This window comes from Trichechus manatus, unplaced genomic scaffold (genome assembly GCF_000243295.1).
Source record: "Trichechus manatus latirostris isolate Lorelei unplaced genomic scaffold, TriManLat1.0 scaffold00019, whole genome shotgun sequence".
Classification (NCBI taxonomy): domain Eukaryota; kingdom Metazoa; phylum Chordata; class Mammalia; order Sirenia; family Trichechidae; genus Trichechus; species Trichechus manatus.
Genome location: NW_004443955.1, coordinates 17,740,922 through 17,813,010, shown reverse-complemented (window position 1 = coordinate 17,813,010; position 72,089 = coordinate 17,740,922).

The window sequence follows — 72,089 nt, the reverse complement described above, 5'->3', positions numbered from 1 at the left end:
TAATTTTCTCATGGAGTCTTTTGGGTTTTCTATGTATAGTATCATATCATCTGCAAATAGGGACAGTTTAACTTCTTCATTACTAATTTGGATGCCCTTTATTTATTTTTCTTTCCTTATTGCTATAGCCAGGACTTCCAGCACAATGTTAAATAGGAGTGGTGATAAAGGGCATCCTTGTCTTGTTCCTGTTCTCAAGGGGAAGGTTTTCAGCCTCTCTCCATTAAGAATGATATTGGCCCTTGGTTTTGCATAGATGTCCTTTATTTTTTATTTTTTAAATTTTATTGTTGTACTTTAAGTGAAAGTTTATGGTTCAAGTTAGTCTCTCATACAAAAATTTATACATACATTGTTATGTGACCCTAATTGCTCTCCCTGTACTGTGACGGCACATTCCTCCTTTCCACCCCTGATTTCCCATGTCCATTCAACCAGTTCCTGACCCTCTCTGCCTTCTCATCTCACCTCCGGACAGGAGCTGCCCATTTAGTCTCATGTATCTACTTGAGCTAAGTAGCATGCTCTTCCCAGGTATCATTTTAGGTCCCATAGTCCAGTCTAATCTTTGACTGAAGAGTTGGCCTCAGGAATGGTTTTAGTGCTGGGTTGACAGAGAGTCCAGAGGCCATGCTTTCTGGGGTTCCTCCAGTCTCAGTCAGAACATTAAGTCTGGTCTTTTTATTAGAATTTGAGTTCTGCACTCCACTTTTCTCTGGTTCCAACAGGGACTCTCTGTTGTGTTCCCTGTCACTCCCAGCACTACTTTTTTGGTGGTAGAAGCCTGTCTATGCTCGCTTCTCTCTTTTATATCTCAAAAGAGATTGCATCAAGACACCATCTAATCCTGTCAGCCTCCTCAGTATAACCTCATCACAGTTATAGAATTTACAACACATAAGGAGATCACACATAATCTCATCATAGTGTTAGAGTTTACAGCACGTAAGGAAATCACATCAGATTACACAATCATACAACACTGGGAATCATGACCCAGCCAAGCTGACAGATGTTTTTGGGGGACACAACTCAATCCATGACAGGCACCTAGGTTGTTTCCATCTTTTTATCTTTGTGAACATTGCTGCAATGACCATGGATGTGCGTATATCTATTCGTGTGATGGCTCTTATTTCTCTAGGATATATTACAAGGAGCGGGATTGCTGAATCACATGGTACTTCTATTTCTAGCTTTTTAAGGAAGCGCCAAATTGATCTCCCAAGTGGTTGTACCATTTTACTTTCCCACCAACAGTGTATAAGTGTTCCAGTGTCTCCACAACCTCTCCAACATTTATTATTTTGTGTTATTTGGATTAATGTTAACCTTGTTGGGGTGAGATGGTATCCTGTTTTGGTTTTGATTTACATTTCTCTAATGGCTAATGATCGTGAGCGTTTCTTCATGTGTCTGTTAGCTGCCTGAATGTCTTCTTTGGTGAAGTACCTGTTCATTTCCTCTGCCCATTTTTTAATTGGGTTATTTGTCTTTTTGTTGTTGAGGTTTTGCATATCTTGTAGATTTTAGAGATTAGACACTGATTAGATTCGTCGTAGCCCCAAAATTTTTCCCAGTCTGTAGGTTGTGTTTTTACTCTTTTGGTGAAGTCTTTTGATGAGCATAAGTGTTTAATTTTTAGGAGCTCCCAGCTATCTAGTGTTTCTTCTGGTGTTTGTGTATCATTACTTATGGTTTATATTCTGTTTGTGCAATGTGTTAGGGCTCCTAGCATTGTCCCAATTTTTTCTTCCATAATCTTTATGGTTTTCGATTTTATATTTAGGTCTTCGATCCATTTTGAGTTAGTTTTTGTGCATGGTGTGAGGTGTAGGTCTTGTTTCAGTTTTTTCCTACAGATATCCAGTTACACCAGCAACATTTGTTAAAGAGACTGTCTTTTCCCCAATTAATGGACTTTGTAGATGCCCTTTATATATTGAGAAATTTCCCTCCTATACCTATTTTATTGAAAGTTTTTATCAGGAATGGGTGTTGGACTTTGTCAAGTGTCTTTTCTGCATTGATTGAATGATCGTGTGATTCTTTTCTTTCCTTTTATTAATGTGGTAGATTATGTAGATTGATTTTCTAATGTTGAGCCATCCTTGCATACCTGGTATGAATCCTAGTTGGTCGTGGTGTATTATTTTTTTTTGATATGATACTGAATTCTATTGGCTAGAATTTAGTTCAGAATTTTTGCATCTACTTTCACGAGAGATATTGGTCTGTAATTTTCTTTTTTTGTGGTGTCTTTGCTTGGTTTTGGTAGCAGGGTTATGTTGGCTTCATAGAATGAATCCAGAAGTATTGCTTCCTTTTCTATGTTCTGAAACAGTTTGAGCAGTACTGGTGTAAGCTCTTCTCTGAATGTTTGGTAGAATTCTCCAGTGAAGCCATCTGTGACAGGGATTTTTTTTTGTTGGGAGTTTTTGTTATTACTTTTTCCATCTTTTCTCTTGTTATGGCTCTGTTCAGATTTTCAACATCACTTTGTTGTAGTTTGGGTAGGTAGTGTGTTTCTAGAAATTTATCCATTTCCTCTAGGTTTTCAAACTTGTTGGAGTATAGTTTTTCATAATATTCTGTTATGATCCTTTTTATTTCTGTTGGGTCTGTTGTAATGTCTTCCATTTCATTTCTTATTTGGATTATTTGCATCCTCTCCTGTTTTTCTTTTGTCAATTTGGCCAGTGGTTTGTTGATTTTGTTTGTCCTTTCAAAGAACCAACTTTTGGTTTTGTTGATTCTTTCTATTGTTTTTCTATTCTCTATTCATTTATTTCTGCTCTGATCTTTATTATTTCCTTTCTTCTGGTGGCTGTAGGCTTTTTTTTACTGTTCTCTTTCTATTTGTTCGAGTTGTGTAGCTAAAGTTTTGATTTTTTCCCTTTCTTCTTTTTTGATGTGTGCATCTGTTGCTATAAATTGACCTCTGAGGACTGCCTTTAATGTGTCCCAAAGGTTTTGGTATGATGTGTTTTCATTCTCGTTTGCTTCTAGGAATTTTTTGATTCCATCTCTGATTTCTTCTATTACCCTGTGGTTTTTAAGCAGGGTGTTAGTCAGTTTCTAGGTAATCAATCCTTTTTCCTTTGTCTTCCTCTTATAATTTCTACCTTGATAGTGTTGTGGTCAGAGAAGATACTTTGTATTATCTCAATGTTTTGGATTTTGTTGAGGGTTGCTCTGTGGCCTAAGATGTGGTCTATTTTGGAGAATATTCCATGTGCATTGGAAAAGAATGTGTATTTTGCAGCTGTTGGGTGGAGTGTTCTATACATGTCTGTGAGGTCAAGTTGGCTGATTGTGCCCTTTAGCTCTTTTGTATGTTTGTTGAGTTTCTTTCTAGATATTCTGTCCTTTACTGAGAGAGGTGTGTTGAAGTCTCCTACTATTATTGTGGAACTATCAATTTTTCTTTTCAGTGCCGTTAGAGTTTGTTTTATGTATTTTGGAGCCCTGTCATTGGGTGCGTCGATGTTTATTATCATTATATCTTCATGTTAGATCATCCCCTTAATCATTATATTGAGCCCTTCTTTGTCTTTTGTGGTGGATTTTGTTTTAAAGTCTATTTTATCTGAGATAAGTATTGCCACTCATACTCTTTTTGGTAGCTGTTTGCATGATGTATTTTTTTCCTTCCTTTGATTTTTAATAAATTTACATCTTTGATTCTAAGGTTAATCTCTTTTAGACAGCATATTTATGGATCCTGTTTTTTTAATCCATTCTGTCTCTGTCTCTTTATGGGTGCATTTAGGCCATTTACATTCAATGTGATTATTGATAGGTGTGAGTTTATTGCTGTCATTTTGTAGTCCTTTTTTTCTGTGGTGCTGACTTTTTCTTTTTTCCTCTTACTCTCCTGTGCTGAGTTCCTTTTGTTTGTGGATTTGTTTTTCTTTTCTTTTTGTAGATTTTGTTTTTACTGAGACTTTATGTTTTTCCTCTTTATTTTGATGAGTAGGTTTGTTAACTTTCTTTGTGGTTACCTTGAAATTTACCCTTATCTTCCTAGGTTTGAACAAGTTTATTATTACTTGGTATCACCTTGCCTTCCTCTCCATTAGAAGGTTCTATACCTACACGATTTAATCCCTATTTTATTGTTCTGATGTTGCCGTCATTTATAGGTTAACCTCTCTGGTTCCCTGTTGTAATTCTTTTGGTTTTGGATAGTCCTTGAGAGTTCATTTCCTGGTTGGTATGTAGCTGATACAATATTGTGTCCTAGATTCAGACTGTGGCCTGATGTTGTTTGTTCTCATCCTGAAGGACTTCCGTAAATAATTCTTCTAAGTTTGGTTTCGTTTTTACATATTCCCTAAATTTCTGTTTATCTGGTAATGTCCCAATTTTGCCATCATATTTGAAAGAGAGTTTTGCAGGATATGTTATCCTTGATTGGCGATTTTTTTCTTTCAAGGTTTTATATATGTCATCCCATTGCCTTCTTGCCTGCATGGCTTCTGCCAAATAATCAGAGCTTAGTCTTATTGTTTGTCCTGTATATGTGACTTTTCATCTTTCTTGAGTTGCTCTGAACCTTTTCTTTGTCTTTGGTGTTAGCGAGTGTGATTATGATATGCCTTGGTGATTTTCTTTTGGGGCCTATTTTATACGTGGTTCATTAAGCTTCTTGGACGGTCAGCTTTTCATCTTTCATGATATTAGGGAAGTTTTCTGTCAGCAATTCTTCAGTGATCTTCTCTGTATTTTTTGTTTTCTCCCCCTGTTCTGGAACTCTGATCACTCACAAATTTTTGCTTTTCATTGTATCCCACATAATTCTCAGGGTTTCTTTATTTTTCTTTATTTCTTTTTCTGATTTTTCCTCAGAGTTGTATCCAAGTGTTTATCTTCAATTTTGCTGATCCTGTCTTCCACAGCTTCAAAGCTGCTTCTTAGCCCTTCTATGACACCATCCATTTCTGCAATCTTGCTGTTTATCTTTGGATTTCTAATTGTTGTTTTTGTATGATTTCTAGTTGTGAATGTATTTTGGCGTTTTGTTCCTGTATTATTTTCCTGAATTCTTCCATTTTATTGTTTGTATTTTCTATGAACTTGTTTGCCTTTTTCATGAATTTGTCTATTTTTTCCTCATTTTTGTCTGTTTTTTGCTTCTACTCTTGGAAAGCTCTGAATATTAGAGATTTGAATTCCCTGTCAGCTAGTTCTAGTGCCTTTTCTTCTACTGGAAAGTCATCTGGTATTTTGTTTTGGATGTCTACTAGAACCATCCTGTCCTGCTTTCTTATATGTTTTGATATTGTCTGCTGTCTTCCGGACACTCAGTAGTTATTTTATTCTTTTGTTGATTGTAGATTTGTTTGTTTCGTCTCTTGATTAGCAGATGCTTTGTGACATCTCTACCCCTTTGAGCCAGGCTGTACTGCTCGGCCTGGGAGCCACTTGTTTTTTTGTTTTATTTAGTTATGTCTGAGAAGGCAGGCTGCGCTTACTTTTTTGTTTGCTCATCTGTGGCTACGATACTTTTCACCTCTTTGTCCAATGGACAGGGCCAGGCACTCAGCTATAGTGCAGCAGTGCAGGTCCAACTGAAGGTGAGAAGCTGGGATGGGGTTGTTTGTGGCATGTACTAGGGATGACAGGTTGGGCCAGGAATCAATGTAGAGCAGGTTCTGGTAGGCCATGCCTGTGCTGCTCGGTGGTGGGATTTTCATTCCACAGTGCAGGTAAGGAGGAAGGAGGGGGAAGATTGTGATGTGTGGAGCTAAGATGGGTATGGGAAAGACAAGAGAGAGGAGAGAGAAACAGGAGCCAAAAACAAACAAACAAGCAAAAAATTCTAAGGAAGCTTGCTGTTGGAGTGGAGGGATGAGAAACTGATAAATGGAGAAAAACAAAACGGAAAAAAAAGGGGGGGGGGGAGAAAAAGAAAGCCTCCAGGGTTCCCACCACTGCAGCTGTGAAGACCGGGGAAGTGGCTCCCAGAATGAGCAGTACAGTCTGGCTAGAAGGGGTAAAGATGTCACACAGCTCCTGGAATTCAGGGGACAGGAAAAAAAGGTAAGTATAGACAGATGAGAAACTGAGAAATGAAGAAAGACAAAAAGGAAAAATGACAGAAAAAAAAAGAAAAAAGAAATGCGCTCGGGATCCCACTGGCATGACTGTGAAGACCAGGGAAGTGGCTCCCAAGATGCACAGTACAGCCTGGCTAGAAAGGACTCCCAATCAGTGAAAAGAAAAAGAAAACAAACAAACAAAACAAAAAAAAAAGCCCTAGGTATCCCACCAGCGTTGTGGTAGGGGCTGGAGAAGCAGATCCCCAGTTCAGCAGCAGCACTTCACAGCCTTTCAAGAAGAAGCAAAGATGACACACGGACCCAGGTGTTCAGGAGAAAGGAGGAGGAGGTGGTGAGAGGCACGAAAGAAACAAAGCCGAAAAAAAATCAGCAACAAACAAATGGCACTCCGGGAGCCCGCCAATGTGTGCAGGGCAAATCCAAGAAGCATGGGGCTGAAGCTGTTGTCTCCTGGCCAAGAGACTGCAACTGGTGGGAAGCACAGGAGGCCGAACAGGGGGGAAGAAGGGTGGGGTGTGGGAAAGTGTATATTGCTGGTTACCAAGTGCTCTGTCTCCTGCTCGGAGCTCCGTGAATCTGCTTTGCCACACTCCTTGTCCTCCGATCTTTGATGTGGGCAGGGAGAATCCAAGCAGCACTGACCCTGCACTTCCCAGCTGGCTGAGTGACCACAGCCAGCAGGAAGTGGCAGAGGTAGAGCAGGGGGGAGAAGGATGAGGGGTCGGAAAGTGTATAGCTGGTTACTTGTTGCTGTGTTTTCTGCTGGGAGCTTCGTGAAGCTACATTCCCATACTGCTTATTGGTTGATTTCTGACAGGAGTCCAAGATGGTGAATCCATGCTGCGCTAGCGATAGGGGACCTCCACATGTATCTCTCCTTTCTCTCTGTTCTCTGTCAGTTTCTTATTCCATTCGGTGCTTGGCTGAGTTCTTCATCTCTTCATTTGACACTTAGGGTTCCAAGATTGAAGTTTGTTTCTGTTTTACTTAGTTTTTGGGGTCTTTGCTGTGGAGAGACAGTGTGGTACTTCTGTCTAGGGCACCATGTTGGCTCCACCTCTGGACAACCTTTTAGTTAGCCTAGACTAATCATGGCCTTGGTGGCATAGTTAGAGTTATGACTGCTAACCAAAAGGTTGGTGGTTTGAATCCACCAGTCATTCCTTTGAAACCCTATGGGGTAGTTCTACTCTGTCCTATAGGGTCGCTATGAGTTGGAACCTACTTTATGGCAGTGGGTATTAATCATGATCCATCATATAGGGCTGAGAAGATTGCTACTCCTCAGAAAACCTATTCTTCATTTTGTTGGCAATGAAGAAGGGAGAAATGGATATCAGACAGTCAATTAATGGAGTTTATTACAGTAGTGTATACAGGGGCCTTCGGGTTGTTCGGCTACTAACCAGAAGGTTAGTGGTTAGAACCCACCAGCTACTCCATGGGAGAAAGATGTGGTAGTCTGCTTCCATAAAGATTTACAGCCTTGAGACCCCCATGGGGCAGTTCTACTCTGTCCTACAGGGTCACTGTAGTTGGAATCCACTCAACAGCAGTGGGTTTAGTTTGGTTTGGACAGCGGTGTATATAGAGATTTTCACAGTGGTAACTGGAAATTCCTGCCATTAAAACTCAGAAGCACTACAGAAAAATGGTGTCTTAATCCTGATGGTTTTTTTTGTTTTTTGTTTGGAGTTTAAGAAATAGTGGGTTGATAGATCTAGCAATTTATCTTTAAAAAAACCTTTGTCTAGTTATACCCCCTCTATGTATTATACTCATTGAGCTCTTTGCCCATAACTTTGTTAATACTTGATAATTTTGATCTTAAAAAAAAAATGTCAATTTGATGTTAGTGGTTTTTGCAGGTATGTGGGCTATTATGGTCATGATGTGGCTGACTGGTTTGCTATATGGGACTTTTCTTCATCCATAGCCAGGTGTGTATATTTCTCCGAAAACATCTGCTAGTGCAGTGGTCCCTCTCTCACCTAGAAGAGGCTCTCCTCAGGCAAATTTCCCACTTAAACAGGTGCACCTAAGCCTCCAATATCCTGGGTAAATGTTCAAAGTCCGTATTCCCCTTCTTGGCTGGAAAGAGGCAGAACTCAGCAACTGCCAGGCCCCGGACTTTCCCCCACTGGGTACCCCTTGCTAGTTGATTTCTCCATCTGTCCTCCCAGCTAGACTGTCAGCCCCATCAATGTTCTTTTTTTTTTTTTTTTTTTTTTACAGCTGCTCCTTCACCCCACCCTCTCATGGCTTCTTGGTTATTATTTTTTTTATTTTCTAGAGCCAAGCTACCTCATAGCTGCTGACATTTTTCTGCTTAATTATATACCACAAAAGCCAAAATACGAAACAGATGACATTCGGGGGGAAGAATTTAGCCATTTATGCATTTTAAATGCATTGGAGCTAATAAAATGTCCTTCTTCCTCCCTCCCTCCCTCCTCTTCCAAGGACATTTTTGTGCAGCTGAAATACGTTAGGACATTGCTACCCTACAATAAGTGAGGTGATACGGTATAGACTTAGCTTCTGGTGAGTCATGCTATTTTTCTTCAGCTCTAGGCTTGGAACTTTTTTTTTTTCCCAATTGTTAACAATGTCATGTGGATAAATAAGAGAGGAAGAAGATCTTCAAAATATTCTTATTTAAAGCAAAAACTATTCTTAATAATGTTTTCCCTAGTGTCTTTTTCTTCATATGAAGTATGTGCAACAATGTTTACTGATGACTATAAAACATTGCTGAAAGAAATTTAGAAGTCCGAAAGAAATGGAGAGATATTATATTCACAGAGTAGAAAAGTCAACATTATTAAGATGTCAGTTCTCTCCAAGGTGATCTATAGATTCTATGCAATTCCAATAAAAATCCTGGCAGACTTTTTTTTAAAGAAATTAACAAGCTGATTTCAAAGTTTATATGAAAATACAAAGAGCTAAGAATTTATAGAAGAACAATAAAATTGGAGGACCTACACTACCTGATATCAATACTTGCTACAAAATTACAATAATTAAGAAGTAAGTACTGCATGGTTTAAAGTAAGGTTAGACAAACTGGCCAACGGAATAAGATAGAGTCCAGAAATAGTCCTACACATATATGGTTAGTTGATTTGCAACAACAGAACTAAAACAATCAGTGAAATAAAGGAAAGTCCCCACCCCATAGATGGTACTGGAATAATTAGATGTCCAAGTGGAAAAAAAAAAGGACATTTGCCACATTACATAGTATTCAAATAGTAATAACAGATAGACCATGGACACGAAGTAAAAGCTAAAATTATAAAATTACAGCATAAAAAAAGAATATCTTCAAGATATTCTGAGACAGAACCTAAAGGCATTAAAAATGATAAAAATGAAACATAAAAAAAGATAAATAGGACTTCATTACAATAAAAAACCTGCATATCAAAAGATATTGTTAAGATACTGAATAGGAGACATTTTTGTCTCATTTTTAAAAACTTTGATGTCATTTGGACTTTTTAATATTTAACAAAAATATATGAGTTTTTGAAACTTGCTTGGAAAAGATATGGGTTAACTCGATTTTTTTTTCTTTCTTTTTCGCTGTTAAACATATACATTACACTGTGACTTTTACATCTCAAAGCCCAGATATTTTAACTTCAGAATCATCGGAATGTTATTTGTCTTTCTACATGTGCAGAGACTTACAGCCAATTCATTCGATCTATGCAATTACCTCTCTGTCTATAAAGATCTCCACTGGGATTTCCCTGGAAATATTTCAGTGATAGCTTCATTTTCCAGACAAAGCAAAGTGAGAGAATAAAACGTTTCCTGGAAATTTGACAGTCTCAGCCTTGAAAAGTTAAGCACTGTAAATTTAACAGATGCAAACAAAACAGTCCTCCTAATAAGAATGTCAGAACATCCCCTGAAATTCCTGTTTGATTGTTGCTTCAGAAGCAGGGCTCATTGGAAAGCATTTCTCATTCTTAGGTTCTTTCTTTGCAATATCTGGAAATTACCAATTAAACCTTTAAGAGAATGACTTATGAATAGTGTGTGTGTGTGTGTATTTAGCATATCCTGAGGATATGTATTATTTCTGAATCTTTTTCTTAAAGTTTTACTTGTGCTTTGATTAAAACATGACACTGTCAGAAGGAAAGAGAGCTTGAAGTTACGGGAACAATAAGGAAAAAAGACCTCTTTCTCCAACCGATTGTATATAAACGTGGAGTCTTTAATTTTCTAATAGACATTTACTGATACTAATATCACTAGACATTTGCATGATGTGCTGTGTTTTACAAAAGTTTTTCACAGGCAAGGTATTATTTAATTCTAAAAAAAAAGTGTTAGAACTCTGCTAGTTTATAATCTTCTGGTTTTACGTATCCTCCCCCAAAGTGAATCCTTCGAATTATTGTGATTGCTAACATTTCCCGAGTGAGTTTGCTTTTGCTTTACTATCTCCCCACCAGTAATGTTAATGGAAGGAGCCCTGGTGGCTCATTGGTTAAGCACTCAGCTGCTAACTAAAAGGTAGGTGGGTTCGAACCCACCAGCTCTCCATGGGAGAATGATGTGGCAGTCTGTTTCCATAAAGATTACAGCTTTGCCAACCCTATGGGACAGTTCTACTCCGTCCTATAGGGTCACTATGAGTTGGAATCCACTCAATGACACACAGCAACAACGTTAATGGAGGGGACAATGGTAGTTCAGGGGTAGAATTCTCCCCTTCCATGCAGGAGGCTAGGGTTTGATTCCAGGTCAATGCACCTCCTACTCAGCCACCACCAGTATGTCAGTGGAGACTTGGATATTGCTATGATGCTGAACAGGTTTCAGCAGGGCTTCCAAACTATGATAGATTAGGAAGAAAGGCCTGGTGATCTACTTCCAAAAATCAGCCAGTGAAAACCTTATGGATTACAACAGTCTGATCCCATTGTGTATGGGTTGACTGGATGACAGCTAAAAAACAACGTTATTGGAATTTTATTTAAGTTTCATGAAGTTTGGTGGGTACCTCATGTATTTGAATATGTTCACTCAGTGTCTTGAGGCTGCCCAGATCCATTTCCACGTCTCAACAACACACTTCTTGTCCATTGTTAATTAACTGAAACCCTGATGTCTACCTCTCACCAGAGAAGCCAAAACAGACAGACCCTTTTTTTCTCTGCCCCAGTACAGACAGGGCTGGGTATTTGTCCAAAGCTTCACAGACCAATGGGCGAAGGCGTAGGACTTCATCCTCTCCAGAGGCTAGCTCTGAGCTGGTGGTTCCTTCAATGAAGGGGGTCCTTGTAAGCTAGCTTCTGGACCACTAGAGCAGCCTCTGCTCCTACCTGTTCTAAAACTGATTCTCCAGCCCTCCTGAAAACACTTTTTGTTCCTAATATATTTCCAACAGATCCTATCCACTTAATGTTAGCCAGAATATATATATATGTTTGGTTTCTTTCTCTAAAGGACTCACCTACATAAATTCTCTTTTAGAAATATGAGGTCACAGTTACCAGACCTAGCTCCTGGAAGTGACCAACAAAAACATTTAGAAACAATACTCTGATTCCTTTGAACAGAAAGAGATAATTCATCTGAGGAGAGGCCTCTTTATGAGTTTTACCAAAATAATAATAAGCTTGCTCTCATTCATATACTTCCCCCACCTAGAAGAGATGAACTAGGTTCTATGTGTAAAGGGCATCACAGAATTCTGATTTAATATCAAATTAGGTACGAAACTGACCATTTTCCAAAAACGCTACCTAATAATTGTGCCTAAGACTTTCAGGCACCATGTTGAGCACTGTTCACGCATTAACTCATTTGATCCTGACAACAAGCCAAAGAAATAGGCACTATCATTGTCCTCATTTCACTGTTGGAGAAATAAACTTTGAGAGGTCAAACTCAGTAACTTCCACATCATAGCTTGTGAGTGGCGGAGCCATCATTCAAACTACGTTTGGTCTGTGTACCAAGCCACAGTAAACAACTATTCTATGCTAATCTAATAATTATGCACTCGATCATATAAACCTGTTCTCTGATTATGCAGATTATTGAAATAGATAATTTTTATTCTTAATGTTTATTCTTAGCTCCAACCACATATCTAATTAATAGATTTAATATTTATTTCATTTGTTTATAAAATTATGCTTTGCTTTTATGATTAAATGACTAAGTAGCAGGGACTTTAACTTAATTATATATTGCTTAATTGATGTATTAGTTAATTATATGGAGTTAATTTAAATATTAAGTAATTGTATTTTATAACATGTTGCTGTACTGATGTCAACCATATTTCCCTGTTAATTCTTTAAGTTTGACTCAAGCATAATATATAAATACCAAAAAACCAAACCCATTGCCCTCAAGTCAATTCTGACTCATAGCAACCCTATAGTACAGAGTAGAACTGCACCATAGGGGTTCCAAGGAGCAGCTGGTAGATTTGAATTGCTAGTCTTTTGGTTACCAGTTGAGTTCTTAACCACTGCACCACCAGGGCTCCATAGTATAAAGAGTCAATTTTAATACTAAAATTAGTATAGGATATTATTAAAATGATACATACATACCTATGTATATATATTCATATACATACATACACCCACACGTATATATGTTATTGTTGTGAGGTGCCATGGAGTTGATCCTGACTCACGGTGAGACCATGCACAATGGAAGGAAACACTGCCTGGTCCTGCACCATCCCCATGATCAAATGTGGAACAGAAAATATTCTGTTGTGATATATAGCATCTTCTTTGGCTGATTTTTGGAAGTAGATCTCCAGACCTTTCTTCCTAGTCCATCTTAGTCTGGAAGTTCTGCTGAAACCTATTCAGCATCATAGAAACACACTGACAGATGAGTGGTGGCTGTACCTGAGGCACATTGACTTGGGAGTTGTACCGGGTCTTCCATGTGGGAGGAGAGAATTCTACCACTGAACCACCGATGCCTTGTATACAACTCAAAATCTCTTAAAATTATTTATTTACAATATTTTCAAACTATATTAAACGTTAAGAAAAATCAGCTGGTAACTTCTAAAAGCCAGCCTCAATTTTGAGATTAGTGTGGAAATTTTGTAATTTAATTTTAGCATTTCTGGTCTTACTCTTCTTTTTTATTATTTTAAATAGAAATGATTCTAAGTTGAAAGCCTCCTGTGAGAAAATGGCTTAACTATGTTGTCAGCTTCTTTAGGAGGGGGTCATTGCTTTACATTCTTCACATGGAATAGCTCCCGGCACAATAAATGTTTGTTGAATTTGAATTTAAGTGAAATGATACTGAAAATTTAACATTCACTACAGCCATTCATCTGAATTTAAGCCAGCAGTTGCTATCTTCCATAGGGGAATCATTAATAATATGGCTTCTACTGAGATTATTTTGGTGACAGTACAAAATGAAACACTTCTTCTCTCTTTGGATCATATGTGGCTCAGAGGGTGGTGTGTTTGACACAAATGAAACCTATAAAATTTATTGTCATTGAAGTTTCTGATACCTTATGGGACAAGAAATTATCAAATCTAACTCTATCACCTGTTTTTTATTTTTATTTTTAGGGACAAAGAAACTGAAACCCAGAGAGGTTGAATGAGTTACCAGTGTCACAAAGCTATTGTTGTTATTAGGTGTGTTGAGTCATTTCTAACTCCGAGCGACCCTACAGAACAGAGTAGAACTGCCCAACAGGATTTCCAAGGAGCAGCTGGTGGATTTGAACTGCTGACCTTTGGTTAGCAGCTCAGCTTTTAATCTCTACACTACCAGGGCTCCATAGCTAGCTACTGTCTATTCTACTATCTACTTAGTTCAGTATTCCCTCTAGTGTACCTACCACAGAGAGTTATTATAATGATTAGAAATGAATTATTATTCATTACCGACCTTAACATTTTCCCACTAATTTCTTCATGTTAGACCCTTAGTCAATGTGTAAGATACAAAAAGAAAAAAAAACATTACCTGGTGGACCATTTTAGGATAAAAATATCCCGTGAAATATTTAAAATATTTTAATACTTAGCATGAAGAGTATTTAGTTCTCCAAATCAGTATACCTTTACTGAGGGAGTTTAGTAAAGTATATCAAAAACCTTAGAAAGCATATTCCCTTCAACAAGTGACTCCATTTTTAGGATGTTATCCAAAAGAAAAATACTGACATGCACACTCACACACACACACACACACGCGTGGATATTCATTGTACATTGTTTAAAACAACAATACATTGGAAACATCCCGAATGTCCATCAACGGGGAAGTTTTTTCTCAGCATCTGATCCCATATTTTCCCGAGACCCTAAACTTATTGGATGGTAGGTGTGGAGGTGGGCTTAGTGGTGGGTGATTGAAATTTCAATGTGCCATTTTATGGAATTACAGTCTTTTGGGCCAGTGTAGTCTTTTGGGTTCCTTTCCTTTCTTTCTCCTTCTTCCCCAGGTGGCATGTAGTATGATCTTGTGGTATTAAGGGGTGAAAGGAGCTTGACTTTATATGATATCCTCCATATTCTTACTGGTGAAATTTCTTTTTTGGAATTTCACATCCAAGTTGCAACTGTTTCCCTGTAGCCTTTTTGGAGTAACATTCTTATATTCACTGTTGGAATGTGTGGTTTCAGGCATTTGCTTGTGCATGTGACCAAAATCCATTCTCCCTCTCATTTATGGTAAGCAAGTTGGGCATATGGCTAAATGCTGGAGAATAAATTTGCTAGCAGTCCCTTGCAGCTAGATGTGCCCATGTGAGCAACGGAGTGGGAACAGAAGTAGTGTATGTCACTCTTATGCCTGTACCTAGATGCCTCCGAGTTTTCTTTCCTCTTCTTATGAGCTAGAAAACTAATGTGGCTGTGGCTCAGCTTTGATACCCTGAATTTGGACTTCTCGCCTCCTAGACTGTGAGAGAATAAATTTGTCTTTGTTAAAGCCATCCATTCGTGGTATTTCTGTTACAGCAGCACTAGATAACTAAGACATGGTTTATGCCCAAGCCTCTACAAGCAACATCTCAGCCCTTCAGACAGGTCTCCTCTTGGCCTTAGGGTTACAGCTCTCAGCATAGCTGGAGCATCTGTCAGTGTCAAAGGCAGGACAGCTCGGTCTCCAGGCTCTGCTCACATGATCACCTGCACAAGCCTGCACTGTGACTGCTCCCTCTTTGCGAGGCACCCAGCTCTATTGGCGACCTCCAGCATGCAAGTGCCCAGCTCCGTTGGTGATCTCCTGCCCACAGGTGCACAGCTCCATTCTGTGGGCTGACTCTGCCCACTCCTGCCAGCTTCTCTGTGGACTGATTCACCCACCGCCTCCAGGCTGTCAATCTTGTGGTTCCCGGGGCTCACACTGCTGCCACCGTTTCTCAGAGCTGTGCTTGCTGCCATTTCTCTTGGTCTTCAGTGATAACAGCTCAGTGTTACCAGCTCAGTATAGCCCTTTCAGTAGGTTCTAGGAGGTTCTCAGCACAGGGACCTCAGGTCCAAAGGATGTGCTCCTCTCCAGGCTCTTGCTGGTCAGGAAACTGCCCCCACCAAAACAAAAACCAAAACAACAAAACAAACCTTTGTGAGACTAGCTGCTTATATGGGAAAACTACTTGTCGATTTCAGGGCATGGTATTCCTAGCATCATAAATCTACCAAACCCGTAGGTGGTTCATAAGCTGATCAATCATACTGGGTGGATTATAAGGCACTAGTGCTGATGGCAAACCCACCTTTGCAAGCTGCTTATGCGGATAACAAACCGACCAATTCTTTGGCGGACTGTGGACTAACCAATCATTTTGGGAGAATTGCAAACCCATAATCAGAAACGCCACATAAAAGAAACCCATTATATCACAGGGAGCTAGAGATCTGAATTATTTTTAAGCAGATTTCTCAATCAATTGTCCTTATTTTACTGTCTCTGCACCACTCCTCCTTTTGCTTTTACTTCCAGAGAAACCTGGTACCAGCTGTATCTGAGCCTTGGAGATTCTACCATGTCATGGCTATTGGTTCTCAGGTTCCCCCCTGCCTGGCTTTCACAGAGTTTTCTGGGACCTGATAGTTCAGTTACCACCTTTCCAACTGCTTTCCAGCTTTAAAAGTTTGTCTGCTTTGGGCATCTAAGATGCATCAATTGGTCCTAAACCACCTGGAGTAAAGGAGAATGAAGAACATCAAAGACACAAGGAAAGTATTAGCCCAAGAGACAGAAAGGGCCACACAAACCAGACACTTCATCAGCCTGAGACCAGAAGAACTAGATAGTGCCCAGCTACCACCAATGACCGCCCTGACAGGGAACACAATAGAGAGTCCCTGATGGAGCAAGAGAAAAGTGGGGGTGCAGAACTCAAATTCTAGTAAAAAGACCCAACTTAATGGTCTGACTGAGACTGGAGGAACCCCAGAAAGCATAGCCCTGGACTCTCTATCAACCCAGAACTAGAACAATTTCTGAGGTCAACTCTTCAGACAAAGAATGAACTGGACTGTGGGACATAAAATGATACTTGTGAAGAGTGTGCTTCTTAGCTCAAATAGATATATGAGACTAAACGGGCAGCTTCTGTCCGGAGGTGAGATGAAAAGGCAGAAAGGGCTAGGAGCTGGTTGAATGGACATGGGAAATCAGAGGTGGAAAGAAGGAGTGTGCTGTCACAGTATAGGGGGAGCACAGTATAGGGTCACATAACAATGTATGTATAAATTTTTGTATGAGAAACTAACTTGAGATGTAAACTTTCACTTAAACTACAAAAAAAAAAAAAGAAAAAGAAAAAAAGTTTGGCTGCTTTAATATCACCTTTCATTCTCCCTGTTCTTGAAGGCTTATGTTTTTACAAGTAATCCTTTTCCAGCATTTAGCGGGCTGGGGAAGTGAGTAAAAATACATTGTGTTTGCTTACGTGATAATGTTTACTTAGGCATTTAGAATGATTATTCATTTTCCTTCTGTTAGATTCTTGCTTTATTATAATTACAAACTATTTTATTTTTCAACTATAAAGTTAAAAGCATATTCAAATACTGTTTTCTTAATGAAAAAGCAAAACCACTGAATATATAAACTTTTCAGCTCATGTTCTGTTTTCCTGTTTCTACTTTTTGGTTTAGACATTCACACTTCTAAGTAAAAGATGAAAGTTTAAGTTGTTACTGCTCCGTGGGTTACGTTCATTTTAACTAGGACTTCAGACACCTGAGCCTTCATTTTTTCATCTATAACCAGTTGCCATTTAGTAGATTCTATCTCATGGTGACCCCACGTGTGTCAGAGTAGAACTGTGCTCCATAGGATTTTCTTTTTTTTTTTAAATTGTGTTTTAGGTGAAAGTTTACAGGGCAAATTGGTTTCGTATTCAATAATTTATACACAAAGTCTTCCGTGACATTGGTTGCAATCCCCATAATGTGTCAACACTCTCCCCATTTCCACCCTGAGTTCTCCGTTTCCCATCATCCTGTTGAGGTGTTGAAGTTTTCTATTAATTTTAGAGATTAGATCTTTGTCAGACACGTTTGATGCCGTCGAGTTCTGACTCACAGCGACCGTATATACAACAAAAAGAAACACTACCCAGTCTTGCACCATTCCCATGATTGTTGCTATGCTTGAGCCCGTTGTTGCAGCCACTGTGTCAGTCCATCTCATTGAGGGTCTTCCTGTTTTTCGCCGACCCTTAACTTTACCATATTTACGTATTATTTGATATGTAGTAGCTAATTTTTTTCCCTAGTCTGTATGTTCTCTTTTTACTCTTTTGGTAAAGTCTTTTGATGAATATAAGTGTTTAATTTTCAGGAGGTTCCAGTTATCTAGTTCATCTTCTGCTATTTGGGCATTTTTGTTTATGTTTGGTATTCTATTTATGCTGTATATTAGGACCCCTAATGTCCTTATCTTTTCTTCCACGATCTTTATAGTTTTAGGTATTACATTTAGGTCTTTGATCCATTTTTGTGTTAGTTTTTGCGTATGGTGTGAGGTATGGATTCTGTTTTATTTTTCTGCAGATGGCTATCCAGTGTTACCAGCACCATTTATTAAAGAGAATTTCTCTTCTTCATTTAATGGATTTCAACTCTTTGTCAAAGATCAGTTGTACATAGGTGGATGGATTTACTTCTTTGTTCTCAATTTTGTTCCATTGGTCTTTGTGTCTGTCACTGTACCAGTACCAGGCTGTTTTGACTACCATGACTATATAGTTGGTTCTGAGATTGGGGGGTGTGAGGTCTCCTACTTTGTTCTTCTTCTTCAACCATGCTTTACTTATCTGGGACTTCTTTCCTTTCCATATAAAGTTAGTGATTTGTTTTTCCATCTCATTAAAGAATGTTGTTGGAATTTGGATAAGGACTGCAGAGTGTTTGTAGATTGCTTTGAGTAGTATTGACATTTTCACAATGCTAAGTCTTCCTGTCCATGAACATGGTATGTTTTTCCATTTATATAGATCTCTTTTGGTTTCTTGCAGTAGTGTTTTGTAATTTTCTTTGTGTAAGCCTTTTACATCCCTAGTTAGAGTTATTCCTAAGTATTTTATCTTTTGGGGGAGCTATTGTAAATGGTATTTTTTTTCATGATTTCCTTCTTGGAGTTCTCTTTGTTAGTGTAGAAGAATCCAAACGATTTTTGTATGTTGATCTTGTACCCTACTACTTTGCTGAATCCTCCTATTATTTACAGTAGTTTTCTTGTGGAATCCGTGGGATTTTCTATGTATAGGAGCATATCATTGCAAACAGGGATAGTTTTACTTCTTCCTTAGAAATTTGGATGTCCTTTATTTCCCTGTCTTGCCTTATTGTGCTAGCTAGGACCTTCCAGTATAATATTAAATTAGAGTGGTGATAAAGAGAATCCTTGTCTGGTTCCTGTTCTCAAGAGGAATGCTTTCAATTTCTCTCCATTGAGAATAATGTTGGCTGTGGTTTTGTATATATGCCCTTCATTATAAGAGAAGAGGAATTTCTCTTCTATTCCTATTTTGCTGAGAGTTTTTATCAAGAATGGGTGTCGGACTTTATCAAATGCTTTTTCTGCACCGATTGATATGATCATGTGAATCTTTTCCTTTGTTTTAGTTATGTGGCATATTATGTTGATTTTCTAATGTTAGACCATCCTTGCATACCTGGTATGACTCCCACTTGGTCATGATGTATTATTTTTTAAATATGCTGTTGAATTCTATTGGCTAGAATTTTGTTGAGAATTTTTGCATTTGGACTATAATTTTATTTATTTCTATAATTGTCTTTGCCTGGCTTTGGGACTAGGGTTATGCTGGCTTCATAGAATGAATTCAGGAGTATTCCTTCCTTTTCTATGTTCTGGAATAGTTTGAATAGTATTGATGTCAACTCTGCTCTGAATGTTTTGTAGAATTCTCTAGTAAAGTCGTCTGGGCCAGGGCTTTTTTTTTTTTAAATAATATTTTATTGTGTTTTTGGTGAAGATTTACACAGCAGTTTAGATTCCCGTTCAACAATTTCTACACAAATTGTTCAGTGACATCAGTTACATTCTTCACGATGTATGAACATTCTCATTATTTCATTCTGGTTGTTCCATTTCCATTAATCTAGGTTCCCTGCCCCCTTTCATTCTCATCTTTGTTTTAAAGTAATTGTTAACCATTTAGTGATAGAGGAATCCTTAAAAAATGTTGCAATCAGTTGGTTCATATCACATTTATGATATTTGCATCTTTATTCTTTTTTCCTCCTTTTTTTATTGTTGTAGTTTAAATGAAGTTTCCATTTCAAGTTAGTCTCCCATACAAAAATTTTACACATACATTGTTATGGTGACCCTAATTGCTCTCCCCATACTGCGACAGCACACACCTCCATTCCACTTCTGATTCCCTGTGTCCATTCAACCAGCTCCTAACCCTCTCTATCTTCCCAACTCACCTCCGGACAGAAGTTTTCCATTTAGTCTCTTGTATCTACTTGATCTAAGAGACACACTCCTCACGAGTATCACTTTATGTCTCACAGTCCAGTCCAATCCCTGTCTGAAGAGTTGGTCTTGGAAATTGTTTTATTTCTGGGCTGATAGAGAATCTGGAGGCCATGCTTCCCAGGGTTCCTCCAGTCTCAGTCAGACGATTAAGTCTAGTCTTTTTACTAGAATTTGAGTTCTGCATCCCACTTTTCTCCTGCTCCATCAGGGACTCTCTGTTGTGTTCCCTGTTAGGATGGTCACTGGTGGTAGCCAGGCACCATCTAGTTCTGGTCTCAGGCTGATGAGTCTCTGGTTCATGTGGCCCTTTCTGTTCCTTGGGCTAATACTTTCCTTATATCTTTGGTGTTCTTCATTCCCCTTTACTCCAGGTGGTTGGGACCAATTGATGCATCTTAGATGGCCGCTTGCAAGCTTTTAAAATGCCAGACGCCACTCACCAAAGTAGTATGCAGAACATTTTCTTAATAAGCTTTGTTATGCCAATTTACCTAGATGTCCCCTGAAAGCGTAGAGTTGGGCCTTTTTTTTAATGAGCCTTTCAATTATGGATATGTTGATATTTTCTATCTCAGTTTGCATTAGTTTAGGTAGGTAGTGTGTTTCTAGAACTTTGAGCATTTCTTCTAGGTTTTCAAATTTGTTGGAGTATAATTTTTTGTAATATTGTGGTATGATCCTTTTTCCACAGGGTTTTCAATTGCTGATTTTTCAGAAGTAGATCACCAAGCCTTTCTTCTGAGGCACCTCTAGGTGGACTCAAGCTGCCAAACTTTCAGTTAGCGGCCTTGAGTGGTAACTGCACCATCCAGGGACTCCTTCTCATCTATCATAAGGGGATAATAGTGCCTACATTAAAGAGCTGTTTATAGAGCTAGAATGAATAAATAAAAAATGCATGTTTAGTGGAAAGATAAGTAAATAGCTTAGATCCCTGCCTGTTGTGTGATAACAATCCACAAGTATAAGCTATTATTAATCTTGTGAAAAGAAGTAGACTGCCACATCTTTTTCCTTTGGAGCAGCTAGTGGGTTTGAACCTCTGACCTTTTGGTTAGCAGCCGAAGGATTTAACCACTGTACAACCAGGGCTCCTAAACATTGACTAGCTGGTAATATTATTAGCTGGCTTTGCACCTTATGGAATATCCATCTCCAAAGAGTTTTGATTAATGGCTTAATATTTATAAAAAGGAGTTCTCTATATGGCTGTATATTGAAATGGCAGGAATTTATAATGTGTAGAAATTTCACTATACATCAGCATTGTGACTTGAGTGAGTCAATTAATTAATCTTTTTCACCTTCATTTATTCATCTGTAAAATAGGAGTAATAATCCTATCCATAAAATGGTGTTGTTATGAAGATTAAACACTTACATACAATATACACTTTTTGTTCTTGTTTTGGTTATTGTTTGCTTTACCAAAACAAGATATTATAGATAATTTTCTTCATCTTCCTTTTCTTACTCAAGAATATGTCATGAAAATCATTTAAAACCATTTGGTAGGGAACTAATTCTTCCATGGCTACATAATATCCATAATGTGGATAATAATTGATCTGCCATCATTCTACAGATGAGCATTTGATTTATTTACAATTTTTTTCTAAGAACAATACATAAAAATCTTATGCATATGTCTGTTTTTGGTAAACAGAACAATGTGGTGCACAAATGGAGGTATATTGTTCAACGAATTCTTTAAAAACCAAACCAAAACCAAATTTGTACTGTTGAGTCAATCCCAACTTATAATAAGTTGGAGAATAGAAATGCTTCATTGGATTTTCTTGGCTGTAAACTTTACAGAAGCAGATTGTCAGGACTTTCTTACATGGCACTGCTGTGTAGGTTCAAACTGCCAACCTTTAGGTTAGTAGCCAATCGAAAACTGCTTGCACCATGCAGGGACCTAAACAACTAAACATACCTGTATAATTGGCACCCAGATCAAGAAATAGAACGTTACTAGCTCCCAGAATCCTTCATCATGCCCCTTTCCAGTCCTTAACAAGTGCCCTTCTGATTTCTATGAGTTTTGCTTGGTTTTTGGCTGTATACAGTTAGAATCATGTATTTGGGCTCTGCTATGCCTGGCTTCTTTTGTGCTATTCATCCACACTTATGCTTGGAGTTATAATTTGTTAATTCTCATTCCTGTACAGTAAACCATTAAATGAATATCACACACACACAAATGACTAGCACAGTGCCTGATAGTTAACACTATTGTTAAGAGAGAAAATTTGTGGCAAGAATCTTACCTGCCTTCCCACAATTTAACTACATAAGCTTCTACCTGCTTACGAGGCCATCCTGGGACACAAAGAGGAAATTACCAACCAAAATTGTGATGAATTGATTTGAACCTGAAAAATTCCTCAGGTTTCCTGACCTACTCTTTTTTTTTTTTAAATATTTTATTTTTTGGTGAACGTTTTCACAGGAAATTAGGTTCTTATTTAACAATTTCTATACATACTGTTCAGTGACATTGTTTCGATTCATCAAAATATACCAGCATTCTCATTATTTCCATTTTGGTTGTCTGGTTTACATTGCTCTAGCTTCCTTGTCCCTGCTTGCATTCTCATCTTTGGTCTAGGGTAAATGTTTACTATTTGGTTTCATCTAGAAGATTATTTTGAGCAGCACAGTACTCACAGGTGATATTATTTATTGTATAGGCCAATCTCTTTCCTACTCTTGAAAATGTTTATTTATTAACCAGGTTTATGAAATAAAACCTCTTTTTAGCTCAGTCACAATGGAACCCTGGTGGAAAATAGCCTCACCATGTATATAGCTGATCCAGGCCTGGCTGATGAAATACAAAAATAAGCATTTTCATTAATCTTTAGGTTTTTTTTTTTTTTACAAGTACAGAAAAAAAATAACAACAACAAAATAAGCACTCCTGCAGCACTGTATTTATTTATTTAGTTGTTGTTATTTTTACTTTTTGTTGTTTGTTTCTTCTCTGTTTTTCCCTTCTTTCATTTCCTTTCTCCAGCCCACTTTGCCCCGTGCACCACCCACACCCCTTCTTGACAGGCTGAGCTGCACTAAATGGCTAGAGAACAAGCGACACACAACCTTGCTGGGTCTACACACTCCAATCTGCCAAATTATACCCTGCAGCCATTTTATTTACTTTTTTGCTTCTATTTCTCTCTCTTCTTTCTCTTACCCACTTAGATCCACACATCACATCTTCTTCCTTCCCTCCTGCCTATTTGCACCAAGCACTGAGCACTGTGCCCCTGAGCAGCAGTGGTGTGGACCACCAGCACCAGCCCCATCGACCCCAGTACATGCTGAAAATAACCCATCTCTGCCTCTCCCCCACTGCTGGACCTGCCCTGTTGCACCATAACTGAGTGACCAGCCCTGCCCACCTGGACAAGGTGGTGAGAAATATCATGCCCACAGACAAGCAGTCAACAAAGCATGCCCAGCCCACCTGCCTAGACATAACCAAAAAAGAAAAAAAAAAGCAGTAGAAAACAAAAAAAAATCTGCAATTAATAAAGAAAATAATTCCTGAATGTCCCAAAGATAACAGAGGATATCAAAACATATTTAAAAACATAATAGAATGGCTCCAGAAAGCAGCCAGATGAATTTCCAGTAGGAGTAAAGGCATTGGAACTACCTGATAAGGAATTCAAAACTCTAATATTCAGGGTTCTCCAAGAGATGAAGGAAAACACAGACAAAAATAAGGAATAAATAGACAAGACCATGGAAAATACAGACAAATTCAGGGAAAACACAGACAAAGCAATAGAAAAATTTGGGAAAATAATACAGGAACAAAATGTCAAAATAAACAAACAACTATAAATCATACAAAAGCAGCAATTAGAAATCCAAAAGATAACAAAATTTCAGAAAAGGACAGTGCAATAGGTGGTTTTAGGAGCAAATATGAAACATTGGAGACAGGATCAACAAAATTGAAGACAAATCCTTGGATCACACTTTGAGGAAAAATCAGAGAAAAGAATAAAGAAAAATGAAAAAAACCCTGAGAATGATGTGGGATACAATCAAAAGCAAAAATTTACTTGTTCAGCACAGGAAAATACGAGTAACAAAGAAAACATTAGTGCCACCAAAAAAAAAAAAAAAGTGACTACGAAATGACAGCAGTAAACTCACCCCATCAATAACCACACTGAATGTAAATGACTTAAATGCACCCATAAGGAGACAAAGAGTGACAGAATGGATTCAAAAAACAGCACCCAGCAATATGCTGTCTACCAAAGAAATACCTTAGAAACAAAGGCATACATATGTTAAAGATCAAAGGATGGAAAAAAACATATCAAGCAAACAACAACGAAAAAAGAGCAAGAGTGGCAATACTAATCTCAGATAAAATAGACTTTAAAACAAAACTGACCATAAAAGACAAAGAAGGATATTATATAATGATTAAAGGGACAATCCACCGTGCAGACATAATAATAATAAATACCTATGCACTCAATGACAGGGCTCCAAAATACATTAAAAACAAACAGACAAATAAACAAAACTAATAGAACTGAAAAAGAGAAATTGACAGTTCTACAATAATAGTGCCCTGGTGGCACAGCAGTTAAGAGCTTGGCTGCTAACCAAAAGTTCAGTGGTTCGAATCTACCAGCTGCTCCTTGGAAACCCTATGGGGCAGTTCTACTCTGTCCTATAGGGTTACTATGAGTCAGAATCGACTCAATGGCAACAGGTTAACTGGTACAATAATAGTAGGAGACTTCAAGATACCACCCTCGGTAAGCTTCCTCAGTGCCATTTTTTTGTTTGTTTATTTTGTTTTTTTCTCTTTTTTTTTTTGTTGTTTCTTGTCTCCCTCATTCCCTTCTCTAATTTCCTTTCTCCCACTCACCTAGCTCATGTGCTGCCCCCCACCCCAGACAGGATGTGCTGTACCTTTCAGCTAGAGAGCCTCTGGCACACAGCCTCCTGGGGACTGCCCTGCACTTACTTGCCAGCTCCCTCAGTGCCATACTTTTTATTTTTCTTTATCTTTCCCCTTCTCCTTTTTCCTTCTCCCTCTCATCTAGGCCCTGTGCTGCCTCCACCAAACTGAGTCCAGCACAACTAGATGGTGCCCAGGTACTACCATTGACTGCTCTGACAGGGATGACAATAGAGGGTCCCAGAGACAGCTGGAGAAAAATGCAGAACAAAATTCTAACTCACAAAAAAAAAAAAAAGACCAGACTTACTGGCCTGACAGAGACTGGAGAAACCCCAAGAATATGGCCCCTGGACACCTTTTAACTCAGCACTGAAGTCACTCCTGAGGTTCACCCTTCAGCCAAAGATTAGACAGACCTATAAAACAAAATGTGAATAAATGGGCACACCAGCCCAGCGGCAAGGACAAGAAAGCAGGAGGGGACAGAAAAGCTGGTAATAGAGAACCCAAGGTCAAGAAGGGGAGAATGTTGACATGTCATGGGGTTGGCAACCAACGTCACAAAACAATATGTGTATTAATTGTTTAATGAGATGTCTGGTTGTATCTAAGTAGTATCAACAGCTGTGGTGGCAGTCTTTTTTTTTTTTTTTCCTGCTTTTCTGCAAAGACCAAGAATCAGTACTTCTGGTTACACATAGTGCTGAAAACACTTCTGAGGATCATTTTGCTGTGAGAAATGATAGAACATTAAAGCTGGAAAGATCATGTGGGTCATTCCAGAAGCGGGCAAAGCTCAGAAAAGTGAGAGGAGCTGTCCAATAACTCAGAGCTAGTTATTGGTCAACCCAGCTAAAATTTTCTAGCTTCCATTATGCCAAACTGACACCACAAATCATTTATTCAATCTTCACGTTCTTAAAACACGTTACATGTCTTGATTGGCTTGTTTTATGGCGGCTTTGAGTACATAGTGTCTGACTTTTGTCATTATCATAGAGGAAAAACCTCTTTCCCTAACATTTTTTGCTTTGTATGAAAGGTAAATTAATACTAACAAGCCCTCTAAGGTTGGTGTGATGGTTAAGGTTGTGTGTCAATGTGGCTGGGCCATAATTCTCAGTGATTTGGCAGTTATATAATGATGTAGTTTGGCAGTGGTATAATGATGCAATTTGGCAGTTATGTAATAATTTGGTTATCCTGCATTTTGTGATATAATGTAATCACATCCATGATGTGATCTGATGTGATCAGCCAATTAGTTGTAAGGGGAGTTTCCTTGGGGATGTGGCGTGCATCCAATGTATATAGACATTCTGGCAAAACTCACTGGCTTTTACTCACTCAGGATCCTGTATCCAGCTCATTATCATTTCACCTCCGGTTTTGGGGACTTGAGCTAGTGGCCTGCCATATTGCCTGCTGATCTTAGGTTCATCAGCTCCTGCAGCTACGTGAGCCAATGGTCTAGGTTCATGGTTTTGTTGGATAATCCAGTCTATTAGCCTAATACTGTTTTTTTAGAGTTTCAGGGCTTCTCTAGAGAAGGAAAACCAGTGAAGCATATATACAGAGAGAGAGAGAAATTTATCTCACCAAACTGGCTTATGCAGTTGTAGAGGCTGGCAAGCATCTATGGGTCGAGCATCAGGCTAGAGGATTCTCCTGACTCACAACAGGGCAGCATCTGAGTCATTGCCAGGGGAGGGTGCTCAGTCATTGCCTGGGGCGTCGCCTGATGCAGATGGCTTATAACACATGTCTGAATGTTCTCAGAACACATTCCCACCACCCATTTTTCTTGTAGACCTATAACTAGACTTAAGTCCCAGCAAACCCCAAAAGGTGAAGTATGAAATGTGACCCAGGAGGAGGCACGCTACAGTCCAAAAGAACTACTTGACTTTTCTAATATGTACAAACAGAAACTTGGGTAATATGTGTGGGAATGAAGATTAAGGGTGTGGGATAATGGTGCAAGGAACATAAAGTTGGATCAATGTGAGTTTATTGATACGGGCTCACTAAGAACGGATTCTTCATTCAATGTTTCAGCTTGAAAGGTTAGGAAAAGATCTAATAGTTTATTTGATTGGGTACCTGAAGCATGGATTATGTGGTGGCCTACACTAAATCAAGTTGAAGTACCAGACTTGCCTTGGTATATTGTAGAAGAGGGTATCAAAAGTCTTAGTGAAATTGACATGTTAGAGTGGATTTATCAGGTTAGACCCACAGACCCACACATGCAGTGCCCAGAGGACACATCGTTTACCATAATGGTGAGGAACAAATTGGTGATGGTAGCCCCAGCATCCTTAAAGACTTCTGTGATTGCTATTTTATGGAAGTCAGATTTGACAGTGGGAACTACCATAACTGAATTAAGACACCTAACTACAATGGGGCTGATTGGACTTCGTGGTGGTAGGGGCCAAGTGCAGGAATTCAATCAACAAAGACAAGGTGGGTGTGATTACCATACTGGACAGCAAAATCAGAGCAATAATCAGAATATTCTGACTCTCATGGACTTATGGTGTTGGCTACTTAGTCATGGTGTCCCCAGGAGTGAAATAGATAAGAAATCTACTATTTACTTGATCTGTACAAGTGGAATAATTCTAGGTCAAGTGAAGTTCAGTCTAAACCAAATTGCTAGAATAAAGAGTCAATTCCCAGACTTGAGCCAGTTTACAGACCCACAACCACTTGAGTGAAAGGGAGGCCAGTTCCCCTTGAAAAAGGATTCCACTACACTGCCAAAAATTCATACTGCTATCCTTCCTCCCATCCTTCCCAAAGGGGATCTACGGCCTTTTACGTGAGATGACTGTTCATTGGTGAAAAGGAAGTAGTCAGATTTTTCAAGGATTACTGGATACTGGCTCTGAACTGACACGAATTCCAGCAGACCCGAAATGTCATTTTGACCCACCAGTCAGAGTGGGGGCATATGGAGGTCAGGTTATTAATGAAGTCTTAGCTTAGTTTCACCTCACAGTGGGCCCAGTGGGTCACCAAACCCATCCTGTACTGATTTTCCCAGTTCCAGAATGCATAATTGGAGTAGATATTCTCAGCAACTGGAAGAACCCCCACATTGGGTCCCTGACAAGTGGTTGTTGTTGTTGTTAGGTGCTGTTGAGTCAGATATACTGCTGAAACTGCTTTTGAATGATCTTTAGCAAAACTTTACTTGCAGGAGATATTAATGATATTGTTTGATAATTTCCGCATTTGGTTGGATCACCTTCTTGGGAATAGGCATAAATATGGATCTCTTCCAGTTGGTTGGTCATGTAGCTGTCTTCCAAATTTTGTTTTGATAGACAAGTGAGCACTTCCAATGCTGCATCTGTTTGTTGAAACATCTCACTTGGTATTCCTTCAATTCCTGGAGCCTTGTTTTTTGCCACTGCCTTCAATGCAGCTTGGACTTCTTCCTTCAGTACCATCGGTTCCGGATCATATGCTATCTCCTGAAATGGCTGAATGTAGACAAATTGTTTTTGGTATAGTGAGTCTGTGTATTCCTTCTATCTTCTTTTGATCCTTCCTGCATCCTTTAATATTTTCCCCATAGAATCATTGAATATTGCAATTCAAGGCTTGAATTTTTTCTTGATTTTTTTCAGCTTGAGAAATGATGAGTGTGTTCTTTGCTTTCGGTTTTCTATCTCCAGGTCTTTGCACATGTCATCATAATATTTTACTTTATCTTCTGGAGCCACCCTTTGGAATCTTCTGTTGAGCTCTTTAACTTCATCATTTATTCTCCTTGTTTTAGCTACTAATAACAAGTGGAATAAGGGATATTATGGTAGGAAAAACCAAGTGGATGCCATTAGAACTGCCTCTACCTAAGAAAATAGTAAACCAAAAGCAATACTGCATTTCTGGACGAATTTCAGAGATTACTGCCACCATCAAGGACTTGAAGGAGGTAGGGATGGTGATTCCCACTACATCCCCATTCAGCTTGCTTATTCAGCCTATGCCAAAGCAGATGAATCTTTGAGAATGACAAGTGATTATCATTAACCAGGTAGTGATTCCAATTGCAGCTGCTGTTCCAAATGTCGTTTTATTGCTTGAGTAAATTAATACATCTCCTGGTACCTGGTATGCAGCTATTGATCTAACCAATGCCTTTTTGTTGATTCTGGTTTTAAAGGAACACAGAAGCAGTTTGCCTTTAGCTGTCAAGGCCAGCAATACACCTTCACTGTCCTACCTCAAGGGTATATAAACTCTTCTGTCCTATATCATAATTTAGTCTGCAGGGATGTTGATCACCTTTCCTGTCCACAAGATGTCACACTGGTCCATTACATTGATGACCTTAGGCTAATAGGACCTCTTAAGAAAGAAGTGCCAAAGACTCTAGACTTATTGCGAAAATATGTCCATGCTAGAGGGTGGAAAATTAATCCAAGAAAAATTGGAGTGCCTTCTTCCTCAGTAAAATTTCTAGGGGTCCAGTGATGTGATACATGTCAAGATATTGCTTCTACAGTGAAGGATAAGTTATTGCATCTGTACTCTCCCACAACTAAAAATGGGGCATAATGCCTAGTAGGCCTCTTTGGATTTTGGAGGCAACATATTCCTCATTTTGGTGTGCTACTCTGGCTTGTTTATCAAATAACTCAAAAAGCTGCTAGTTTTGAGTGGGGCCTATAACAAGAGCAAGCTCTGCAACAGGTTCAGGCTGCTGTGCAAGCTGCTCTGACACTTGGGCCATATGATCCTACTGATCCAATGGTGCTTGAAGTGTCAGTGGCAGATAGAGATGCTTTTTGGAGTCTTTGGCAGGCCCTTATTGGTAAATCACAGTGGAAACCTTTAGGATTTTGGAACAAAGCCCTGCTATCCTCTGCAGATAACTACTCTCCTTTTGAGAAACAGCTTTTGGCTTGTTACTGGGCCTTAGTGGAGATGGAATGCTTAACCACGGTCACTATGTCACCATGCAGCCTGAGCTGCCCATCATGAACTTGGTGTTGTCTGACCTACAGAGCCATAAAGTCAGACATGCACGACAATATTCCATTATGAAATGGAAGTGGTGTATATGAGATTGGGCCTTTGCAGGACTTGAACTCACAAGTAAGTTGCACGAGGAAGTGGCCCAAATGCCCATGGTCTCCACTCCTGTCACATTACCTGCCCTCTTCCAGTCTGCAGCTATGGCCTCATGGGGAGTACCTTATGATCAGATGACTGAGGAAGTGAAAACTCCTGCCTGGTTTACACATGGTTCTGCATGATATGCAAGCACTACTCAAAAGTGGACAGCTACAGCACTACACTACAGCACTTTCTGTGACCTTCCTGAAGGACAGTGGTGAAGGGAAATCCTCCCAATGTGCAGAACTTGGAGAAGTTCTCCTTGTTGTTCACTTTGCTTGGAAGGAGAAATTGCCAGATGCATGACTGTATAATGATTCATGAGCTGTGGCCAGTGCTTTGGCTGGATGGTCAGGGACTTGGAAGGAATATAACTAGAAAATTGGAGACAAGGAGATATGGGGAAGATGTATGTGGATAGACTTCTCTGAATGAGCCAAAGAAGTGAAGATATTTGTGTCTCACTTGAATACTCCCCAAAGGGTGACCTCAGCAGAGGAGGATTTTAACAATCAAGTGGTTAGGATGATACATTCCATGGAAACCAGTCATCCTTTTTCCCCAGCCACTTCCATCATTGCCCAATGGGCTCATGAGCAAAGTGGCCATGGTGGCAGGGATGGAGGTTATGAATGGACTCAGCAACATACACTTCCACTCACCAAGGCCGAGTCAGCTACAGCCACTGCTGAGTACCCAATCTGCCAGCAGCTGAGACCAAAACTGAGTCCCCTATATGGCATCATTCCTTGGTGTGATCAGCCAGCAACCTAGTGGCAAGTTGATTACATTGGAACGCTTCCATCATGGGAAGGGCAGCATTTTGTTCTTACTGGAATAGACACCTTGGAAAGGGATCTGCCTTTCCTGCACGCAATGTTTCTGCCAAAACTACCATCCATGGACTTACAGAATGCCTTATCCACTGTCTTTGTATCCCACACAGCATTGCCTCAGATCAAGGGACTCACTTCACAGCAAATGAAGTGTGGCAATGGGTCCATGCTTATGGAATTCACTGGTCTTACCATGTTCCCCACTATCCTGAAGCAGCTGGATTGATAGAATGATGGAATGGCCTTCTAAAGGCACAAATATGGCACCAGCTAGGCGGCATTACTTTGCAGGGTTGGGGCAATGTTCATCAGGTGGCTGTATACGCTCTAAACCAGAGTTCAACATATGGTGCTGTTTCTCCCATAGCCGGGATTCATGGTTCCAGGAAAGAAGGAGTGGAAATGGGAGTGGCACCACTCACTATTACCCCTAGTGACCCATTCACAGAACTTTTACTTCCTGTCCCCGTGACCATATGCTCTGCAGGTGTAGAGGTCTCAGTTCTAAAGGGAGGAATGCTCCCACCTATAGATACAACATGGATTACATTGAATTGGAAGTTAAGAATGCCACCCAGCCACTTTGGGCTCCTCATGCCTATGAATCAGCAAAGAAGGGAGTTACCATATTGTCTGATGTGATTGATCCTGAATACCAAGGGGAAATTGGATAGGTGTAGCAAAATGGAGGTAAAAAAGAGTATATCTGGAATAGAAGAGATTCCTTAGGGCATCTCTTAGTACTATCATGCCCATGATTAATGGAAAACTACAGCAACTCAATTCCAACATGTCCACTAACAGCTCAGACACTTCAGGAATGAAAGTTTGGGTCACTCCATCAGGCAAAGAACCTCAACCAGCTGAGGTGCTTGCTGAGAGTAAAGGGAGTACAGAACAGGTGGTGGAAGAAGGTAGTTCTAAATACCAGTTACAAGCACGTGACCACTTGCAGAAATGAGGACTGTAAGTGCTATGAGTATTTCTTGCTTGTACGAGTTTATCAAATATTTTGTTTTCTTCACTTAAAAAATATAAAATGTAGACAGGGATAGTGCGTTTTTGGTTGTCCTCATGTTAGTTGTATTGTGTTAGATGCAACTCTGACTTTGTAACTGTCCTTATTTAGAAACTGTGTATGGTTTAAGGAGATGTGTACAAGTGCCAAGTTGACAAGAGGTGGACTGTTATCATTAAGGATGTATGTCAACTTGGCTGGCCATCCTTCTCAGTGGTTCAACAGTTATGTAACAATGTAGTTATCCTCCATTTTGTGGTATAATGTAATCATCTCCATTATGTGATCTGATCTGATCAGCCAATTAGTTGTAAGGGGAGTTTCCTGGGAGTTTTGGCCTGCATCTAATATATATGGATGTTCTGGCAAGGCTTGCTGACATTTGCTTTCTCTGGATCCTCCATCTGGCTCATCATCATCTGACCTCTGGTTCTTGGGACTTTAGCCAGTAGCCTCCCAGATTGCCTGCCAATCTTGAGTTCGTCAGCCCCTGCAGCTGTGTGAGTCAGGAGACACCATCAGCGGCTGACCCATGGACTTGGGACTTGCCAGCCTCTACAACCACGAGAGCCATTTCCTTGAGATAAATCTCTCTCTCTCTATGTATATATATATACATGCTTCACTGGTTTTGCTTCTCTATAGAACACAGCCTAAGACAGTTGAATACTTAAATGTTGAAGGGAAACATAGAGTTCCCTACTAGACTATGCTCTTTCAGCTTCTTTTGAATTGCTGTTATGAAAATAATTCTGGTTCCAGCTTCAGAAGCCTTGAGTTGGTGTTCATTTTCCCCAAAGGGCTCTCCAGAGAAATAGGACCAATAATATATATATCCTATGAAAGAGAAAGAGAGAGAGAGAAGAGAGAGATATTTACTTATTTCAAAGGACTGATTACGGGGGCTGGCAAGTTCAAAATCTGTTGGTCATGCCACAGTCTGGAAACTACAGCATTCTTGAGTTCAAAATCCATGGACCATGCAGACTGAAAACTCTGGTAGGATATTTATACTGCATTTTTTAGATAGAATCCTTCTCCCTTTGGGAAACCTCAGTTTTTTTGTCAAGGCCTTCAACTGATTGGATGAAGCCCACTCACATTACAGAGGATAATCCACTTTACTTAAACTGGTTACAAATGCTCATCACATACTGATACCTTCATAGCAAAATCTAGACTAATGATTGACCAAACATCTGAGCACCATAGCCTAGCCAAGTAGACACATAAAATTAACCATCATCCCCACAAAATATCTATATGAACTTGCTCAGGTTGTTAATTTCTCTTGTTATCCAATGATAAAGTGCTAAATAATCACAAGGCATTTGTCATTTTTGTATGGATCTCTCCAATTATTCTAATTAGACAGTTTAATTATTATGCTTCCAAAGTAATATACCTTAAATCTTGCTTGCTCCCTCTCTCTCACATACTAACACACTCACACATATATCACTCTCTTTCCCTTTTGTTTCTGAATACTTAGCTCTAGAGTGACTATAAGTTGCAATTTACTAATAGAGCTAAGTTGGGTGAGGCACTGGTTGTTCAGCAGTAGAATTCTTGCCTTCCATGCTGGAGACCGGGTTCAATTCCTGATCAATGCACCTCATGTGCAGCTACCACCCATCTGTCACTGAGGGCTTGTGTGTTGCTATGATGCTGAACAGGTTTCAGCGGAGCTTCCAGATTAAGACAGACTAGGAAAAAAGGCCTGGCAATGTACTTTTGAAAGTCAGCCAGTGAAAACCCTATGGATCACAAAGGTACAATCTGTAACAGATTAGAGGAATGGGGTAGGACTGGGTAGCATTTTGTTCTGTTGTACATGGGGTCACCATGAGTCAGAGGCTGACTCAACAGCAGCAAACAACTAGAGCAATTGGGTGAAGAGTAAGCGTCTTGAAGAACTAGATAAAAATTCAGTTGGAAAAAGAGAGAGATCATTTAAATGAGAAACAACTCAGTTGAGACAAGGATGCAGAGTGAAAATCAAACAGTGCCTGTGCAAGGAATGAGAAGATTGTTTAAATTTACATTATCAACCTGATTTGTTTGCTCTTATGTATAAATCAAGGCCACTACCTAGGTTTAGGTACAGGGGGTTTGGGGGAAGGGGGTGAGTGAAGGTTTAAATCCTGCCCATGTGTGTGCCTGTGGGCTGGGTCTGCCCAGATAGGTCACATTTGTCTAATTGTACAAAGCTGTCACATGGATTAATGGAAGCTGTGGTGGAACTAATCTAAATTTCAGCAGTAACTACTATGAGTAAGTATTGAGTCACTGACAAAAAGTGCTGACTTTTTATGGTTAAGACAGGGCAAGACCAAGTCAAATTTGTTGCTGTTGAGTCTATTCAAACTCATGGTGACCCCATGTGCTGACGAGAACTGTGCTTCATAGGGTTTTCAAGACTGTGATCATTTGGAAGCAAATCAACAGGGCTTTCTTCCAAGGGGCCCCTAGGTAGGTTCAAATAGCCAATGTTTTAGTTAGTAGTTGGGTGCTTAACCTTTTGTGACACCCAGGGACTCCTAAGGCAGGTCAGGAAATGTCTAAATTACAGCAGTGGTTTAAGTTGGACCAAGGCGTTATCTCTGGAGATTTTGAAAGAGAAGATAGACTGCTACCTTTCTAAAATGGTTTTTAGATTAGTGATAACGCTTGCCTTAGTGAGCTCACAGATTCTTGTGGGACCATTGAGATATTGCAACGTAACTCCAAATGACTTTAGTTTTCTAGTGTTCTCATTTGTATTACCACAAAGTAAATAGTGTGTACTATTGAGTTAGTATTGCTTTAGTCCCTGGGTGGTGCTAATGGTTAAGTGCTCAACTATTAACTGAAAGGTTGGCAATTTGAACCCACCCAGAAGTTCCTTGGAAGACAGGCCTGGTATCTGAAAGTTCACAGCCTTGAAAACTCTATGGCGCACAGCTCTACTCTGCAACACATGGGTCGCCATGAGTCAAAAGTGATTTGAGGGCAACTGGTTGGTTGGTTATTGAGTTAGTAGAGTAAAACATATTATTGATAATTTATGTATACAAAAAATCTGAAATTTGGTGTCTTTGAAATATCACGAACCTCAAACAGGAAAAACAAATGCAATTAAACTTGATTGCAGTTGGCTTACATTAGTGGGGTTTGGAGGCACTTCTTCCTTTACCTTGGACTGAACATCATTGCGATTTTCCCTTGACTCACTTACTATCTGCCTCTAATCTTTAAAAAGGGGCCTTGATACACTTTAGTTAGGAAACGGGCAAAATAAGGTCAAATAAAAGTCAGAGTAAGGTGAGCTACAATTCTTCTTCTCATGCATTCCAAATTAAGAGGGAAAGTAAGGGTTAACCACAAAGTATTCCACCTTGAACCCTTACACTCTCTTTATCTAACACACCATAATAAAAGATCAAGAGTTCCTGCTTATTATCTTATTTTTCCTGCTTGCTCCACCAGGCTAAGGCCCAGTCTGGTTATGGATTAACACTGTGATCAATAGTAAGCCTGCTTTCTCTCTCTTGGCAGGGGAAAATGAACTCAAAATGCAGTCAAACTCTTATTGATCAAGGATATAGGTCTCACTTTCATTACCTCTGTCTCCTGATAACCCACAAATAATGTGATGAGTTGCTAATCTCTCTGATTTTCAATGGACCCTTCACCCCTCCTGTCTGCACATTGCAGCTTTTATTTTCATCTTGATACACGCTCTGTGTAATTCATGTAGCACTAACTCTCACTCTCTTACCGTCAGACCTGGTCAATCAGAGCTAATAATATCACTCTTCACTGGGAATGGTGGCTCTGGTGAGTTCAAAATATAGGGTCTCCAAACATGGCAAGGAAATACAGCGTGCAGACCACTTCTTTCAAGGACGTGGAGATGTGAAGTAAGTCATCTTGGGGAAGCAACACTCAAATTGATAGTAACCCTCTCAGGATTTGACCTGCTTCTACCAAAGTAGTCTCCCACTTTACATTAACTTAACCAAGTCAATATTCCCTTCCCTCATCCAGACTTTCCAGCTAGGAGTAAAAACATCTTTACGTAATAATAACAACTAATGCTTGTTGACTGCTTTCTATGTGTCAGAAAATGCCCTAGATCTTTACATGTGTTAATTCATTTGACCCTCACAACAACCCTATGATGTAGGTATTAATGTTGTTATTGTTAGCTGCTGTGAAATCGGCCCCCAACTCATGGAGACCCCATGTACAACGAACAAAACACTGCCCGGTGCTGCACCATCCCCATAATTGGTTGTGGATCTGATCGTTGTGACCCATAGCATTTTCACTGGCTGATTTTCAGAAGTATATTACCAGGCCTTTCTTCTTAGTGCATCTTGGTCTGGAAGCTCTTCTGAAATCCGTTCAGCATCATAGCAGCCCACAAGCCTCCACTGACAGATAGGTGGTGGCTGCACATGAGGTGCATTGGCCAGGAATTGAACCTGGGCCTCTGTTATGAAGGTATGAATTCCACCATTGAACCACCATAGTTTCCATGTACGTATTAATATTATCTCCAATTTATAGATGAAAAGATTGAAACAGAGAGTTGATGCAACTTATCCTTTTGGACAGCAGGTAGAAGAGTCAGAAGGTCTGAATTCAGATTTTGTGGCAGCCAGGGAATTGTATCTCTCAGCTCTCCCTTCAAAGGAACCCTTTGCAGCCAGCACAGTAGACCGACAGCCTCCATCTTCCACACCTTTGGATCTGAAAATCTCACTGAGGCTATACTTCCCTCAGCTGCTCCCACGCAATGACTGAGCATATGGGGAGACTAGGGCCTGGCCATTTCTGCCCTGCATGGGACTCCTGTAATAAGCAACCTCACCATTGGTCTGGCTGAGACTCTTGCCGCTGCACTACAGTCTGAAGCTGGTCCTACCCAACCTCCTTACTCCCCTCTCTTCTTTCTCAGATGTCAGACCTGCATCCAGGTCTGAATGTTCTCTCTGCTGCTTCGGGTCCCTCCTCCTTTATCCTCAACTGGGGTTTCCTCTAATCAGCCCCTTGAATGGCTAACTCCATTTTGGCTTCTTCCGAAGACCTGAACTGACCCAGAGCCTGAGCACTTTACCACTGTGAATTTTGACTCGCAACATAAGCGTAGACTGTGGTGCTAGGAGAGGCTCCTGTCTTAATTATCTAGTGCTACTTTGCAGAGATACCACAAGTGGATGGCTTTAAAAAACAGATATTTGTTTTCTCACAGTTTAGGCGTCTATAAGTCTGAATTCAGGGTGTGGTTCAAGGGGGAGGCCCTTCCTTGTCTATTTCAGTGTCTGGTAGCTGCAAACATCCTTGGTGTTTGTGGAATTGTAGATGCATCTGTCTCTGTCACCTGTGTTCCTCTTCTCCCTATGTATGTCTCTGTGTCTACTCTGCTCTTTTTATAATTCAGAAATGATTAGATTTAGGACCCTGGAAACTCTGTGGGGCAGTTCTACTCCTTTCTATAGGGTCGCTATGAGTCAGGATCAACTTGACGGCAACAGGTTTGTTTTTTTCCTACTCTGATACGACCTCGTTAACATAACACAAAATAAATTCCCTTTTCCAAACAGGATAACATCTACAGGTATGGATGGAAACCAAGAAATCAACACACATTTTGGGGGGGGACACAATTCAATCCATAACCGCTCCTCTTACCTTTGGCACCTAAATGACCTTAGAAAGTTTCTGTTAAATGGCTGTAGAAAATAGCATGGGATGAACCTCGAACTAGGAGGGTATTTGATAAGATATTGTGTTAATCTGAGGTAGAGTGGTAAGACAGAAACAACATGGCTTTTGAGTCAAGTGCCCTATTTTCAGAGTTCTAGGTCTTCCGCTTATTCAGGAAGGGGAATGAGGATGTTATGCTTGGAAAAAATATATCACTTCACTTTTGGTTAAAAAATTCTCATCTGCTTTAATTTATGAGATAAAAATGGACTCATAAGATTTTTAGGAAAACAGTTACTTTCAGAAGCATAGCAATCTTTTGATTTGTTAACTATTTAATGCCTTTCTTGGTTCTGCAACTTATTTTTAACAACAAAACAAAACAATGTTTATAATGTGTGACATCACTTACATATTGGGCTTATAAGGGAGCTTCATGTATAGAATGACATTGGACATAGGTGTAAGAGAAACTGAATGTACTGAAATTCATTATTTCCCTCAGCTGAATTGTTTGAGCTGAATTAAAGCTACTAACAGTTACTTTACCCTTCTGATATAAAATCAGAGAATTCTCCCCTAATTGAATTGCTTTTGTGATTTGTCTCCTGCCAATCTAATTACAACAAATCACAATGAAACAAATACATTCCTCTTTTTTGAAAAAAACCCCAAAAAACCAGAAGACCAGCAGCAACTAAGCTAATGATAGAATCTGCTTGTGTTCTGCCCATAGGGTCTGAAAGCTGTTTCCAGCTACAGTCCAAACAATTTGTACACCTGTTGAAAAGAAAAAAATAAAAACATGACAGAGGTACAAAGTCTAGGGGATTAAAGTGATTTACACTGAGCTCTTAAAGCTGAAGTAATTGCAGGTCTTATTTTTTTCTTCAGTTCTGCAGAGTTGCATTTGAAATTTGACAAGGAAGTCCTCTTCCTCGTTTTTTGCAGGAGACTAGATGTCAGTTTTCCCAGATTTCCCTCTTTCCTCTTTGCTGGGTCTCCTTTAAGATGTTCTGGTTTTGCTTGGTTGCATGAAATGAGATAAGGGCAGGACCAATCCAGTGTAGGACTTTGCATATTTGGCCAAATTTGGAACTACCTTGGCATACTTTTTTCCCTATTGTTTCCTCTGCTGTGATCAGAAAGCAGGGAGAATGAGAAGAAGGCTTGCGCTGCTTTATGCAAACGTGGAAGGAGAAGGCACTCAGTGGGTCCTTCTCTCCTCTCACAGTTCTGTATTTTCTGGTTGTGTGCAGTGTCATATACATTCAGACTCTGATTTACTCTACTTCTCAGGCTGAACATATGCTACAGAACACCTTTGATGTTACCATAATTGTGTGTGTGATCTTCAATCACGGATGTCATCAAATTTTATTAAACCTAATATAGATAAAACCAAGACATTATTGATTAGTTCTGCCATGAAAACCTCCCAGGCTTCCTCTTTGAGTGGTTCTTTTCTGGGGAAGCTGTCTTTATCCTTTCGATAATACTCATGCCCTCCGAGCCACGGTGGCTTCTGAGTTTTCTTTTGAAGCCCACATCAATCATATAATTAAGATGTCTTAATACAACTACAGCAATCCCACCATATTGAGAGGCACACTCTCTGGTCTGCTGCTGCAATTTTAATTCATGCCCCTCTTTTATGTGGGTGTAATTACGACTGTTCTTTGTGTAGGGTCTTTCATGGCATATTTTCCATTGATCCAAATTTCACTAGACAGACTCTTATTTAGAATTAAACTTCTCTACCTTATTAATAAGACTAATTGAATTCTGACAAAATAAGTCATATTCTCTTTCCCCTTTCTTGGCATCTTCTCAGTTGTGCTCTCCACAAATGACTTCTGGTGGCCTCCAATTGATGTCAAACATTTAGATGAAAAATGAAGAATTCTATCACCTCCCAGAAGTCTCCAGACAGCCAGATATTTGGTATCATATAGGCAGAGCATCCAGGTCGTTTACTTGAAAAAAAATCCTTTTTAATCTGGGTATTTTGGTGTTGAGCAAACACACACAATTTTCAAACCCCAGCCATTGTCCTTTTCCCTCCACACTATTATCAAAACTTGCTGTCGTTTTGCTTTTATCTTCTTTCTCCTTTCCTGTATTCATGTTACAGGTCCAATCTTAACATCTAATATGAAAACATGGGATGGAGGGTAGGGTGGGTCGGTGTTGGTAGCACCAGTTAGATGGGGGGTAGGGTGGGGCGAGCTGGGAGCACGGGCTGGATGAAAGGCAGGGTGGGTTCTTGTAAGGCACATAAGTTTAGGAATGAAACCTGGGCTGAAATGCAGTACTGGCTGAATTTCTAATTAGCTGTGTTTCTGTGTTATGCAACATACAACTCTGAGTCTCAACCAGGTCTCTGCATTTCTGGGGAAGAAAACTGGACCTACTTTCATATGAAAATACTGCATATCCTTGAAGATGTGCCTTTGTTTTTTGTTTAAGAAGCATTGGTCTCCTGCTGAGATTGAAAAAACACTTCACTTCTTGAAATGTAAGCAACAGGTTAATAACCTTTGCCTTTTTTCATGTCTGGTGTTTAAAACATACGGTTCTCAGTTGAAGTAAGATCATAAACTATCTTCAATATAGGTTCTTGTTAGAGAATTATTTCATGAGTTGTTGGCAATTCAGCATCTGCCAGAGGTTTATTCAAACATCTCAGATTCATCTAAAATGTTAGATTAAAAAAAAAAAGTAAGCTGGGCCATTTTCCCCAGCTTTCTGGAGTAATGCCTTCCCCGAGTTATACATTAATGTTGCGAACTCAGTCACTGAGGAGTGTCTGCAAGGGAAGTGTGCATTTAGAAGAAATGTGTGAACTGCTCTTAAAAGCTGTAGTTGATGTCTTATTAACCAAATTTTCAAAAAACCTTATTAAAAGACCACATACTACTTTGCAACTTAAGTTTAGTTCCCAGAAGAAATTTTGTCACTGAAAACTTATGCACACCCTTTCTTTCATCAGAAAAGGAAAACTGTTTGCCAAATGCATGCCCTGTTTGGCCTTAGCTACTAGTCTTGTCATTGGTGCTGAGCATGTCAGGGGCATGACAGCATCTGCTCTGTTTTCTGGAGCAGTGGTTTTCAATGCTAGCTGCATAATAGCATCATTTGAGAGGTTAAAAACAAAAAAAAAAATATTGAAGCCTGAGATCCACTGCCATAAATTCTGATTTGATTGAACTTTGGTTTATGGCTAATATGGTAAGACATTTCAGATCCTTTTGGAAGTTGGTTGAGTAGGTACACAAAATAAACTATATTAAATCCTATGTTAAGAATACAGTAGAGTAGAAATAAATATATATAGTATACAAATAAGCAAGGAAAGAAACTAGCAATAGGGGCCCTGGACAAGCCACTTAAACACTGGGCTTTGGCTCCCTCACTGTAATCGCCAAGGCCCTGCCTGCTGTAGGACTTTGCTGTGATCTGGGGTTCCCTGCCAGCCTTCCTCAGTCCTTGCCCTCTCATCTCTCCAATTGGCCCAGTCTTCTACAGCTCAGATAATCTTTTACGCCTGCTGTTTCCATTCTCCCTTTCTCAAGACCCTCAAATGACTTCCCATTAGCTTCTGGGTCATATTCAAATTATTACCTATTGGTTTCAAGACCTTTAGTCAGGCAATCCCTTTTTATGTCACTTTTAATCTCTCCCCTTCCTGCTCCTTTTGTAGCTGTCAGAAACATCTCCACCAAGCAACTCTTGTTAGTCTCTCTTCTTCTGAGCACTGCTTGGTTCAGCCTATCACGAAACCTTTCTAGATTATGCCCACATGACTTCAGCCATCCTTCCCGTCATCTAAGTGTTTAACCTTTTCCATAAACTTCAGCTGCCTACTGATGTTTTATGGCTTTCCTGGCCTGAGAAAAACCACAGAGGAAGGTATTGAAACAACAGAGACGGCCTCATTTGTATTCTTTGCACACTATCCAGGTCACTTGATGGTTTCCCCAAATCATTAATCAATAAATCAATTGTCTCCTCTCTCTTCTTGCATGTGTTTCCTTAGCACTACTCAGTAGGTCCTTAAAATGGAAATAGAATCCAATACCCTAGATTTGGGGCTAATGTGATTAATTTCTTGTTGCAAAATATGTCAAGAAGGAAAGCAAGAAACAAATTAGCATTTTAACATGAATTCGAGTCTACTGAGATGGATTTTCTGGCTTCCACGTACAATTGACAATGGATCACCAAGTCCCTCATTTTGAATTTATTTTCTAATTGTCCATATAGATAAATGGGAAAGCAAAAAAATTCAGCTTACATATCTTGTAGACTCTGAACATCTTCCTTTGCACATAATAAACATTCCGTATCTATTTTTTGGATGAATTGAAACCAGCCTCAAATCTTTGTATACTTCAAGTGTGGTCTTCGGACTACTGGTAACAGAATCATGGGTCAGGATTTACATGTGTGTGTTTGTGTGTGCACGTGGGTATGCATGTGTGTGTGTTGCCTGTTAAGGATCAGATTCCTGGGTCTCACAGAATTCACTGAAGCCCCAAGGGCATTTTAACACACATTAAAGATTGAAAACCCACTGCCTATGATAATATTCAGATGTATTCTTTTATAAATTTTATCCAGCATTCAGAATATATCATTTCAGATAAAACAAGTACCCAATTAAGAGATGAGAAGCCTTTTGCTAGATCCTACACCTATGCCCACATCCTGCAAAACAGTTACTAAGGCTCTGAGAAGTCAATCTTGTACCTAAATCTTCTGTTTACATCATTCATCACTTCATAGAAATAAAACCAGAGTCAATTTCAATATGGTTCAGACTGCTGATGAGCTACTTGTATCGTTAATTCCCTTTCAGTCCTGAGATTCCATCCCTGATCACCAAATGGAAGAAATAAAACAGCATACTATACCAAGTAGTCTATGCTTCAGCCAAGATCCATATGACATCAGCAAGCTATCCCTCGTTCCATGTCCTCTTCAGAATCCAGCTTGAATTTCTGGCAGTTCCCTGCCTATGTACTGCTGCAATCATTTTTTAAATTATCTTCTGCAAAATTTTACTTATGTGTGATATTAATAATATTGTTCTATAATTTCCACATTCCATTGGATCACTTTTTTGGAATGGGCACATACATGGATGTCTTCCAGTTGGTTGGTCAGGTAGCTGTCTTCCAAATTTCTTGGCATAGACGAGTGATCACTTCCAGTGTTGTATCCATTAAGGTATTCCTTTAATTCCTAGAGGCTTGTTTTTTTTTGCCGGTGTCTTCAGTGCAGCGTGGACTTCTTCCTTCAGTATCATTGGTTTTGGACCATATGCTACCTCCTGAAATCGTTGAATATTGACCAATTCGTTTTGGTACAGTGACTCTGTGTATACCTTCCATCTTCTTTTGATGCTTCCTGCATCATTCAATTTTTTTGCCCATAGAATCCTTCAGTATTGAAACTTGAGGCTTGAATTTTTTCTTGAGTTCTTTTTACTTGAGAAATGTAGAGCGTGTTCTTCCCTTTTGGTTTTCTACATAGATCAAGAAGCGTTTGTTGGAACAGAACAAGGGGATACTGCATGGTTTAAAATTGGGGAAGATGTGTGTCAGGATTGTATCCTTCTACCATACTTTCAATCTGTATGCTGAACAAATAATCTAAGAAGCTGAACTATATGGAGAAGAATGTGGCGTCAGGATCGGAGGAAGATGCATTAACAATCTGCAATATGCAGGTGACAAAACCTTGCTTGCTGAAAGCAAAGAGGATTTTAAACATTTACTGATGAAGATCAAAGACTATAGCCTTCAGTATGAATTACACTTCAACATACAGAAAACAAAAATCCTCACAAATGCACCAGTAAGCAACATGAAGATAAATGGAGAAAATACTGAAGTTGTCAAGGATTTCATTTTACTTGGATCCACAGTCAACACCCATGGAAGCAGCTGTCAAGAAATCAAATGATGTATTTCATTGAGCAAATATGCTGCAAAAGTCCTCTTTAAAGTGTTAAAACGCAAAGACATCGCTTTGAGGACTAAGATGTGCCTGACTCAAGCCGTGATATTTTCAATAGTCTCGTATGCATACAAAAGCTGGACAATGAATTAGGAAGACCAAAGAATTGATGCATTTGAATTGTGATGTTGGCAAGGAATATTGAATATACCACGGACTCGCAGAAGAACGAACACATCTGTCTTGGAAGAAGTAAAGCCAGAATGTTCTTGGAAGCACAAATGATGAGACGTCGTCTCACTTACTTTGGATGTGTTATTAGGAGGTATCAATACCTGGAGAAGGACATCATACTTGGTAAAGTAGAGGGTCAGAAAAAAAGAGGAAGACAGCCAATGAGACGGATTGACACAGTGGCTGCAACAATGGGCTCAAACATAACAAGGATTGTGAGGATGGTGCCTGATCAGGCAGCATTTTGTTCTGTTGTACATAGGGCTGCTATGAGTTGGAACCAACTCGATGACACCTACCAACAACACTATGCTGACTATTTTAAGAATTTTAATTCATGGAGACTTCATTTTAAAAAACAATAAATGAAAATGTCCATGTATTCAAATTTATACTGATTTGAAGCTAACAACCAGTAACATCTATAGTACAATAAGAATTAATATAAGAATGATGTAATGGAGATTCTGATTATCTTAATAAAATGTTTCTTTTTATGTTGTTCCTCAAATGGGTCGTAATATTTTATGCCTATAGGGGGGAGTGATTATGGTGTTTACTTTCTGGCCTGTGTTGGGCCACTTAGGACCACTCCACAGGGTGGAGATGATGGGTGCCATTGGTGGACACAAAGGCGGAAGAAAAAGAAGCCAGAAAGACCACATTCCCACACATTTAATTTGTAAACTATATCATTGATTTTATTAAAATTTTACTCCCATTAGAAATGTCTGTAGCCTACATTTGATATAGCCTACCCTATGCTTTGGCTGCCTTACTCATAGTCTCTGGAGGATCCTGGCACTTTTTTGGGGAGAGAATTTATATTGCATTGTGGCTACCCAACTGGGAAATTCACACTTCATTAGTAGAGATTTAATTTATATAGTTAAGGTTTTCTCAAAGACCTTTAAGACTTTAGAGAAAGAGCGGTATGGAACCAAGTAGAGCTGCTTAAAATAAATAGTTTTACAGTATATTTGATGAATTGTGAATGTTTTGAATGAGATGCCAAATACAGGATCTTTACCTATCTCTTGAATCTTATTGCCCCTCATGAGGCTATTGTGAAGCTCAAAAGGGGTAAGCCATTGCAAAGTGCTTAGCTCCATACAGATATATAGTAATTGCCTAACAGATATTTGTTCTATTTCTAGTATAAACTATACTTTTAATGTAAAAAGCATGCAATATAAATTGTTCAGTGCAATTCAAAACCGTGTTAGATTTCAAAACTGAGTACTTAAATACATACAATAGAGTATTACTCAGCTACAAAGATAAATGGAGAATGGATATATTCTATAACATGAATGAACCTTGAAAGCATTATGCTGAATGAAATAAGACAGTCACTAAAAGGCAAATATTACATAATCCCACTTATATGAAGTACCTAGAACAGGCAAGTGTATACAGACCAAAGGTTATTAGTGGTTACCAGGGGTTGGTGGGAGGGAAAGAGAAAGGGGACTCATTGCTTAGGGGATACTGAGCTTCTGTTAAGGGTGATGGAAAAATTTGGAAAGAATAATAGTGATATTTGAGTAACATGATAAACATAATTGATGTCACTGAATTTTACACGTGAAGAATGTTGAAATGGCAATTGTGTGTGTGTGTGTGTGTGTGTGTGTGTGTGTTCCAGTAAAATTTTACTTATAAAAATATGTGGTAGTAGGATTTACCCCATGGGCTGTAGGTTGCTGACCCCTGATCTACAGGGTTGCACTGTGGTGAGAGACAACAGTCTGTTGGTTCACCATGTTGATTTTTCCAATTGCCAAATCCCAAACTGTTTTCTCTTTCTGTCCTGAAATATCATACTTCTCAAATTTTTGAAACATTACTTTCTTTTCCCTGAAACTTTCTGCCTAATATAATTACCTCTGGGATCACGTTCCACAGTTACATGTGAGTAATAGAGCCCAGAGGGATGGTAGCAAAGAACCCTGTGCCTGACCTCGGTGCCTCACTCCTCATTATCCAACATTCACATATTAATTCAACAAATCAAGTGAGTAACCAAGCCTGATCTAGGAAGATGGAAGTACATCTTAGGAGAAGAAAACATAGATGGCTTGATAACAGAGAGGATGGTATAGATACAGAATGAAGACCAATAGAGAAAGCAATGGAGCAGTTTAGGCCACTGTCTCATTTTTCTCCCACTCTGGTGTGAAAGGTTTCCAAAATGGAAGACTTCCACAAGTGAGGGCAGCCATAGGTGTGATGTTTAAGTTGAACAGCATCTAGCTTTTCTATAAGATGAGCTAGTATGAATTGAGGAAATGATTAAATGAAAGTTGAAATAGCAAATGTTTTGTTACATATATTTACCACACACACAGACACACACACACACAAACCCACAAAACCCAAAACTGAATACTTGAACACTTTAACATTTGACTCCTAAGGAAATCTTGAATTTGAAATTCTTTGTTCCAAGAATGTAGCACACTCTTTAGGACCCAGCCACTCTTCAGATCGTTGATAAAATGGGCTGTCTGCTTTAACTGGAGTAGGGGGTAGAGATTTTACAAGATGACTGGAAAGACATCTTTGGTTTCTGGTTTTACCTGTCTGATGGTGGGGTTGGCTCTCTTGGCCTGAGTTCTAGGCCACCAGAGATGCAAAACATCCTCTTCCCCACCCACAGGCCCCATGTGTAGAATGACTTCCAATTCCAGTGAATTCTTTATAGTCTTTTTTATTTTATTCAATGTGTTGCCTTTACTTTTGCCAACAAACTGTGTCATTTAGGGTAGTAAGAAAACTCCTGTTGTTAGAAGTCTTTATCAGAGTTCCTACAAATCAGGTTAATTGGTGATCAACGGAGCTTTTCTGCCTTTAATGAGGCCTAGTAGCCCAAGGCAAGGCCTACCTCCTGATAAGGGACTTTTCTTTTTTCTTATTCTGAACTCTTTGATCACTTAAAAAAAAAAAAAAAAAAAAACAAGCCAGGAAGAACAACCACCGGGAATGTCATTGTTTTTTAATTGCCTGATTACCAAATGTTGGAGATAAAAGATAGATGTTCTCAATTAATAACATTTACATAGATTAGCATCGCTAACAAGCCTCATTAGTAGCTGCCGATTTTTGTTTAGATGGTGTCTCGTGTCATTTGCTCGCTCTCTGATTGTGCAATCGAATGTACCTTTGGTATGACAAAACATTGCTTTCTAATCTATTTCCATTAATCAGACTGTAAGGCACTGTAATACACAACCAGGTTTTTAATTAAATAGAAGTTAATATTACCTAGCATAGAGTTAACAAAAGGTTTTATATGTTACTAAAGTTCCAGAAATGGTTTCTAAACTCTGGCTATATTTTATAGCACCTAAATAACTTCATGGGATTAAGCACAGCACGAACACATCTCCATTCACATATATGAGCATCATAAGGATACAGTCCATTTACTTAGTGCCTGTTGTGTGCCTTTCACTTTATACATAAACAGCTCCAAATCCACTGCCCTCAAGTCGATTCCGACTCACAGCGACACTATAGGACAGAGTAGAACTGCCCCATAGGGTTTCCGAGGCTGTAAATCTTTATGGAAGCAGACTGCCACATCTTTCTCCTGCGGAGCCACTGGTGGTTTCAAACAGCCGATCTTGTGATTAGCAGCCGAGAGCTTTAACCACCATGCCAGCAGGGCTCCTCATTTCATACATATCATCTCATTAATCTACACAACAATCCTGTGAGGGAGGTAATATAAGCATTCCCACCCTGCACACAAACAAAGACCCAGAAAATTAAAATGACTTGCCCAAATCCCTCAGCTAGGTGAAGGCAAAGTTGGAATTCAGACCCAGGTCTGAGTTCAAAGTCCATATTCATTGCACTAAACTGTGCCTACCACTTTCCAGATGCATCGAGAAAAAGAATTCACTGATAATCTGAGCAGAAGAAATGTTGTTATTGTTGTTGTGAGTTGCCATTGAGTAGGCTGTGACTCGCGGTGACCTATGTATGGCAGAAGGAAGCATTGCCCGGTCCTGTGCCATCTTCATAACTGTCGGTATGTTTGACTCCCTTGTTGTGGCTATTAGGTGCTAAATAAAGATATATTAATGACTAAATGATTGCCAAGTCAGAGATGAGGATGTTAAAATATACAGAGGTTGAGACCTCCCTGAAAACCTCCAAGTTTTCACAACCTGGGGACAGTTTACTATGTATCTACCTTTTCTATTCCAAAGGACTTCATCTAAGCCCTTGGCACGGTGGCTGAGGTTCTGGATGCCTGGGAAAGAGCTCCCGCACCTGCCCTCCACAGCGTCCGGGACCGCTCAGGTTCTGCCTCCTGCCCCTCCACTTCAAACCCTCTTGATCTTGTGATGCCGTGAACCTGAATTCTCCTTTCTCCTTGGTCAGGTGAGCAACAGGTCAGACCCTTTGCCCGCTAGGGCTGCCTGCCCAAGACGGCAGTTTAGACATCTTTGTTAGAGTGGGTTGCTCCTGTGTCTTTCTGTCTGGTTTTTACATTTCCCTACGGTTAGAGTTTTTAGTTGATGGATCTCACTTCCAATGAGTTACAGAAATATGAAAATACTCTTGGATTTTTAACCTCCAAGGTTCCAGTGTTAGTCTTAATTAATGGCTGTACAGTCATGGTATGGAGTATATTTACAATGCTTAGCACTCAATTTCTCTATATTAGTGCACGCTTGGGCACACTCTTGCTTTAAGTCTATAGAAAGTATATTATTACTTATTTATCTTCACACTAGAAGTTTGTCCATAAGCATTAAAATATATTTTGATTGTAAATAGAATATCATAACTCTTCAGAGACTTAAAGAATCGGCAAACAATATATTTCAAATAGTTTCACTTGGTATTTCTCTCTTTTTTTAAACTGTATTTAAAAAATAAGTTTCATGTTTCATTATGAAATTAATACACGCTTATTTTAGAAAACCGGGGACAAAAGGCAGATAACAGAAAGGCCAATTCTACTCAGTCTCACTGTATATAGACAATCATTATTCACAAATATGGGCATTTCTATCATTTATTTTTATTTTGCTATGTATTTGAAACATAACAGCCTTATATATCACATATATGAGGCATATATGTGATATATAAGAATAAAAAAACTACATTTTTATTATAAAAATAATATATACTTATTCTAGAATATATGGAAAATAAGTGAAACCTGGAAATCTTTTTTTATTACAAAAATCACACAATAATTATAGAAAATTTGAGTATTTTATAAAAATGAACATAAAATTATCCAGAATTCCACCTACCAGAATTATTATTGTTTACATTTTTGTATATATCATTCCAAACATTGTGTGTGAATGTGTAAATTATTTGAGATCTAGAGCAGGACACATCATATACATGAATATTTAAGCTTAATGTGCACAGCAAAGTCCGTGAGTCACATTAAAAAATGATAAGAAGGGTTAAATGACAGAAATACGTGCAATGGATGATTTAGTTGTCTTTTCAAATTAAAAAAAAACAAACTAATGAAATCGTTGTACAATATGAAGATTAACACTGCAGAAAATCATTACTTGAATTCTTTGGCAGTGAAATTAGATACTATATTCTCTAGGTCACTTTATTTTGTAGCAGGGAAAATTATTATTATTTTTTTTTTGGTCTAAAAAAAACTACATTGTCCCAAGTAGTAGAACCATTGTTAGTTCTGAGTTTTTTAGACATGAATTTTTCAGAAAATTATACGTACTACATTTTTAAAAGTTTGTTGCTGTTGTTTTGCTTTTTTAAAATCTGTAATGTTCTTTAAGACAGTAGCTGTATCACTTTTACCTGGTTCAACATATGTTTATTACAGGAGTGAGTCAAATAAAATAGCATTTGTCCAATGCCATCTCTATCTTTATTGTCCTTTTTAATGACAAAATTAAAATATACTTTTTAAAAATCCGACAGTACAAAAATGTTTAACTCAGAAGGTGAAAATACTTATAAAATTGACTGATTGTGAATGTTTTTGTTTCAATTCTTTCATTCTAGCTCCTACTAAGTAATTACAAGAGTGGGCACCCCAAGAGTTCATCTCCTTTTTAATTCTGCTCAGAACAGTTCAGGCCCCCCAAGTTCATCAACAGGTTGTCTAGTTGAACCCACTGGCGTTTGTGTCCCTCCTCAGGGTCTCTGGGTCGGAGAAGGGCTCACTGCCAAGGCATCCGGAAAACTTCAGGCCCAGTCGCACGGCCTGAAGACTCAAAGCTCAAGCTCCTCTCTAGCTTTTTATGACCCTATCTTTCATTCGCACAAGTATTTTCTTTCTACTAAAGGAAAAGAATCAGTGTTTTTTTTCTGGAAAGAACACAAGAATTTAAAGAAGACATATACAAATCTAATTGATATGATAACTTTGGTAGGCCCTGGGTTTATACAGGTACGATAGAACTTCTTTTTATGTTTATTAAATGAAACAAGAAGTTATACCCACTATCTCTCTATATATGAAAACTTGAACTCATACGTACATCTTAACACTTGAAATTAGCTTGCTTCTTTAGTTAATTAGTTATCTAATGAAGACTGTAATCCTTATTCTTAGATGATAATGTCAGAAGTGGATACAGAAAAGCTTCTTTTGCTAATATCTATGTTGTGGAATGATCCATTGTTAAGAAGAAATGGAGATATTTAAATTGTCGTATTAGAAAACATGCATCTAGGAAATAAAACCACAAAATCTTCTAGAGCCCCAAAGGGGTTATGTGATTTGCCTAAGGTCATCCAACCAAGACTAGGGCCCACAGATCTTGACTCCCAGACAAGTGGATTTTTGACTCCCTCATTGCACTGATTGCATTGGTGATGGTTGATAACTAAGTCTTGAAAATTCCTGGAACCATCATCAGGTTCTCTAATGTAGGCTGTGGTTTCCAAGCTAAGTATCCTCATGGAACCATTTGGAAGAACAAGAGATAAAGCTGCCTAACAAGTTCGATGCTTTTTTTTAAAAAAACAGATTCTTTTATTAAGTGCATTCTCAATTGTGTGTATGTATGTATGTGTTTATGTGTGTTTAGCCAATGCATAGAATGGACTACTTTTGTCATTACCAGCTGTAGTTTTATTACAATGAGATGAGCATCTTTTTATAAACCTAGGCCAGCTGGCCATATTTTCCAACTACCAATCCTTCTTTTTTGTTTCCAACTTTCTCATTCCATTTGAGATGTTTCAACAAACAGATGCAGCCCTGGAAGTGCTCACTCATCTATACCAAGAAATTTGGAAGACAGCTACCTGGCCAACTGACTAGAAGAGATCCATTGTATGCCTATTCCTAAGCAAGGTGATCCAACTGAATGAGGAAATTATCAAACAATATTATTAATATCACATGCAAGTAAAATTTTGCTGAAGATCATTCAAAAGTAGCTACAGCAGTACATCGACACAGAACTGCCAGAAATTCAAGCCAGATTCAGAAGAGGACATGGAACGAGGGATATCATTGTGGATGTCAGATGGATCCTAGCTGAAAGTAGAGAATACCAGAAATATGTTTACCTATGTTTTACTAACTATGCAAAGGCATTTGACTATGTGGATCATAACAAATTATGGATAACATTGAGAAGAATGGGAATTCCAGAATACTTAATTGTGCTCATGAGGAATCTGTACATGGATCAAGAGGCAGTTGTTTGAACAGAACAAGAGGATACTGTGTGGTTTAAAGTCAGGAAAGGTGTGCGACAGTGTATCCTTTCACCATATCTGTTCAATTTGTATGCTAAGCAAATAGTCTGAGAAGCTGGACTATATGAAGAAGAACGCTGGACTATATGAAGAAGAACACGGCATCAGGATTGGAGGAAGATTCATTAACAACATGCATTATGCAGATGACACAGCCTTGCTTGCTGAAAGCGAACAGGACTTGAAGCACTTACTGATGAAGATCAAAGACCACAGCCTTCAGTATGGATTACACCTCACCATAAAGAAAACAAAAATCCTCACAACTGGACCAGTACGCAACATCAAGATAAATGGAGAAAAGATTGAAGTTGTCAAGGATTTCATTTTACTTGGATCCACAATCAACGCCCATGGAAGCAACAGTCAAGAAATCAAAAGATGCATTGCATTAGTCAAATCTGCTGCAAAAGACCTCTTTGGAGTGTTGATAGGTAGAGGTGTCACCTTGAAGACTAAGGTGCGCCTGACCAAGACATGGTGTTTTCAATTGCCTCATAGGCATGTGAAAGCTGGACAATGAATAAGGAAGACCGAAGAAGAATTGATGCCTTTGAATTATGGTATTGGTGAAGAATATTGAATATACCATAGACTGCCAAAAGAACAAACAAATCTGTCTTGGAAGAAATACAGCCAGAATGCTTCTTAGAAGCAAGGATGACGAGACTTCGTCTCACATACTTTGGACATGTTATCAGGAAGGATCAGTCCCTGGAGAAGGACATCATGCTTGGTAAAGTAGAGGGTCAGCAAAAAAGGAGACCTTCAAAGAGATGGATTGACACAGTGGCTGCAACAATGGGCTCAAGCATAACAACGATTGTGAGGATGATGCAGGACCGGGCAGCGTTCTGTTCTGTTGTACACAGGTCGCTGTGAGTTGAAATCAACTCGACGGTACCTAACAACAGCCCCGCTGATATCACTGCAATGCCCAATTCAATAACACTCAAATGTTTTATAGTAATCTATAGTGTATGAATCTAGATTTGTAGATTCAAATAAAAAGTCAATTGAAAGTACTCATTGAGAAACTGTAATGTGACTAATCTAGTTCTGAACAAGCTGTGTCAGGAGGAGCCACAAAAGTCTTTGCTATGGTTTATGCCCTCAATTTGCTTGTAACCAGTTGGAGAGACAATTTGTACTTTGAAGTCAGATGGATCTGGGTTGTCCCAGGTTTTTCACTTACTGGGTGGGTGAATCATTATGGTGAGACTATGTGAGTTATGGTCTATAAAGTGCTCAGCACATTACCTCTCATGTATTTTTCACTCAATAAAAAGTAGTTATTAATAAATAACAATAGAAGGCTCTATATAGGCAACAGGTAGCATTCATGTAATTGCGTATGAGAATGTATGAGACAATTCAGACTGCAAATTGCTATGGAGGCTCTAGTGGAGGTAGGCTTTAGACTGAAAACTGATCACAGCGACTTTCTTCCTGTTGATAATTATGGTGGGATTTATGGGGTGGATGGGTTGCTGCTGCCCTCTTTTATATGAAATATTGAACCTGCCAATCTCTATTGTCTCCCTGTAGTGTTTGAAATAATAGAAGCTAAAATGCAATTAAAATTGGTAAAAATAATTCTTCTTTTCTAGACATAGAAGTCCTCTGCTCTGCTCTGCTTTCAGATCATTAGTGCCCATGATCCTTGAGTGCTCATGATAGATGTTTCCCCCTATTTGTTTCAGGAGGGTATTCAGTGATGACATCAAATTCAAAGGTTTAAAGTTGGCCTCAGGCTTTGTAGCTAACTACAACAAAATCACTTGAGTATAGAATTCCTTAAAACCTATCAGTTTATTAATCCATCAGTTTTGGATATTTGGAAAAGCTTTGCTAATTTGGCAAGTTATCTTAGAAATCAAGTTCACTTAACAACATGGCCCTGAGTACTCTGCTATTAAAAAACAGAATCACTCAGAATGTCAAAAAATGATCCCAACAACATACCAAGGTTTAATTTCATCAGGGAATTTCTAATTAATGATGTTTGAGTGGTTTTTAAATTCCCCAACCACATTCCCACTGTCTTTACTCACCACATGGGGAAGGTTTAAGCCTTAGGGCATCTTTTAGATGAATACTAGTAGCCACATTTCTGCTGTATGGAACGGCACCAGTAATGCAATTATAGCAGAGAAGAAATCATGCATTCCCAGGATACTCAAACCCCATTACAATGGCCCATCCATGTTTCTTTGTTTCATTGTGTTAAAGAGCAACAGAAAATGGCTAACACAAAGTATAAAATAAATTCTTCTTTAAATATTTCCCTTGGGCAAGCAAAGAGCCATTCCCTTGCTTCTATGTGGGTTCTGCTTACCACTGTCTTACAACTAATTTTCTAAGCAATGATTTCAACAGCAGAGGAGAGAGGAGACTGCCATGCCTTTAAAAGTACACTGGGCTCATCCTTCAGTGGCAAACCTGGGTAAGATGCATTTGGTTCACTCTGGGATTCCACTGTGGGGTATAGAAAATTATTTCTAGATGAGAGTCTTAGTGCCCTAGGGGAGCTGATTCCACTCAGCAGGGTGAGCAGCTCACACACACAGGTCAATTTACTCACTGTAGGATTAGATTTCTAGTTTGGCTGCCAAGACTCTCTGAACCCTCTCACTATATTGGTGTACAAGGGGATTTCTTAAGTTACATGGAGACTCAGTTGAAAAGAGGCTGTAATAGAGATTACAGAGGAAAAAAGTGCATGCTGTTTCAAAACTTTTTCCTGGTCTAAACATCTCTATAGAAGTGCATTTTTGGAAACCGCCCCATTTGTTACTTTAAACATCCATCATTTCTGGTTCAGATACTCCAGCTTTGTGACTCCTTAAGGCGTCTTTAGTTATCGCAATGGTGTTCAGAAATTCTTACATTTAAGTTAACATGGATTAGCTATATCGGTAATCTATATATATCCATGTGGACTTTCAATGATGTTTTAGAAGGAGCAGCTCTTCTAAAGCAATCCAAGGATGATAAGTTGTGGTGGCATCATAAAAGTTGAGTCATCACAATACAGAAAGATTGTTGAAATGGCAATAGGACCAGGATGGCAATAGGTAATTACAGTTATCAATGTTGCTATACCTGTGGGATTGTAAAGACTGAATGAAATATACAAAACCCTAAACTATGAATGGAAAAAATACTATTTAGGCATATTATATATTCTCATATACTTATATCCTATGAAAAATAAAATATATCTGTGGTCTATTTATTGATAAAGGAGCTAATAATGACAAAGAAAAACTACGCAGAGCCTATAAAAACTATCACTTTCCATTTGCCTGATACCATGCTTAAAAGATGATATAATAGTAGTGCCTCCCAAAGAACGCTGGTAATCACCAGAGACAATGTTCTGAAGATTCAGAGTCACAGGCCCAATGTGCTCTTTGAAATCCTGACCCAGTGGATGGAATGAGACTAGAAAACAAGTATTTTTAGAAAGTTGTCCAAGTGATTCTGAAGTACAGTTAGGTTCAACAGTTCTGGGCCTTGCTGCTTGCCTTCACATATCAAAAAAAAAAAAAACAAACCGAAACAAAAATCCAAGCCAGGTAGTTGAATAAGAAAGGTAAGCATTTGTGTTTATTTAACAGAAGACTTTAGGTGGCTTAGAAAATCTAGTTCAGGAAATCCTCAGAGTAGAAGAGTAATAATTTATGTAGTGACAAATGAAGGGTGACTTGGTGGAATGTCTATGTATGAATGACAAAGTTTGTTTTGTTTTGATAACTTAGAACACAACGGGTTGGCTTACTGCTTGGATAAGCCATTTAATTTCATTGGCGCTCAGTTTCCTCATCTGTCGGGAGGAACAGCAATAGTTCCTCTTCTGACACGTGCTAGCAATAGTTCTAGAAGTCTGTGATCAAATATTTAAACAATGATAGAAAAACAGAGTAGTGGCTACATTTCTGTAGGCACTTGTAGGAAGAGATGATTTCTAGATGGGGTCTTAGTGTCCTAGGGAGAAGACATCTCTATTTTGAAGAGAAGATGCCTCAAAAAAAAAACAAAACAAAAAACCCCGAATACATAGACACATGCCCCACAGAAAGAATACTAACATATACTGTGCACTAACTATATGCTAGGCACAGTACTAAGCACATTACATAAATTATTTAATTTTACTCTTTACACAAACCCCAAGAGGCTAGGTAGTTCTATAAAATGAGAAAACTAAAGTGTAGCAAGTTTCGGCTGTGTTCCTAGAGACACTTGCTAGAAAGTGGAGAGCAGGAATTCAAACCAGGAGGGCTGACTCTGTCTTCTGAATCTCATTATTTTTGCCCCCCAAAATACTTGAATTTGGCAATACAAATTGAATTCAAAAGGTAGCTATAGACCCTATCCAGGGCCCCCTTCCAATGAGAATACTGTTTATTTTGAAGGAACGTCATAATTACTATTATTTTTATAGCTTTATTTAGATATAATTCACATACTATTCAATTTACTCATATTAGTGTACCATTTAATAGTTTTTGGTATATTCACAGATATGTGCAACCATGACCATAATAAATTTTAGACCATTTTCATCATCTCGAAAAGAAGTCGCCCCCTTTAGCTATCAACCCCCTAGCCCCCCTTCTCTTCCCAGCCCCCTAAGAAATCACTGATCTATAGATTTCCCTATTCTGGACTTTAATATGAATAGAAGTATATAGTGAGTGGTCTTTTATAATTGGCTTCTTTTCACTTAACATAATGTTTTCAAGTTGTAGGATGTATCAGTACTTCATCCTTTTTATGGTAGAATAGTATTCAATTGCATACATATACCATACGTTGTTTATCCATTCATCTGTTCATGGACATTTGGATTATTTTCACCTCTGGGCTATTATGAACAATGCTGCTATGAACATTTAGGCACAAGATTTTGTGTGTACACATATTTTTATTTTTCTTGGGTTTATACCTAGGAGTGGAATTGTGAGTCATATGGAAATTGTATGTTTAATCCTTTGAGAAACTGCCAGTTTCCCAAAGTGACTGCACCATATTAAATTCACACCAGCAATAGATAAGGGTTCCAATTTCTCCCACATTCTCAGCAATGCTTGTTGTTATCTTTTTGATTCTAGCCATCCTAGTGGGTGTGAAGTGGTATCTCAGTGTGGTTTTGATTTGCATTTCCCTGATGACTAATAAAGTTGAGCATCTTTTCATGTGCTAATTGACAGTCTGTATAACTTCCTTAAAGAAACGTCTATTCAGATTTGTTGACCATTTTTAAATAGGCTTATTTGTCATTTTATTCTTGAGTTGAAAAAATTCTTTACATATTCTAGACACATGGGTATCTGGAATCAGATGTATGACTTGCAAATATTTTCTCCCATTGTGTGGCTTATCTTTTTACTTTCTTGATGGTGTCCTTTGAAGTACAAAAGTTTTTAGAATGATTTTTTTTCTGTAATTTCTCCTTCTCCGTATCTTTTCTCTAATACCTCATCATAAAATAGCTGTGATAGATGATAAGGTTTGAGAAACACGCTTTGGTTTGAAGCTTACTGACAATTTCAAATACCAGTCTTATTATGGTGCACCTTGTTGCCAAAAGGCTTTTAAATTTTTTCCCCCTTGGAGAGATATTACGTAGAGTACTAGGTGGTCAGATCAGATTATGAATTTGTTAAAAGTCTGACAACTTTCTTTTTGATAATTATGTTGAAATTACGGCTTAAATGATTTAAGAAGTCAAGGTGTTAAATAACATGGACATCATTAAAGAGGAAAAACAAATTATTATTTAATTAGATGCCTACCCTTTCTATTGTTACTTTATTTTCAAGTTCTTTAGAAATAGGCTCCCTGCTGTTTGTAGTTTCTGGCTATCTTTATTCCCCTCATTATTAATTCCTTTTTACCCCTCTCCCTGCTAATCAACCCTACTGCCATGTATTTGAAAGCCTGGTTTGATTGCACATTCCCTTTTGGATTCCAGGGTGACTGGTAGAGCCAGGAGAAGACTCAGCCAGTAGCCAAGGTCAAGGGCATATCTTGTGAACACCACAACACTGCCTCATATACAGTTTATGCAACTGTTACACTTCAGGGTCAGAGTTCATTGAGAATTTCCATAAATCTGATGGGTAATGTGCCAAATGAGATTAGAGAGGGCTTCATGTGATCACGGTCAAATGAAAATATCTTATGCTAATTCCCAGTACATGCTTGAGGTAGGTAGTTAATTCTTCTTTGTGAAGAGCTAGAGCCATACACAGAGAGGAAATACAAGCTGGCCTATAAATAGAAAGATGAAATGTGCGGAGCTTTTACTAGAGAAAAATGTAGTTTCTGGAATTTACAGAATTTTGCTGCGAGGTTGAAGTATTTTCCCTTATCTAGTCTCTATTATCTGTTGATTCTCATCCTGTTACCCTAAAACACATTTTTCACTTAAATCAATTTTACAGGTTGCATTTATATATTTAGACGTCAACACAGTCTTCAAGTTATCTTGTTGCAAAATGGAAGCCCAAGAAAGACAAAAGAGCATTAGCAAATGGAGGGCTGTTTATAGATTTAATCTCTAACTGCTTATCTATACACACATTTTTCTTTTAAGCCTTGACCTAAATCAACTCAATTCAGGAAAGTGCATTTTAAACCATCCATCTTGGAATTGATACAAAAACACTGGGTGTACTTATATTTGAAAACAAAACATTAATATTTTAAGGCAGCTGTAAGAAGAAGACTTAAGAAAACAGACCTGTCAGCTATCCCTGGCCTTCTAGTCACCCAACACTGCTGAGAACACAAAGTTAAGGTCTTATCTTAATTGAATATGCTAAAAAATACCCAGATTGAAATACAATTAAAAAAATCAATGCAGGAAGTTGAAGCATATATCATTGATGACTAGGGGCTGTTTGTTAGCATTACAGAAAATTCAGTTCAATTGAATTTAACATGTGTTTATTGAGCAGCTACCTTGTCATTCACATGACATCTGAGATTACTGATGTCGGGGAGAACCTCAAGAAGAATCAGATGGTTTCCATAGAAAGTTTGTAAAATCTCATTAGGGAGACAAGGGTTGCATGAGAAACAAGTAGAAAACAACAGAAGAGGACATATGATTGAATAATGAAATGGTAAATACAGGCACGTCTGCTAGAGATCACAACCAGGAGGAATGGGTGGAGCTTAGTGCACCTGGGGGACGAACTACTAGGATGGCTTTGGAAGAAAGGGTGGTATTTAGGTAAGAAGAGAATAAAAGTGAGAGAACTTTAGGAGGAGAGACTAGCATGAGGTGGTGAGGTGGGTAGACCTGGTTTGTTCCTGGATCGGTGAGCTGAGTACGAGAGAAATCAGAGGAGGCAGCGAGTTCCGGTTCCTGTCATGGCTCTGACACTCCCATCCTGTATGAACATGAAAAATTTAGTCAACCTATTTCCTGATAAGTAACATGAGAACGAGAGCAGTGTCTCCAAGCTCTTTCCCAGCTTTAAAACTCAGTGGGCTTTGTAGCTTAGTGATTCCGATTTTGGGTCTGACGTCAAAGAGCACTGAGTTCCAAGTCTGGCTTTACTAACTATAAGAGCACGTTTCCTAACCACCTGACGCCTCAGCTACTCATTTATAAAATGGGGACAATAATGGCACAAGAGTGGTTGAAAAAAAGCTTTGGTATTTTTTGGGTGAAATATGCTTGGCATAGAGTAAGTGCTTAGACCAAGGTTGTGATTATGCAAATTAATGAAGAATGATTTTATACAGAGGAAGGTGGATGGTAGATATTGAGCAGGTAGTAGATATTGAGCCTTGAATTTTGAATGAGATATAGTTTTGTAAATATCTTGCTTGCCTGGACTTGGAATTTGGCATTTATCCAATGGGTATTGAAGGATCATGAAGGATTTGTAGTAGGAGATGCCGAAAAGAAAGTGAAGTTTTAAGAGGATTAATCTCGAGGTATTGTCTCTACACATGGATTAGAGCTGAGGGAAAATAAAGCTATAGGAGAACTCTAGATGTAATGTATTAGAGGTGGGATATGGTACTGAAGTGCAAGGTTTAGCTAGGAAAGACATGGCAAAGAGAGAATTTGGTGACTCCGTGGATGATGGGAAGAAAACGTATACTCACTATTCTGAGTCCTTATAGCCAGGAGAGTGATGGTGGCAGGCAGAGAGATGGTGAGGTTTGGAGATGATAGATGTAATTTCAGGTAAGTCTAGGGAGGAAGCAAATTGACATGTGAAAACACTGAATTTCACGCGATGGTGGGACTTAGCGATTGACTACAGGTAGCTAAAAATATAGGACTAATTTATGTCACGAAAACAGAGGGTAATTGCCAAATATTGGAAACAACCAAATATGTTTCAATAGGTGAATGGTTAAACAAACTATGGTACATCCATATAATGGAGCATTATTTATTGATAAAAAGAAATGAGTTATCAAGCTACCAAAAAAAAAAAAAGACATGGAAGAACCTTAAATTCATACTGCTAAATGAAAGAAGCCAGTCTGAAAAAGCTACATAATATTATGATTCCAACTAGATGACATTCTGGAAAAAGTAAAACAGTCAAGAGATCAGTGGTTGCCAAGGAATCAGGGAGAGCAAGGAAGGAAGAATAGGTGGAGCAAGTGAGCATTTTTAGGGCAGCAAAACTATTCTACATGATACTGTAATAGTGTACACGAGGCATTATGCATTTGTCAGAACACATAGAACTGTACAATACAAAGTGAACCCTAATGCAAACTATAAACTTTAGTTAATCATAATGTATCAATATTGGTTCATCAGTCATAACAAATGCACCACGTGATACAATTGTAACAAATGTACCACACCGGAGAAACTGTGTGCAGGGAGGAGAGGAGGTATATGAGACCTCTCTGTACTTTCTGCAAAATTGTAAACCTAAAACTGTTCTAAAAAATAAAGTCTACTAAAAAAAGAGGAGGAGGTAGAGAGGAGGTCTCAGACCTCATTACAGATGTTCAGTGAAGCTGTGAGAAGGAAGGAAAGTGAAAAGTCAGGTGCTCCCTAGTCTGGCTGTATTTGGGAATCACTGATCTGGGTAGTTTTCAGAACACTAATGCCTGAGGTGCACCCCAAATGATTCTGATTTAATTGGTCTGTGGTGCAGCCTAGGCCTTGGGAGTTTTAGAGAGAAAAGAGGTATAGAGAGAAAAGAGCAGAAGATCAAGAACTCAGCCCACCGTCAAGAGTGTTGGAGAGAAAAGCATCTGATGAAAATTCATCTACCAAGTGCCAGGCTACTGGGCTTGGCTTTAGCATCTATTGTCTTGTATAAGGCTCACAACTGTCCTCTGGGGAGCTTTCTGAAGCTCTCCAGGCTGAGCTTCAGAAAGGTGATGGAATGCACCGAGGACTTCCCAGCCAGGAAACGCAAACCAGTTCTGTCAGACTTCAAAGCTCTGTTCTTCCCAATGGAGAGAAATAGAGAGTGAGAGGAAAAACTGCTATTTGCTGGAGTGTAAGCATTTTGAAGACATGTCTTATCCATGTGTGTTCCCTATGGAGCACAGTATTGTAAGACACATAGATAAAGGCCTTAACTAATGTCTGTTTAATGAATAAACAAGTTTCCCTGGAGTACATTCCGACTCATGGTGATCCAATATGTGTCAGAGTAGAACTGTGCTCCATAGGGTTTTCATGGGTTGATTTTTCAGAAGTAGATCCCCAGGCCTTTCTTCCAAGGCATCTCTGGGTGGACTCAAACCTCCAACCTTTTGGTTAGAAGAAGAAAAGTAGCCATTGAAAACCCTGTAGAGCCCAGTTGTATTTTGGCATGCCATGCGTTAGACTCGACTAGATGGCAACAGCGTTTTTTTTTTAATGAATACATAGCATAAATTAATGTACAGAAACCTTTTTTAGGGAAGAGCTAAATGGAGGAGAATAATGACATCAGATAGGCCATTCATGACATTTTATAGTCATGATACATACAAGATTTGGAGTTCTAAGTTGATGTTGATAAGACTACAGCTTTGGGTTATACTGGAGCAGGTTGGGATATGCAGTAGCAGCTCAGGGAGAGGTTCTGGTTTCCTTCAAAGCTTAGGTGTCTTACAGACCCTGGAAACCATGGGTTCTCTGGTACAATGGAAAGTTACAGCAGATATTTATGGTTTGCTTACAGGGTGCTGAACAATGTACTAATACACGATCCTCTTTAGGACAGAGATATTGCTTCTTAAGGCCTAAAAAATGCTCTAGAAAGGATAACTTTACAAATTGCTGGGGGGAAATTGGAATATGGCAATTGTTTAGTTAATTTGATCAAGGAGGTCATCGAAATTGTGGTCTAAATAGGTTTTTATTTAGATTTTCTTCTTTTTTTTACATCTGGAATGTGAGCTTCTTGCGTGAGGACTTAAATCAATGATCCTGGATGAACTTTTTTATGCTGAATTCGGTTCATTTGACTCCCTGTTTGAGGAAGCTTTGAAGTAGAATTGCCTTTAGAAACTGTTGTTGTGGTCTGGCTGTCTTCATTGGCCAAATTAACCAATAATGATCAAATGTTTTACTATTTTGATCATAAAATCACAACCCATCTCTTCCTCTCCTTTGTCTCCTCTCTTTCCCCTACTTAATGATGTAATGAGCAACACATTGTGCTTCATGTTATCATGGAGAATAGGAAAATGAATAAGACATAAACTCAGGAAACTTGGAATGTTTCCAGGAAGAAATGTACATAAATATATAATACCAGGTAGAAAGTATTTTTTTAAAAGGAGGGTGAGAGACGTGTGCTTGAAGTGGAGAGGGAAGTTTGTTGTTGTTGTTGTTTTTATAAGTGCAGGCTAAGAGAAGATTTCGTGTATAAGAATTAAACCCCTTATATCTGCATAAGGCTTTCAGATTTGCAAGGAGTCCCTGAGTGGTACAAACACTTAAAGTGTTCAGCTCCTAACTGAAAGGTTGAAAGTTCGAGTCTACCTACAGGCACCTCGGAAGAAATTCCTGGGACTCTACTTCTGAAAAATCAGCCATTGAAAACCCTATGGAGCACAGTTCTACTCTTTCACTTAAGGAGTCATTGTGATTCAGAGTTGACTAGTTTAACTCGTTCTCAGTTTTGCAAAGCATTTTTGCATTGAGCGGGACCTTGAGAAATGGATTGGATATCCACATGGTTGTTAGATGCCCTGAAGTCTATTTTGACTCATAGCAACCCCAAGTAACAGAGTAGAATTGCCCCATAAGGTTTTCCAAGCTGTAAACTTTATGGGAGCAGATTGCCAAGTCCTCCTGCCGTGGAGCTACTGGATGGGTTCGAACTGCCAACCTTTTGGTTAGCAGCCGAGAACTTAACCATTGTGCCACCAGGGCTCCTTTTAGTGTCAATGGACAAAGTCATTCTAGGCCAGGTGAAGAGCAAGAATGAAAGGTAGGATTTTACTGCAAAATCAAGAGTTAGGAGTAAGGCTGGAAAAGAAAGTGGATCATCATAGAGGACTTGTATGCGATGCTGTGGTATATAGATATTGTAAAGTGGTCACTTATGTGTCTCTGAAGAAATAAAACAATAGTTTAAGCAATACAGAATGAATTAGAGAGTTAAACCTTAACACCATGGCACAAGTCTAGGGAAGAGGTAATAATAACCGTGTAAGAATCATTTTTTAGAGAATAGGAGTGAAGAACAAAAATTTGCTATAGTGACACCTTTTATATCCAAATTAAAACCAAAAACCAATCTTGTTGCCATCAAGTTGATTCCGACTCATAGTGACTCTCTAGGACAGAGTAGAACTGCCCCATAGTCTTTCCAAGGAGCAGCAGGTGGATTCAAACTGTTGACCTTTTGGTTAGCAGTCAAGCTCTTAACCACTACACAGTCAGGGCCTCCCCTTCTATGTCCAGAACTTGCTAATAACAGACTTCAACTCTCTGAAAGCAAGAATCGAACTTTAGTGTAATGCAACAGTGTATGTGAATATTCTAAAAATTACTTAGTTGTTTTTTTTTTTTTTTTGATTTGTTGTAAATCTTCTCATGGTCTTTCTCAGAACCTAGATGTTTTTGTTTAGATACAATTCTAACCAGTTTGGTAATCCGTTTGCCAGCACAGTAAATTAAAAACAGCAATTTAGGACATAGAGGGAAGGTATAGAAGGACTAGATGATAGTTGACAAACCAAGAAAAAGGCTTGGAAGTTGAAGAGTGACATTTATTGAGAACCTGTTAGGTTCCAGGTATTGTGGGAAATCCTTCACACACATCACCTCATTTAATTCTAGTGGGTCTCTTGTCTGCCCAGCATCTGAACCTACTCTTCTTTTGAAGGTATCTCTGTGCTGTGGGTTTTGGGAGTCAGGGCCCTGCCTCCCACTAAGAATGCTGAAAGGACATTCTCTTTCCCCAGCTCCCATAGCCAGGTGTCCTTCAAAAGTGTAAGGAGTAATGCAGAGGCAAAGAGACAATTAGACATTGTTTTGATGTCAGCCTGGACAGTTGTGGCAGGAAGGTCTCATGTGGTTCCCAGTGAGCTCTGCTAATGGAAAGCCTACAGCATGGCTTCTGCTGTCTTCTCTGCCTCTTGGTTCCTGCTCATTTTCCTTATCTAGTTACCATATTTTCCTTCAATTCTAGGAGTTACCTGGTATCATTCCAAACATTTATTTTCCACTCTCATTAGCCAGAGCCCCCCCCCTCTCTTTTTTTCACAACTAAAAACTCTGACTAGCACAAACACTCGTAACAACCCTGAAAACAGATTTCATTATGTCCATTTTTATAGAGAAAGAAAACAGAAATATAGAGATTAAGCAACTTGCCCAATGTCACAGAGCTAGAGAGTACCAGAGCTAGTGTTCCATATAATTAATTATTATTATTTTTGCCTAGGCTATTATGTAAGGGGTGAATAGCCCTAAAACTTTAAAAATCCTGGAGCCATCATTATAGTATTTCATATAATAAGCAAATAAGGATTCATTGACCTCAAGGTACTGTTGAATAATACTATCCTTTCTTTTTTTAAAGAAAAGATAAAGGTTTGCAATATGATTTTTAAACAACACAAGTAAAACATGCTTTGAAATAATTAAACAACAATTGCATTTACAGATGAATTCTTTGGACACATAAAGGTAAATTCTTCAGTTGTCTGGAAAATTCACTTATGCGGAACTTCTTGAAGAAAGAAATGGAAAATTTTCATCTAATTAATAAAAGATAAAAGAGATTTCCCAACTCATGCATTTCTTAAGATAGGGGCACTTTGAGGCATGCTAGACACTTCCCTGAAGCCTGAGCCTGTTGTAGTTAGAGGGGGAGACATCCAGGGCATTGGCCAAGAGGAGATTTGCAAGCATGGGGCAGAGAGGAGAGAAGGGCCTCCTGTCATTTCCTGCCTCTTCTTCTGGCTGCCCTAAGAGAAGCATGGGTGTCATGTTCTTGAAGCCCTCAGATGGTGATTATGACCGATTACACAAGATGCCATGTTCCCTAATCATATCACTTATATTCCTGCGAAAGGCGGTGACAAGGGTTTGAAGGGAGAAGATCACAGCTGTCTAACAACAACAACAAAAAAATCAATCAGATAAAGCAGGCACTATTTGCAGCCTCAAGATCACACACCAGCCTGGAAAGAAAGCTTGGTGGGGTGGAGTTTCTCACTGTCTCTCACCCAGCTTAACCCCCACCCATTTCCTTGTATCCAGAACCTGTTAGCCGCATAATGGTGGAAGTGATGCAGGTGTGGGCTGTACAGCCAGGTTTATTTATTAGCTGGTGCTCGCTGCTATGGTAAATTTGGACCTTGTCACTGCCAGAATCCAAAAAGCTCTTGTGAATGAAAGAAAAGATTGATTCACGAACACTCCCTCCCCTTCCTCCCTCCCCGATCTTCTGTGAAGCTCTAAGCTTAAGACTCTACCTCTCTATTCTGCCACTCCGTTTTTAATCCGTCTTCAAAGAGAAAGCCAACTGTCTTGAATTAAACACAAGACAGTTCTTGAAGTCATGTGTGATGAAAGTGATTAAATAATTAATTCAAACAAAGGTGACTTTTGAGTCAGGTTGGAGGTCAGGAAAAAAGAAGTCTTGATTTAAACAGCATGCTATGGAAAAAAAATTAATATGCTATGAAATTACCATGCTGGAGACTGTTAACCCGTCTCCCTTGCTTCCTCAGCTTCAGGCACATTGACCTCTTGCTGTTCCTTGAACAGACCGAGGCTGTTTTTTTCCTGTCTCGGAGACTTTGGAGTCTCTCTTTCCTTTGTTGGAAGGCTTGTCTCCTTGATATTTATCTGGCCTCTCTTTTCAGGCGTGGAGGTCTCTGCTCAATCATACACTCCCCAAAGAGGTATTCCCTGACCACTCTGTCCATAATAGTGCCCCCCACCTTTGCTCTCTATTCCTACTTTCTTCTTATGGCACTATTGAAGGTCCCTCTGTGACACAAATGATTTTTGCTCAACTGAAAACTTAAGGTTGGTGGTTCGACCCCACCTAGTCACACCGCAGAAGAAAAACCTGGTGATCTGCTTCCATTAAGATTACAGCCAAGAAAACCCTATGGAATACAGTTCTACTCTGTAATACATGTGGCCTCCATGGCAGTGAGTTCACAGCACCTATTACTGCCTGACCTTCTGTCATATACTAATTTTTTGTTTTATTGTCAGTTTCTCCCACCAAAACCTAAGCTCCATGAAGACAAGGCATTTTATCTGTTTTGTTCCCAGCACCTAGAACAGAGCCAGGCTCAGAGTACACAGCAATAAACAGTTGTTCCATGAATGAATGAATGAACTCCAGAGTATAAATGGGTCAACACTTCCTAAGGTCAAAATTGGCTCTGAGAATACTTAAGACAATGGAAGCCCTGGTGGAGCAGTGGTTAAGTGTTTGGTTGCTAACCAAAAAGGTCAGCAGTTTGAATCCATCAGCCTCTCCTTGGAAACCCTATGGGACAGTTCTACTCCATCCTATAGGGTCTTTATGAGTCGGAACTGACTCAACGGCATTGCGTTTGAACACACTTCTAAGATAGAAAACTCACCCCTTAGAAATTTAAATTTAGATTTATGTACAAACTATGAATTCTTAAAAACAAACAATTTAAAAGCAAAACTAATATATCCAACTGGCTTCTTTCCTCCCTTTAAAACAAATCATTGGTCTTTTGAGATTCCTTCTTCAAAGAGTCAAGAAATGTTTATGAGAAGGCATGCATGACTTCCATTTGGTGATGAAATATATCCAAAGAGGAGTATGCCTTCCCTGTGTGCTTTGCTGTGTGAGTATATCTGGTTTATAGCAAGTCATTCGAAGTAGACAGGCCTTGAGCCAGTATTGTGAGTATAAGTGACAGTCAATCTGATGGAGAAAAAATTATGCATGTGAGCCTGGCTTTATCCAGATGTCTGGATGCACTGGATACAATTGTTTGGTAAGTCCTTGACCCTTCACTTGTCCAAAGTTGCAAGTGTATAAGTGGGTTTGTACTGGTAATTATTTTGAATGTCTCAATACTCTTTTCTAATCTCTGCTATCTCTAGACAACCTGTTAGATGTTTTCCAAGGGCCCAATCCAGATGATAAAACTTACAGTCCCAGATTTCTCTTAAATCAGATATTCTGATCAGTTAGATAATGCTGTTATAGAGCAAGAGAACATTCCTTCTTCCCTTAATGAAGTCATCCAAGTGATATTTTATTCATGACATTAAACAGTAGAACAAGCACAGAAAAGCATAGATAAAACAGCAGTTATTTATATGCAGAAATTATCTGCTCAGAGAAAAACGAAAATATAGCACAATTGGATATTTTAAAGCCACTGTCATAATGTGGGTGGGCTTGAGTGCAAGACATTCTGGGCCAATAGGAGGGGGAAGTTTAGACCAGGCAAAAAAAAATTTAGGTGTGAGTAGAGAGGTGTCACTATAGAGGAGGTTAGAGTCAGAGCAGAAGAAAAAGAAGAAGAGTCTAGCATTGTTGTCATGGCCTATGAGGGAGAATGGGAAGCAGTCCATAGGGATAGTCCTGGCCATCAGAGTACCAATCGCTGTCAAGTCAATTTCGACTCTTGGCAACCCCATGTGCATCAGAGTAGAACTGTGCTCCTTAGAGTTTTCAAAAGCTAATTTTTCAGAAATAGCTCACCAGATCTTTCTTCCAAGATACCTCTGGGTGGATTCGAACCTCCAACCTTTTGGTTAGCAGTGGAACACGTTAACCACTTGTACCACCCAGGGACTCCAACCCTCAGAGTAGAAGTGAGGAAAACAGGCTTGGAATTAGAGCCCCAGGTACCAGGAGGATGTTGGGATGAGGCTCTCATTCAATGGACACCTGAAGAGCAAATCAAGGAAACCAAGACTAGAAGTTAGTCATATCAATACAATCAGCAAGAGGAGAGGTTGGAACGTGTGACCACGTCTGGCTCATAGAAACCTTCGGCTCTGGACAGCAGATAATTTTAGATCGTATTAGCTGTCATACCTGTTGCTGTCGAGTGAACTCTGACTTACAGTCACCCTATAGGACAGAGTAGAACTGCCCCATAGGTTTTCCAAGGAGTGACCGGTAGATTCGAACTGTCGACCTTTCAATTTGCAGCTGAGCTCTTAACCACTGTGCCACCAGGGCTCCTATAGCTGTCAAGGCCCCTATATGTCAAAGCAAAGGTGATATTGTATACATTAACTCTATTAATCAAAATAGACTGTCTAAATTGGATCCAGAGGTAATTATTTCCTACAATGTCTTGAAATTTTCAGTAAACATTTGTGATTTTTTTTGTGTAGGACAACATATATAATTAAATAATTAGGGTTAGGCATTGTGCCATGGTTACAGCTACAAACACAATTAAAAGAATAACTAAAAATTTCAAGGCCAGTGAATAAGCTTCATTTTTGAGTCTTCTGTCTTCAGGTCTTCAGGAGAATTTCAAATGAAAACAGCGAGGTTGGAAGAAATTGAATGAATGTTGTGATATATAGACGCATAATTGCTGTCAATGTAAGTAATGTGGCTTTGCTGAATAAAATAAGATGATTGCTTCGGGTTTTCCAAAACCCTCTAAAACTGCTTCTATACCACATGTAACCACATGTGGTATAAATAAAATGTGAGTCAAAGGAATGAGGAAAGATAAACATATAATTAAAAACAGCTCAGTAGATACTTGGGCTCATTCATTTTCAATGATGGCATCTGCAGTTTATGGAGCGGCTATAGACCCACAATATATCGGTGTTGACTACATGCCATAAAACACATCAGTGCAGCGTGGGACCAAATTATTATACACAGACAATAAATCCATCCCATTAACAGGATAAATATGATAACTGTTGATAATGTTGGAAAGTGGCAGAATGTGTTCACTAAGTAAATAGTTATGCTTTCTTAAGAAACAAAAATTACTTTGGCTTTCAGTGCAGCCCATGACTTGGGCTCTGTAATCTTTAGTTTGAATTGAAAGAGAGATTGTGGCCTTGAAAGCATTTATGCTGATTATTGTTTGTGAGTCTAATAAAAGGTATTGGTCCAACCATTTATTTGTGAAAAGGAAATCTTCATATGTTGAAGGTCAGTTTTAGTTGAAATAATATAATAAGCAAAAGTCAAGGTTCCTTTGCCGTTAAAATTGCTCACGGAGCAAATCTTTGGTATTCTACCCTTAACCTTGAATCCTGCCCCGTATGTTTTAAGAAAAATAGTAAATGCATGTCACAATAAGATGACAGAGTCACTATGGCTTTGATTTTTTTTTTCTCTAGGAAACAGATGAAAATTTCTTCTCTGACATTATTCAATGAAATAGTTTGATAAAAGATACCTGAACATGGATTGAGAGCTAGCTTTTCATCAACCAAAGTCTCATTTTGTCCTCTAAGATATGTAACTTTTTTTTTTTTTCAGTTTGGTTAACAGCAGGGGCTAGACTTGGTAAGTGTTCTGGGATAGATACATATTGTTGGACAAACTCATTTCATATGTTATTGCTGTGCAAATATATGTAGGTATCATATTCTTCTGGGTGCAAAGTTAATTGCCTGTTATACTGTACAGGAGAAGGAAGCAAACAAGTAGACAAAAAAATATCAAAAGCTTATCTTATTTTTGATAATAGGCACATTATCCCTCAAGGATATAAAGGTTTAATTCAACTTGTATGTGAGTGTGCGCACGTGTGTGTGCACATGTGTGTATAATTTCTCTCTTGGAAGACTTTATCAACTTTGAGATATAATTTCTATATAATAAAATTCATCAATTTTTAAGAGATAATTTGAGGAGTTTTAACAAACACATAAAGTCATGTAACCGCCACCACAATCACGATGTAGAAGAGCAAATTTTCCCTCATGCTCCAGTGTCTTTAATCTCCTCTTCTAGCCTGTGGCAATCACTGATATTTTTTTCTGTACTATAGGTTTCCCTTTTCTGGAGTTTCTTATAAATGGAGTAATACATTATATCATATTTTGTGCATGACTTTTCAGTCAGCATAATGCTTTTGAGATTATTCTGTGATATTGCATGTATCAATAATGTTTTTCTTTTTTATTGCTAATATTCCATTGTATGGATGAACCTCAGATTATTTATTCATTAACCAATTGATGGATACTTGTATTGTTTCCGGAGCCCTGATGGCACAGTGGTTAAGAGTTTGGCTGCTAACCAAAAGGTGGGTAGTTCGAATCTACCAAGCCACTCCTTGGAAACCCTATAGGGCAGTTCTACTCTATCCTATAGGGTTGCTATGAGTTGGAATCAACTCGACAGCAATGAGTTTGGTTGGGTTTTGTATTGTTTCCAGTTTTTGGCTACTACATAGGAAACTTCTTTGAACATTTGAATACTAGTACTTGTGTGGAAATATGTTTTCCTTTCCTTTGAGCAAATACCTAAAAGTGTGATTGCTCTTTTTCAAAGTGGCTGGGTAATTTTATGCTTCAACAGCAACATATGATACTTTGTGTTATTCCACATCCCTAGCAACACTTGGTATTGTTACTGTTTTTAATTCAGCCTTTCTAATGGGTATGCAGTGGTATGTCGTTTTAGTTTTAATTTGCATTTCCCTTATGATTAATAATGAACATCTTCTCTTCTTATTTGCTTATTTGCCATTCACATACCTTCTTTAGTGAAGGGTCTGTTCAAATCTTTTGCATATTTTTTAATCAAATTTTCTGTTTTATTATTATTGAGTTGAAAATATTCTGAATATATTTTGGATAAAAGTTTTTTTTCAGGGATAGATTTTGAAAATATTTCTTCCTAGATTGTAGCTTACATTTTAAGTTTTTCAAAATAGTCTTTTGAAGAAAAATGTTTAAAAAAATTTTGATGAGATCTAATTTATAATTTTTTCTTTAATAGTTCATGTCTTTGTCCTACCCAAAAAATTTAGCCCAAGCAAATATCATAAAGATTTCCTATTACATTTTCTTTTGGACGTTTGATAGTTTTAGCAATTATATACAGGTCTACTATGATCTATTTTGAGTTAATTTTTGAATACGATATGAGGTATTTATTGAAGGCCATTTTTTACATATGGCCGTCCAGTTTTTCTAGTGCCATTTGTTGACAAGGTTATTCTTGTCCTATTGAATTGCCTTGGTATCTCTGTCGAGAAATAATTATTATATATATCTGGGCCTGTTTCTGGACATTCAGTTCTATTCTATTGTAACTATTTGTCTCATCTAATACAAATAGCACACTGTTTTGATTATTGTAGCTTTATAGTAAGTCTTGAGAAAACATGGTGCAAGTTTTCCAAATGTGTTCCTCTTTTTCAGAATAGTCTTGGATACTCTTGATCATTTGAATTTCCACATAAATTTTAGAATAATTTGTCAGTTTCTACAAAAATGCGAGTTTGTATTTTGATTGGAATTGCATTGAATCTATATGTCAACTTAAGGAGAACTGATACTTTAACAACATTGAATCCATTAATATGCCATACTATTTCCTTTATTTAGGTATTCTTTAATTTATCTCAGTAATGTTTTGTCCATATTTTGTTAAATTTATCCCAGAATATTTTATGTTTTTATGCAAATGGTACATCTTTAATATTTCAGTTTTCGGTTATTTATTGATAGTATATGAAAATACAATTGATTTTTGTCTGTTGACCTTGTAGCCTATAACTTTGCAAAATTCACTATTAATTCTAGCTGCTTTTTAATAGATTTCTTAGAATATTCCACATAGATGACCATGTTGTCTGTGAATAAAAATGGTTTGTGTCTTCCTTTCCACTCTATATGCCTATTTTTTTTCTTGTCTTACTGCTCTAGCTAGACTTTCTACTAGAATGTTTATTAGGAGTGGTAAGAGTGGATATCCAGGATCATTACTGTTCTGAGTGGGAAAGCATTTGGTCTTTCACCACTAAGTATGGTGTTAACTATAGGTTTCATA